The sequence below is a fragment of the Lolium rigidum genome, chromosome 3 (genome assembly GCF_022539505.1).
Source record: "Lolium rigidum isolate FL_2022 chromosome 3, APGP_CSIRO_Lrig_0.1, whole genome shotgun sequence".
NCBI lineage: Eukaryota > Viridiplantae > Streptophyta > Magnoliopsida > Poales > Poaceae > Lolium > Lolium rigidum.
In genome coordinates, this window is record NC_061510.1 from 253,870,862 (window position 1) to 253,933,429 (window position 62,568).

At 44.3% G+C, this 62,568-nt stretch overlaps 1 protein-coding gene across 1 annotated transcript; it reads left to right on the forward strand.

Moving 5' to 3' along the window:
• Positions 1 to 52,925: 52,925 nt before the first annotated feature.
• Positions 52,926 to 56,559, forward strand: LOC124696380 (50S ribosomal protein L4-like). Its single transcript, XM_047229119.1, has 6 exons — positions 52,926 to 53,024; positions 54,137 to 54,254; positions 54,521 to 54,669; positions 54,858 to 54,965; positions 55,062 to 55,181; positions 56,344 to 56,559. Exons 1-6 carry the CDS (start codon positions 52,926 to 52,928, stop codon positions 56,557 to 56,559), a joined length of 810 nt encoding a protein of 269 aa, XP_047085075.1.
• Positions 56,560 to 62,568: the final 6,009 nt, after the last annotated feature.

Below are 62,568 nucleotides of genomic sequence, written 5' to 3' on the forward strand. Positions count from 1 at the left end.
AACAGTTGACGATTCCCGAAGGTCTCAAGTTCCCCACGGCGAAGGAGCTAAACGGAAAGCCGTATCGCAAATTCCACAACTCGCTTTCCCATGCCACCAACGACTGCCGGGTGTGGCGTCAGCACATCCAAGCGGCGATAGAGAAGGGGCGGCTAATTTTCAACAAGTACGCCATGAAGGTCGACACCCAACCCTTCCCCGCCGTTAACATGGTAGAAATTACCTACCCTGAAGGTTGCCAGCCGGGTCCCTCGTTCGAGCATCAACATGGTAGGACCCGGAAACCACTCCGGCAAAGATGGAGATGAGGGCAGCTGCTCTCATAGCAAGGATACGAGAGGAGGCCGCTCCACGCGATCGGCTCCGTCATGATGGCAAGCGCTATGTCACGGAGGGAGAGGTGAAGAATATAAGATATCGGCGACCCCTCTCGATCACCTCCTCAACAAATATGTGAGTCGGTATGACCAACGCCGACGGTCCAATTATGATGATAGAGGAGATCGTCCGGCTAGAGAAGCCGAGAAGATATCGTCGGCAGGATCGCGATGAGGAGGAGCACGAGCGCTGTGCCACGGAAGCATCAAGGGAGCAAGATGACAACGCCGGACATTGGGACTGCCCCTTCTTCGGACACTCGCTGGGATTCGGGAATGAGCCGATTGCCCACAATCGGCAATTGCCCGAATGCAACAATAAAAAGAAGGAGGCAGCCAACGTGTCCGTGTTCGAGCGCCTAGGGCCTCTCCCGCCACAAAGCAAACGCGCTGAGTCACCTCGTTGGGCAGATCTTGAGGATTCGAAGACGAGGGAGAAGTGAAAGAAGACAGGTACCACCGGCCAAGGTGGTGCCCTGACGGACTCAGCCGTTCCCAAAAGCGCAGGGTTCAGCGATTGCGCGGCCTGGAGGAAGCCGAAAGGTTGTACCTGCATACGCTAAGGAAGGCACGGCCTGATCTGGCTGCAAAGGTTCAGCGAACCCTGGATGAAGAGGGTCGTCCACGGAAAATGGAGTGGCGCCCCAAACAGAGGGAAGCCGATGGTGAGACATCGGCTGGCACAAACATGGTACTCGTCTTGCCGACAGAGCTTAGCGCTCCACGACTCTACGGAGCACTCAAGGTGGACGACAGCAAGCGCATCAAGTCAGAGGTTGGGTTGGTTTTATCCAGCTTGACCAAGTAGCAAGATCAAACCAATGAGCAAACCAGGAGAGGCTGATCCTTGTGATCGGCCCCAAAAAATTTATGAAGGGAACTTACAAAACCTTCAACGAGCAAGCAACGTGGAGGCCGATTCCAGCAATCGGCCAAAATTATCCTCACCCACCCTTCTGCCTGGGTTCAACATGTTATCCAAACATGAGCCGATACCATCAATTCTCTTGACAGAATCGGCTCGGGGGGCACCCAGGTAGATAAGATACGAGGATATGCAACGGAAGCATCTCATCTTCTGGTGATGGGTATTGGAATATGGGGGCCGATGCACAGGTCGGCCGCGTAAAAAAAAAAAGGGGTGAAAATTCGAAATTTTTCGAGCACAGCCGATGCAGCAGGCATCGACTTAAGGATATGGAAGCCATCACCAGACAGGGTGGAAATCAAACTCAAGAGGTACAGCTGTTATGAGCAGAGAGGGTCAATGGAGCTCACTCTGAAGGTTCTCTGCTCTGGAGAGCCGATTTTGCCGAAATCGGCTGGTTCCGCATCATGACTTGGGAACCGATGGCGACACATTTGGTTAGTCCACTGATATGCTCGCCTTGATAGAGGCTCGGGGGGCAACTGATGGCGCAGAATTTTCTGTTCTTAAGAAGCTGATTGAGATTTCATCGGGCTGAAAACCCAGTGGTATCGACTTCAGGATCAAGTCGTTTCGGCAGTGGTTCTGGGGCTCTCGTGAGAACGTCGATCTGCCTAGTTGTCCGCCAGAGCTCAAAGGGATGGGGCATTGAGATACTGGTGCGTTGTCATCGGCTCGTAGGGCATTGGCTAAGTGACGATCGGCGGGGTCAGCAGAAGAGGGAATCGGCTCAATTAAACTCAGAAGGAATCGGCAAAATCAAATTGGGGAAAAATTCTTCATTGATAAACCAGATTTCTTACATAGAAGAGCTGATTGCTCTCAAAAGGGAGTACTAAGGGGGTACATTGCCCCGTCTATTGTTGCTGATCCTATTCTAGAAGTCCTATTCTACGGGTCGTCACTGCCCTCGTCGTCACCATCGTCAGCGCTGTCGGCGCTGCTCCCGGTGGGCTCGTCATCGCTGCTGTAGCGGCCGCCGGCAGGACCTTCGTCGTCCTCGTCCTCCACGTCGTCGTCGTCATCGCTATCATAATCACTGAGATTCCCTGGCCAGGGGCAATGGCGCTTGGCCGGCGGCTCGTCGGAGGGGCTGTCGTCGTCATCCTCCTCCTCCTCTTCCTCCTCCTTCACCTCGGAGGAGGTAAAGTCATCCCAGGAGAAGCGATCGTCATCGCTCTCCTCCTCCGATTCCCCGTTGGCGAGGAAGCGGAGGTCGCTCTCCCCGTCCGTCGAGGACTGGTCGTCCTCGGACCAGATGGAGAAGTCATGGTCTGACTCCTCCCCGGCCTCAATGGCGCGGCGGATGTTGGCCGCATGGACCTCTTGTGGGCTCGTCGCTGGCATCGGCTCGGGAGAAGAGGACTCAAAGGAAAGTCCCGACGAGGCAGAGGAGGAAGAAGACATGGTGAGCAGAAGGGTTTTTTGGGGTGCCGATAGCTGGAACAGAGGAAGGAGATGAAGAGAGCTAATCAATCGGCACAGTTAAATAACGAGAAGCCTGGTGGGAATTTAATGTATAAGTGCCCGAGGAGATGACGCCAGGGCTATCGAATTTTACAGAGAAGCTGAGAAGATAGGGCATAATGATAACGGATACTGCAACAGCTTTGTTCTGCCACGACATGACCCGACGAAGGAAAGCAGAGTGATTTTGGAATTACCAATTCCAAAACCAGGGGGGCATGTGTTATCACCAAGAATTTGACCAAGTCAGAGGTGGGCCGCGATCAAGATGGTCTGAAGATATATATACATGGAGGATTACGTGAATCGGCCTATTATACCAAGTTGGGCTTAATTGCCCGTATATCTGTAACATATTAGATCTATTTTAGTTTAGAGATAGAATCTTACTTGTGCACGATTTAGTGCATGCCCACATTAGAAAGTCCGCTGGACTATAAATATGTATCTAGGGTTTATGGAATAAACAACAACTCACGTTCAACCCCAAAACAAACCAATCTCGGCGCATCGCCAACTCCTTCGTCTCGAGGGTTTCTATCGGGTAAGCGACATGTCTGCCTAGATCGCATCTTGCGATCTAGGCAGCACAAGCCCCACGTTGTTCATGCGTTGCTCGTATCGAAGCGCTTTTGATGGCGAGCAACGTAGTTATCATTAGATGTGTTAGGGTTAGCATTGTTCTTCGTTTAAGCATGCTTACGTAGTGCAACCCTTGCATATCTAGCCGCCCTCACGCCTATCTCGGGTGTGGGGGCGGCACCCCGCTTGATCATTATTTAGTAGATCTGATCCGTTACGATTGCTCCTTGTTCTACAAGGATTAGTTTAATATCTCGCAATAGTTAGGCCTTACAAAGGGGGAGGATCCAGTGGCACGTAGGGTGGCGTTCGCAAGTCCTAAACGGGATGTTCCGAGGATCAACTTCATGTTGGTTTTTAGGCCTTGTTTGGGATCGGCTTACGAGCGCCGTGCGTGGCCGCGAGGCCCAACCTCGGAGTAGGATGATCCGATTATGCGGTGAAAACCCTAAATCGTCGTAGATCTCATTAGCTTCATCTTGATCAAGCAGGACCACCAAGTATTCGTGCACCCCGTACGAATCATGGGTGGATCGGCTCTTTGAGCCGATTCACGGGATAACCCGAGAGCCGATCGAGGCTCGTATTTAATGTTTACATGTATGCCCCGCAGGAAACTAAGCGAGGCATCCCCATCACCTTCCCGACCGGGTATAGGTCAGGTGGCACGCCCTTGCACTTCGCATCGCCGCGTGTGACCAGAAGAGCATTGCGGGCCGTCGCTCGGAGGGGTCTCAGCCAGCCGCAGCTCTAGGCTCTTCCCGGCTCTACGGTGTTGACAAGGCCGCTGCCCGCCGGTGGGTTTTGGCAGTCAACAATGTTTTGGGGTCCTTTTTGTAAAGTTGCAGGTTCTATTAGTTATTGTCTAGTACTTTTGGTCCTCTATGTAATTTTTTGGACTAGTTTCCACTGGCACTGATAAACTTGAATTTTAACAAGTTCACAGGGAAAAAAATTCCTTTGCACATATGGCCTATCATGTATAAACATTCTTGAGATTTAAACTATATGTAATGTGCCATGCATTAACCCTAAACCATATATATGTAACTAACCCTAGCTGATCAAACCCTACTTAATTAAAACAAATAACCCTAAACTATACGCATGCACTTTATGCGCAAAGGCGCGGGTGCCTCTAATAATGTGTGTGCGCACTCGATCGATGATCCCTAAACCTTATACAACCCTGAAACCCTAATCCCTAATTGAAAGATCATATCTCATTTTATATGTGTTTTGGTGTTGATGACAATGATAATATATGAACATTTCGGTTTATAAGATTTGTAGGTTATTACATTCTCTAGATGCTTAAAGTGTGAAGAGTATACAAGAAATGAGAAGAAGAAGAGAAAGAGATAAGAAAGAAAAGAAGGAAGAAAGAATTATGAAGAAGAAGAGAGAAGCAAAGGAAAAAGAGAAGAAGGTGCGGGGGCCTGGGCGGTACCGCCGGCCTGGCCGCGGCCGGAGGCTCCGGCCTTGGTACCGCCCTTGGTACCGGGGAAGGGGGGGCGCCTCAGTGATGTTCCAGGGAGGTTGGGGCACCCGGCGGTACCACGGCCGGTACCCCGGGCCGGAGGCTCCGGCCTCCCCCCCGGGCCGAACCGTCCTGGCCACGTGGCCGCCCCCGGCTGGCCTCGCGCGCGCGCCTAAGTCCGGTAGTACCGGCCCAAACTCGCCGGTACTACCGGCCACCCTTCCCCAAGTCTCCAACGGCCGGATCAGCTGCCCCTTTTTAAGGGTTTCTTCTCCATTGAGCTAGGGTTGCTCATTCCCCTTCTAAAAAAGAGATACACCATTGTTGAGCCACCAAGAACATCAAATCCATCGGATCTCCTTCCTCAACCATCCAAATCCCTTGTGCTTTGGAGAATCGACGGAGAAGACCCCGATCTACATCCTCACCGAAGCGTTTTTCATTTCCCCTCTTATGCTTGAGGGCCCCCTTGCTAGTGTTCCTCTTTGGATCCCTAGTGATTGTTGTTGATGTATGCTTGTTGATTTGTTGTGTTGTAACAGATTTGGGAGCCTCCAATTTGGTTGTGGATGTGTGCCCCAAGAACCTTGTAAAGGCCCGGTTTCCGCCTCGAGGAAATCCCTTAGTGGAAGTGGGCTAGGCCTTCGTGGCGTTGCTCACCGGAGATCTAAGTGAAGCCTTCGTGGCTGTTGGTTTGGCTTTCGTAGCAACCACACTCCTCCAAACGTAGACGTACCTTCTTGCAAAGGAAGGGAACTACGGGAATCATCTCCGTGTCATCGCGTGCTCCACTCTCGGTTACCTCTATCCCACTCTATCTCTATATTGCTTAGATATATCTTGCTTAGTTGTTAGCCTTGTCATATAGGTAAATTCACTTAGTTGCATATCTAGAGAATTTACTTTTTGTGTCAAGCCTAAATTGAAAAAGAACTAAAAATTGGTTAGCACCTATTCACCCCCCCCCCTCTAGGTGCGGCATACGATCCTTTCAATTGGTATCAGAGCCTCGGCTCTTATTTCGGGCTTAACCGCCTAAGAGTATGCCGGACGAGGTGCCCTCGGTAGGGGCCGCCCAGACGGTCTCCGTGGAAGACTTCAATTCATTGAAGTCCTCCATGGAAGCCCAAATGGAAAGCATGAAAAAGATGATTGCCGAGCTATTGGCTCCGGCCCTACCCAAGGCACCTAGTGTAGAGGTAAAAGACACGGGTGCGTTAGATGATGGAGAGGCTTCGGACTTACCCTCATCTGCCAAACCCGTGGAAGGTGACAACTTAAACACTATCAAAGCTACAAGTGCATCTCCCAAGGGAACTAGTGAAAGTGAGAGCTACAATCGAGTACCTCCACCTTTCCAATCACCCGATATACCGGTTCCCATGCCTCATTTGAACATTAGGGGCGACCCACCTAAGTTTTCTATTGAGGATTTCGATACTTGGCAATTTGAGTTCCGCTCTCATGCTTGTAGTGCCTCCAATGAATTATGGAGAATCATCAAGGTGGGCTTCAAGCCATACAACCCCGACAATTTGACTAGAAGAGAAGCCATTGATAGTCAACTCAACAACACCGCCTTGCACATGATTCAATCAAGTGTGGGGACAAAGGAATTGCATCGTGTTCGGAACTACACCACCGCCAAGGAAGCTTGGGATGGTTTGACCGCGAGTTGCATTGGAAGTGAGAGCACAAGGAGGAACAAGTATAATGCTCTCAAGAATAAAGCCGAAGGGTTCTTGAGGCTACCGGATGAAGATCATGAAGATATGTATGGAAGACTTCTCACCGTTGCCAATGCCTTCCGGCTTATTGGTGCCACCCACATAAATGACTCTTGGATCAAGGAGAAGTACATTGAATGCATGATGCCATTTGTACCCATCGATGTCAAGACTCTTGTGGGGAGGGAATGCTATTCCTCTCTCACCTCTCAACAAGTCGTGCACGAGATGCAAGATCTCAAGGTGCTTGAGGAAGCCTCTCATGATTCTCGCAATCGTGCTCTTGGGATGGCAAAAGGTTCCAACCTTGCCTTGGTGGTCAACTCCGTCGATGAAGTGACTCCTCAAGAATCTTATAGGGCATCTTGGAGCATGTCCTATCCGGAAGATTTGCAATGCCACTACCATGATCACATGGCCTTCCATGCAAAATCCTTTTGGGTTGATCCCTCCAAGGCCAAGGAAGACAACATCAAGAGGAACAACAAAAGTGGTTTCACTAGCTTTGGTCCAAAGACAAGATCTTGCTACAATTGTGATGACAAGCGCCACTTCATTGCCGAATGCCCCTATGAAAATAGAGAGCTTCATAATGGAAGGCTCATTCCCAAGGACAAGAGCAAGGATACCAAGGGCAAGTATTCAAAAGCCCCCAACAAGAAGTTCTACAACAACAAGACCAAGAAGGGCAAGAGGCCCTCAAGAGTTGTGCTAGTAACAAGGGAAGAATATTCTTCCGATGAAGTTGAAAGTTCTAGTGGTGATGAAGATGAAGAAAGCTCAAAGGAATTGGCCGCCATTGTCACCACCAACATACCCTCTTCATCTCTCTTTGAATCTCCCAATGAGAACCCTCCTATCAAGAATGCACATTGCTTCATGGCAAGGTCCTCCTTGGACACATCTATCGTGCTATCAACTCAAGAAGAGTATACCTCCGGAGATGATGATGTTGATAATGAAGAAGATGCCTCCACCAATGGATTGGTTGCTCTTGCCTCCCTCTCCACTAACTCTTCATCTCCAAGTGAATCCCCCAATGAGGTCATCCTTGTGGAGGAAGAAAGTTGCCTCATGGCTAAATCCTCCGAGGTATCATCTCCTAACCCCTCTATTCCTAACATATCTAGTGAACTAGGGGTTGATGATGCTAGTCTAAAAGTGAAACAAGAAATGCTAGATTTTGATGATTTCATTCTCAACCTACAAGGTAACACTAAAAAGCATGTTTCAAACCTCATGATTCGTTTAGCTCAACAAAGTGCTATGCTTGAGAAAAAGGGTCAAATAGAGAGAGAAGACTCTCTCGAAATCCATGCTCTTAAAAATGCTCTTGAGGAATGTCAAGAAACCATAGCTTCTCTTGAAGAGAGGTTAGAAAATATTGAAGAGCCTCAAGATAAAATTAACAAGCTCACTAAAGCTAGAGATCTTGCTAGGGCTAAGAATAAAGTGTTTACAAAGGAAAAGGCCCAATTTGGGGTTGATCATGAGAAACTTGTGAAGGATCTAGATGAACTAGACAAAGCTCACAAAGCTTTGAAGAGTGAATACACTCTCCTATCCAAGTCGTTTGAGCAACTTCAAATTAGGCTTGCTTCATATGATGTGCCTAGTTCCTCTACTCCTCTATGTGATCATGCAAACATTGTTGAGGAAAATGCTAGGTTGAAGGATGAACTTGCTAAGGCCTCCTCTCCCCAAAGTAAACTTTCTTTGGATGATCTTTTGAGTAAGCAAAGATCAAACAATGGGAAGGAGGGCCTTGGTTTTAAAGCCAAGCCAAAGAAGGCAAACAAGCAAAAGGCCAAGCCCGCACAAGAAAAGAAGAAAGAAGTCACTAATGGTGAAGCCTCCAAGGGCAACACCATGAATGATGATGATGCGGGAATTGCTAACCCTCACTATGTTTTATTTAAAGATTATTATGGTGATGTTTATGCTAAATATGTTGGCCCATATGATGGTTATATTGCTTGGTCTATTTGGGTCCCAAAGACCCTTGTTGCTAACAAAAGAGGACCCATTGCAAAATGGGTACCTAAATCCAAGAATTGATCTCATGTAGGACTATGCCGCCGGAGGTTCAAAATGGGTACTTGATAGTGGATGTACAAGTCATATGACCGGCGGCAAGAACCTCGTCAAGGAGTTGAGGCCTAACATTAATGATATCACCGTCTCCTTTGGCGATAATTCTACATCCGAGGTATTGGGTTTTGGCAAGGTTGTGGTTGCACACAACATTACTCTTGTGGATGTCATGCTTGTCAAAACCCTTGGTTACAATTTGCTTTCCGTTTCCGCCCTTGGCAAGATGGGTTTCGCCGTCTTTATTGATAATGATATTGTGGTCCTCTTGTGGAGCAAGACTCTAAAAGTCGCTTTCGTTGGGTATCGCGAACACAACTTGTATGTGGTGGACTTTTCGGGGACCACCACGTCAAGTGCGATGTGCCTATTCGGAAAGGCGGACGTGGGTTGGTTGTGGCATCGCCGCCTAGCCCATGTCAACATGAGAACTTTGCAAAGTCTTCACAAGGGGAACCATATTGTGGGACTAATGGAAAATGTGTCTTTTGCCAAAGATCGTGTTTGTAGGGCTTGTGTTGAAGGCAAAATGCATGACTCTCCGCACCCAAGCAAGACCATTATCTCTTCCAAGAGGATCTTGGAGCTCCTTCATGTGGATCTCTTTGGTCCCGTTACTCATGCAAGTCTTGGTGCGAAGAAACATTGCTTGGTGATTGTCGATGACTACTCAAGATACACTTGGGTCTACTTTCTCAAGACGAAAGATGAGACTCAACAAATATTCATTGACTTTGCTACCGAGGTGCAACGCCAACACAACCTCCTCATTATGGCAATAAGAAGTGACAACGGCTCCGAGTTCAAGAACTACACACTCAATGATTTTCTTAGTGATGAGGGGATTCGTCATCAATATTCCGCTGCTTACACCCCTCAACAAAATGGTGTTGCGGAGAGGAAGAACCGGACTCTTATGGATATGGCAAGATCTATGATGGCGGAGTATAAATCCCGCTATAACTTTTGGGCCGAAGCCATCTCCACCGCTTGTCACTCCTCCAACCGGCTCTATCTCCGCAAGGGCTTGAACAAGACTCCATATGAAATACTCACCGGGAACAAGCCTAATATCTCATACTTCAAGGTGTTCGGGTGTAAGTGTTTCTACAAAATCAAAGGAGTTCGTTTGTCTAAATTTGCTCCTAAAGCTTTGGAGGGTATATTTGTTGGTTACGGTGCCGAATCTCACACTTATAGAATCTTTGATGTATCCTCCGGGATTATCATTGAATCTTGTAGTGTGAAGTTCGAAGAAAATGATGGCTCCCAAGTGGGGCAAGTTGATGTTTGTGCAGGTGATGAAATACCTCAAGATGCCATAGTAAGAATGGGTGTGGGATTTTTCCGCCCCATTGAGGGACACGGTGTGGCGTCTCGGGAAGGACTATGCTCTACCACGGTGGAGCCCTCATCTTCTCAACATCAACAAACCCCATCAAGTGAAGCAAATGATGCACCAACCCAAGAACAAGAACAAAACCCTCCCTCTAGTGTGCAAGATCAAGGTCAAGATCAACCAAGAATTCATGATGGTTCCGATGAGTATCCATTTGATATTTGCTCCGCACCAAATGATGTCCAAGATCAAGCACATGATGTTGAGCAACCCCAAGTAATTGAGGAAGCTCAAGTTGAAGGTCAAGACGGGGACCCAAATGATCAAGTTGATCAAGTGACACCTCCAAGGCCAAGAAGAACCAAGGAGGAGATCGAGACCCGTCGACTAGCAAGAAGAGAAAGGCAACTTGAGCGTCTTGGACACACTAATGACAAGGTTCTTGGTGATGTAAGGGCAAAGGTTTCCACAAGAAGGCAATTGGCGAACTTTAGCCATCATCATGCTTATATCTCCTTAGTGGAACCCAAGAAAGTATTTGAAGCCCTTGAAGATTCGGATTGGTTGGAAGCTATGCATGAAGAACTCAACAACTTCAAGCGCAACAAAGTGTGGACTTTAGTAAAGAAGCCAAAGGAGTGCCGCAATGTTATAGGCACTAAATGGATTTTCAAGAACAAGCAAGATGAGTTTGGAAATGTTGTGAGGAACAAGGCAAGATTGGTGGCTCAAGGGTTCTCTCAAGTTGAGGGTATTGACTTTGGAGAAACCTATGCTCCCGTGGCTCGCCTTGAGTCCATCCGTATCCTTCTTGCTTATGCTTCGCATCATAACTTTAAGTTACAACAAATGGATGTGAAAAGTGCTTTTCTTAATGGTCCTTTGCATGAAGAGGTTTATGTTAAGCAACCCCCGGGGTTCGAGGATCTCAACTTTCCTAACCATGTCTACAAGCTCGATAAAGCTCTTTATGGTCTCAAACAAGCTCCTAGAGCTTGGTATGAGCACCTTAAGGAATTGTTGGTAGACCGTGGGTTTGATGTTGGGCTAATCGACCCCACTCTTTTTACTAAGAGGGTCAATGGGGAGCTTTTCGTTTGCCAATTATATGTTGATGATATTATATTTGGCTCTACTAACAAAGCTTTCAATGATGAATTCTCAAAGCTTATGACCGATAGGTTTGAGATGTCTATGATGGGAGAGATGAAGTTTTTCCTTGGTTTTGAGATCAAGCAATTGAGAGAAGGAACCTTCATCAACCAAGCAAAATATCTCCAAGACATGCTCAAGAGGTTCAAGATGACCGAGTTGAAGGGTGTGGCCACTCCTATGGTTACCAAATGTCATCTTGCACTAGATCCCAATGGTAAAGAAGTGGATCAAAAGGTATATCGCTCCATGATTGGATCCTTGCTTTACCTTTGCGCATCTAGACCGGACATAGTGTTGAGTGTTGGTGTGTGTGCAAGGTATCAAGCTTCTCCTAAGGAGAGCCACATGATGGCTCTCAAAAGAATCTTTCGATATTTGGTTGATACCCCAAGATATGGTATTTGGTACCCCAAAGGCTCAAGTTTTATTCTCAATGGATATACCGATGCGGATTGGGCGGGTGACAAGGATGATAGGAAATCAACTTCCGGGGCTTGCCAATTCCTTGGTAGGTCCTTGGTGTGTTGGTCTTCTAAGAAGCAAAATTGCATATCTCTCTCCACCGCCGAAGCCGAATATGTTGCCGCCGCAAGTGGATGCACTCAATTGTTATGGATGAGGCAAACTTTAAAGGAATACGGTGTCATTTGTGACAAAGTGCCTCTATTATGTGACAATGAAAGTGCTATCAAGATTGCCTATAATCCGGTGCAACATTCAAGAACGAAGCATATTGAGATCCGGAATCATTTCATTAGGGATCATGTTGCCCGGGGTGATATTGAGCTTATCTATGTTCCTACCAAGGATCAACTTGCCGATATATTCACGAAGCCTCTTGATGAAGCAAGGTTCTCTTATTTGAGGAATGAGCTAAATATCATCGATTCAAGGAGTATAGCTTGACCATCTTGCAAACACACCTTCGTCTCAAAACTTTATTTGGTTTAGATGTGGGCATGGAAATAGGGGGAGTGCGGTTTAAATTATTGAGCTATCCCTCCCCCATAATGCCAACATTAAGAAATCATTCTCTTTATATCATATAATGATATGTGAGCTTCAATGATGAGTAGTGGTTTTTGGGCCCAAGATATATCTTCGCGGTGCCATGCCATAACACTCATATATGGTGGCCTAGGCCACCACACTCTTCTCTATGAAGAGTTGGAGTAATTTGGATCTTTATTGGACTTCATTTGCCTATTGTTTGTTTTTATGGGAATTGGCTCAATGTTTGGCTTCTATTGATTTGCTCCTTGCAAACTTGAGTTCATATTACCATCCTCTCTTTGTGTCCATCCTAAGCCATTCTCTCACCTCTAAACATTCTATATCTTGCACAAGCTCGTCTCAAAAAATGCATATCAAAATTGTTTGTTTTAAAGAGGGTATCTTTATAAAAAAAATAGGGGATTTTGTTTTAAAACAGCCTACAAAAAAGGGGAGGATTTTGTTTAAAACAGCCTACAAAAAAAAAAAAAAAAAACAAGGGGCGGGGGCTGGCCGACCCGGGCCTGACCAGGCCGGTAGTACCGCCTGGGGCCTGGCCGGTACTACCGCCGGCCTCGGGCCGGTGCCCCAAGTGCGGGCGGGTCGAGCTCAGCTCCCCTATCCCTCCTCACTCGCCCCTCATTCTCCCATCTCCAAACGCACCAGCCGCCGGCCGCCCCTGCCGCCTCCCCGCCTCCCCCGGCCTCTCTCCGGCCATCTCCGGCCGGATCGGCTCCGTGGGAGCCTTCCCCCACCCCTCCTCCTCCATGGCTCCCGGTATTAGCCTCTCCCCCCATGTATTTTGCTCGCATTTTTGGCTCACATGTGTGTTGGTTAGTGGTACTACATGCTTAGATTTTTGGCTAAATCTTACTCTTAGAGGTTGTATCTATTGCTGATCTATGCCCTCTAGTATGTAGCACCGTTAACCTCTACTTTGTAGCATTTTTTTTCTACCCATTGTGTGTGGCCTTATTTTTTCTCATCATGCATGTGTATTTTGGGTCAAAATTTTGTTAAGATTGAGATGAGCTTGTGCCCTTATCCCATATTTCCCTCGGCTCTGTTCGTCTATTTCACAGGTACTAGTCGGAAGAGGAGAGGGGATCCGCCCCGTGAGGATGATTTTGTTGAACAAGATGAAGTGTTACCCCGTGCCACTACTGCGCGTGGTGCTTCTTTGGCAAATAAAAAGAAAGGGAAGAAGGCTATTGAGTCCTATGGCAGCGTCCGCCTTCATGCATACATGGCTATTCGCACCGCTAATCCCTATTTGGGGCCTCGGTCTTCTCGCACCCACAACCGCCACTTCTACACCGAGGTTCAAGAACGCATATTCAATGAAGTCTATCCTCCCAACAAGGTGAAGGTGGTTGATCAACGGTATATCAACATTGACCATTTGAAGAAGGATGCCTACTTTCATGAAGCTCTTGGTATTTGCGAGGAGTTTGGGTTGCTTCCCATTATGACTTTCCAATGCAACTATGATCCTTACCTTGTGACTCAGTTCTTTGCCACAGTCTATTTTCATGAGGATGATGCTCGCTCCATCACTTGGATGACCCGTGATGTGGTACTCACTACCACTTGGAGCACATTTGGACAGATTCTTGGCTATCCTCTTCCGGAAGATTGTGAACATGACACTGATAGTGGTTGGAGGTTTCATGGGCAGACTAATGCAAGCACCAAAGATGTTCTTGAGCCGCTCTATATGCCCGGTCGATGCAAGCTTGGATTCACTTCCGGTCTTCAACCCGTCTATGATATTATGCTTCGCATCTACCGTGAGACTGTTGCCGTCAGAGTGGGTAATGTTGATGAGATCCATTCTTTTGTCATTGACTTGATGCTTCAAACTCATCTCCGCAAGGGCAAGGGTGTGAAGATGGATGTCATGGATTGCCTGTGGAACCAGATTTTCCTGCGTATGGTTGAGAAGAAGTCTCCTGCCATTGGTCCCTTCATCATGAAGCTTATTTCTGAGGTGTGGCGTCAGAAGTTTGAGGGTGCTATTCTGGAACCATTTTCTACACTCACTATTCATAAACGCAAGAATCTTCTTATCAAAGATCATGAGCTCCTAGCTTCTACCTCAGCCCCAGCAGCTCCTTCTACCTCAGCAGCACCTTCTGCCTCAGCACCTCCTTCAGCAGGTCCTGCAGATCCTCCCACTGATCGCCGGTTTGCTCACATTAGACTCATTGATGGTTTTACTCCTCATATGGCCCTTGGGGGGCCTCCGGCTCACTCCGCATATGATCCCATGCTCGAGCCCTCTTGGTACACCAAACTCAAGATCAAGGTAAAGAAGACCTTCTGTCTGCAGCTGGACATTCAGGAGCGCATGTATGACGCCTATGTGGCAGAGAAGAAAGCTCGTCGCCGTCAGAAGAGCATCATGGCAAAGCTTGGTGTGGAAGTGTCTCCTCCAGGATCTGAAGAGAATATCCTTCCGAAGCCTCAGTGGATTTCTGCTCATAGCCAGTGGTCTGATGGCGAGGATGGTCCCTCCTATGATGTCGACTCCGATGTTGCCGGGGACTTCCTTGATGGCTAGGGACGGTAGCATCGCTCTTCCACCTTTTTGGCATCTTGATGTCAAAGGGGGAGAAGAGTTCTATTAGGTTCGGGATTTGCATGGGAAGTCACAAGCTTGCGTTTTCTTTGACTTTTTATGCTTGTGACTTATGGTTATCTATTGTTGAGAACTACTTATCTTGTTTTATGCACCTTATCTATGTGTGTGAGACATAGGGGCTATCTATTTATGTATGAGACATTATCTATCTATCTATCTATGGTAAAGACTAAGTGAACTTCATGTGGTATGATCTCTAAACTCAACACTTGTCTTTACTCACATATGGTTGTCTCTCCTCTCTACAAGTGATGAATTTATTTGCTTACTAAGCATCTTTGCACTTGTTGGTGATTCATATTTTCTTGAGTAGTTTGATCCTAGATTATGTGCCTATCATTCACATGTTAATTCTATTGGATGCACATGTCTAGGGGGAGCCTTTTATGCAAATCTTATATTCTCTCTGCTCAAATACTCTCATCTTTTGCAAATCTTATTTTGTCATCAAGAAACCAAAAGGGGGAGATTGAAAGATCATATCTCATTTTATATGTGTTTTGGTGTTGATGACAATGATAATATATGAACATTTCGGTTTATAAGATTTGTAGGTTATTACATTCTCTAGATGCTTAAAGTGTGAAGAGTATACAAGAAATGAGAAGAAGAAGAGAAAGAGATAAGAAAGAAAAGAAGGAAGAAAGAATTATGAAGAAGAAGAGAGAAGCAAAGGAAAAAGAGAAGAAGGTGCGGGGGCCCTGGGCGGTACCGCCGGCCTGGCCGCGGCCGGAGGCTCCGGCCTTGGTACCGCCCTTGGTACCGGGGAAGGGGGGGGCGCCTCAGTGATGTTCCAGGGAGGTTGGGGCACCCGGCGGTACCACGGCCGGTACCCCGGGCCGGAGGCTCCGGCCTCCCCCCCCCCGGGCCGAACCGTCCTGGCCACGTGGCCGCCCCCGGCTGGCCTCGCGCGCGCCTAAGTCCGGTAGTACCGGCCCAAACTCGCCGGTACTACCGGCCACCCTTCCCCAAGTCTCCAACGGCCGGATCAGCTGCCCCTTTTAAGGGTTTCTTCTCCATTGAGCTAGGGTTGCTCATTCCCCTTCTAAAAAAGAGATACACCATTGTTGAGCCACCAAGAACATCAAATCCATCGGATCTCCTTCCTCAACCATCCAAATCCCTTGTGCTTTGGAGAATCGACGGAGAAGACCCCGATCTACATCCTCACCGAAGCGTTTTTCATTTCCCCTCTTATGCTTGAGGGCCCCCTTGCTAGTGTTCCTCTTTGGATCCCTAGTGATTGTTGTTGATGTATGCTTGTTGATTTGTTGTGTTGTAACAGATTTGGGAGCCTCCAATTTGGTTGTGGATGTGTGCCCCAAGAACCTTGTAAAGGCCCGGCTTTCCGCCTCGAGGAAATCCCTTAGTGGAAGTGGGCTAGGCCTTCGTGGCGTTGCTCACCGGAGATCTGAGTGAAGCCTTCGTGGCTGTTGGTTTGGCTTTCGTAGCAACCACACTCCTCCAAACGTAGACGTACCTTCTTGCAAAGGAAGGGAACTACGGGAATCATCTCCGTGTCATCGCGTGCTCCACTCTCGGTTACCTCTATCCCACTCTATCTCTATATTGCTTAGATATATCTTGCTTAGTTGTTAGCCTTGTCATATAGGTAAATTCACTTAGTTGCATATCTAGAGAATTTACTTTTTGTGTCAAGCCTAAATTGAAAAAGAACTAAAAATTGGTTAGCACCTATTCACCCCCCCTCTAGGTGCGGCATACGATCCTTTCACTAATCCCTAAACCCTAAACACCCTAAACACTAAACCCTATACCCTAAACCCTAACCCTAAACCCTAATTAAACCCTATATATAGGCCAACGACACTTAATTGTGCAGGCCAGGGGTGCCTCGCGGTCCTCTAATTAAATTAAATGTGCCATGCATTAACCCTAAACCATATATATGTAACTAACCATAGCTAATCAACCCTACTTAATGAAAACACATAACCCTAAAGTATACTAGCTATAACCCGATCTAATAAAAACATGCTCTATATATAGCAGCTAGCTAGCAAACCTTAGATTAACACCAATTAATATATACATGGCCTATATCGATCATGTTGTATAACATATCCCTGAGATTCATTAATTAATTATATAATTATCGTTATAAATTAATTAACTCTAATTTTGACAAGTTCTCTCGAATGAAAACACATTTGATTAAGTTGCCTCATAATATATATATATAATTAGTGTGCATGCATGTCCTACCATGCATTCGTGCATATGTTTTAATGTATATTTGAACATATTCTTGGGGATTTCAATCTCTCTCTCTCGACCATCTATATATCGTTGGTGGCCAAAAAACACACATATATATGCATGCAATTTATGCGTAAAGGCGCGGGTGCCTCTAATAATGTGTGTGCGCACTCGATCGATGATCCCTAAACCTTAAACAACCCTAAAACCTTAAATATATAATCCCTAATCCCTAAACCTAAACACCCTAAACACTAAACCCTAAACCCGGCCTAGACCCTAACCCTAACCCTAAACCCTAGCTAACCCTAAACCCTAATTAAACCCTATGTATAGGCCAACGACACTTAATTGTGCATCGAGCAGGCCAGGGGTGCCTCTCGCGGTCCTCTAATTAAATTAAATGTGCCATGCATTAACCCTAAACCATATATATGTAACTAACCCTAGCTAATCAACCCTACTTAATTAAAACACATAACCCTAAACTATACTAGCTAGCTATAACCCGATCTAATAAAAACATGCTCTATATATTGCAGACTAGCTATCAAACCGTAGATTAACACCAATTAAAATATACATGGCCTATATCGATCATGTTGTATAACATATCCCAGAGATTCATTAATTAATTATATAATTATCGTGATAAATTAATTAACTTGAATTTTGACAAGTTCTCTCGAATGAAAACACATTTGATTAAGTTGCCTCGTAATATATATATAATTAGTGTGCATGCATGGCCTACAATGCATTCGTGCATATATTTTATTGTATATTTGAACATATTCTTGGGGATTTCAATCTCTCTCTCGATCATCAATATATCGTTGGTGGCCCAAAAAACACACATATATACGCATGCACTTTATGCGTAAAGGCGCGGGTGCCTCGATCTAATAATGTGTGTGCGCACTCGATCGATGATCCCTAAACCTTAAACAACCCTAAAACCCTAAATCCCTAATCCCTAAACCCTAAACCCTAAACACCCTAAACACTAAACCCTATACCCTAGACCCTAAACCCTAACCCTAACCCTAACCCTCTACCCTAGCTAACCCTAAAGCCTAATTAAACCCTATGTATAGGCCAACGACACTTAATTGTGCATCGAGCATCCCAGGGGTGCCTCGCGGTCCTCTAATTAAATTAATTAAATGCGCCATGCATTACCCCTAAACCATATATATGTCACTAACCCTAGCTAATCAACCCTACTTAATTAAAACACATAACCCTAAACTTTACTAGATATAACCCGATCTAATAAAAACATGCTCTATATATAACAACTAGCTAGCAAACCGTAGATTAACACCAATTAAAATATACATGGCCTATATCGATCATGTTGTATAACATATCCCCGAGATTCATTAATTAATTATATAATTATCGTGATAAATTATTTAACTTGAATTTTGACAAGTTCTCTCGAATGAAAACACATTTGATTAAGTTGCCTCATAATATATATATATAATTAGTGTGCATGCATGGCCTACAATGCATTCGTGAATATATTTTAATGTATATATGAACATATATATTCTTGGGGATTTCAATCTCAATCTCTCTCTCTCGATCATCTATATATCGTTGGTGGCCCAAAAAACACACATATATACGCATGCACTTTATGCGTAAAGGCGCACGCGAGTGCCTCTAATAATGTGTGTGCGCACTCGATCGATGATCCCTAAACCTTAAACAACCCTAAAACCTGAAATCCCTAATCCCTAATAGTCCCTAATCCCTAATCCCTAAACCCTAAACACCCTAAACGCTAAACCCTAAACCCTAAACCCTAAACCCTAACCCTAACCCTAACCCTAACCCTAAAACCCCAACCCTAACCCTAACCCTAACCCTAACCCTAACCCTAACCCTACCCCTAACCCTAACCCTAACCCTAAACCCTAGCTAACCCTAAACCCTAAACCCTAGACCCTAAACCCTAGACCCTAAACCCTAACCCTAACCCTAACCCTAAACCCTAGTTAACCCTAAAACCCTAATTAAACCCTATGTATAGGCCAACGACACTTAATTGTGCATCGAGCAGAGCGAGGGGTGCCTCGCGGTCCTCTAATTAAATTAAATGTGCCATGCATTAACCCTAAACCATATATATGTAACTAACCCTAGCTAGCTAATGAACCCTACTTAATTAAAACACATAACCCTAAACTATACTAGCTAGCTATAACCCGATCTAATAAAAACATGCTCTATATGTAGCAGCTAGCTAGCAAACCGTAGATTAACACCAATTAAAATATACATGGCCTATATCGATCATGTTGTATAACATATCCCCGAGATTCATTAATTAATTATATAATTATCGTGATAAATTAATTAACTTGAATTTTGACAAGTTCTCTCGAATGAAAACACATTTGATTAAGTTGCCTCATAATATATATATAATTAGTGTGCATGCATGGACTACAATGCATTCGTGCATATATTTTATTGTATATTTGAACATATTCTTGGGGATTTCAATCTCTCTCTCGATCATCTATATATCGTTGGTGGCCCAAAAAACACACATATATACGCATGCACTTTATGCGTAAAGGCGCGGGTGCCTCGATCTAATAATGTGTGTGCGCACTCGATCGATGATCCCTAAACCTTAAACAACCCTAAAACCCTAAATCCCTAATCCCTAAACCTTAAACCCTAAACACCCTAAACACTAAACCCTATACCCTAGACCCTAAACCCTAACCCTAACCCTAACCCTCTCGCCCTAGCTAACCCTAAACCCTAATTAAACCCTATGTATAGGCCAACGACACTTAATTGTGCATCGAGCAGCCCAGTGGGTGCCTCGCGGTCCTCTAATTAAATTAATTAAATGCGCCATGCATTAACCCTAAACCATATATATGTAACTAACCCTAGCTAATCAACCCTACTTAATTAAAACACATAACCCTAAACTATACTAGATATAACCCGATCTAATAAAAACATGCTCTATATATAACAACTAGCTAGCAAACCGTAGATTAACACCAATTAAAATATACATGGCCTATATCGATCATGTTGTATAACATATCCCCGAGATTCATTAATTAATTATATAATTATCGTGATAAATTAATTAACTTGAATTTTGACAAGTTCTCTCGAATGAAAACACATTTGATTAAGTTGCCTCATAATATATATATAATTAGTGTGCATGCATGGCCTACAATGCATTCGTGCATATATTTTAATGTATATTTGAACATATATATATTCTTGGGGATTTCAATCTCGATCTCTCTCTCTCGATCATCTATATATCGTTGGTGGCCCAAAAAACACACATATATACGCATGCACTTTATGCGTAAAGGCGCGCGCGAGTGCCTCTAATAATGTGTGTGCGCACTCGATCGATGATCCCTAAACCTTAAACAACCCCTAAAACCTTAAATCCCTAATCCCTAAACCCTAAACACCCTAAACACTAAACCCCAAACCCTAAACCCTAATCCTAACCCTAACCCTAACCCTAACCCCAACCCTAACCCTAACCCTAACCCTAATCCTAACCCTAAACCCTAGCTAACCCTAAACCCTAAACCCTAGACCTAGACCCTAAACCCTAGAACCTAAACCCTAACCCTAACCCTAACCCTAAACCCTAGCTAACCCTAAAACCCTAATTAAACCCTATGTATAGGCCAACGACACTTAATTGTGCATCGAGGAGGCCAGGGGGTGCCTCGCGGTCCTCTAATTAAATTAAATGTGCCATGCATTAACCCTAAACCATATATATGTAACTAACCCTAGCTAGCTAATCAACCCTACTTAATTAAAACACATAACCCTAAACTATACTAGCTAGCTATAACCCGATCTAATAAAAACATGCTCTATATGTAGCAACTAGCTAGCAAACCGTAGATTAACACCAATTAAAATATACATGGCCTATATCGATCATGTTGTATAACATATCCCTCGAGATTCATTAATTAATTATATAATTATCGTGATAAATTAATTAACTTGAATTTTGACAAGTTCTCTCGAATGAAAACACATTTGATTAAGTTGCCTCATAATATATATATAATTAGTGTGCATGCATGGCCTACAAATGCATTCGTGCATATATTTTATTGTATATTTGAACATATTCTTGGGGATTTCAATCTCTCTCTCGATCATCTATATATCGTTGGTGGCCCAAAAAACACACATATATACGCATGCACTTTATGCGTAAAGGCGCGGGTGCCTCGATCTAATAATGTGTGTGCGCACTCGATCGATGATCCCTAAAACCTTAAACAACCCTAAAACCCTAAATCCCTAATCCCTAAACCCTAAACCCTAAACACCCTAAACACTAAACCCTATACCCTAGACCCTAAACCCTAACCCTAACCCTAACCCTCTCGCCCTAGCTAACCCTAAACCCTAATTAAACCCTATGTATAGGCCAACGACACTTAATTGTGCATCGAGCAGCCCAGTGGGTGCCTCGCGGTCCTCTAATTAAATTAATTAAATGCGCCATGCATTAACCCTAAACCATATATGTGTAACTAACCCTAGCTAATCAACCCTACTTAATTAAAACACATAACCCTAAACTATACTAGATATAACCCGATCTAATAAAAACATGCTCTATATATAACAGCCTAGCTAGCAAACCGTAGATTAACACCAATTAAAATATACATGGCCTATATCGATCATGTTGTATAACATATCCCCGAGATTCATTAATTAATTATATAATTATCGTGATAAATTATTTAACTTGAATTTTGACAAGTTCTCTCGAATGAAAACACATTTGATTAAGTTGCCTCATAATATATATATAATTAGTGTGCATGCATGGCCTACAATGCATTCGTGCATATATTTTAATGTATATATGAACATATATATTCTTGGGGATTTCAATCTCAATCTCTCTCTCTCGATCATCTATATATCGTTGGTGGCCCAAAAAACACACATATATACGCATGCACTTTATGCGTAAAGGCGCACGCGAGTGCCTCTAATAATGTGTGTGCGCACTCGATCGATGATCCCTAAACCTTAAACAACCCTAAAACCTGAAATCCCTAATCCCTAATAGTCCCTAATCCCTAATCCCTAAACCCTAAACACCCTAAACGCTAAACCCTAAACCCTAAACCCTAAACCCTAACCCTAACCCTAACCCTAACCCTAAAACCCCAACCCTAACCCTAACCCTAACCCTAACCCTAACCCTAACCCTAACCCTACCCCTAACCCTAACCCTAACCCTAAACCCTAGCTAACCCTAAACCCTAAACCCTAGACCCTAAACCCTAGACCCTAAACCCTAACCCTAACCCTAACCCTAAACCCTAGTTAACCCTAAAACCCTAATTAAACCCTATGTATAGGCCAACGACACTTAATTGTGCATCGAGCAGAGCGAGGGGTGCCTCGCGGTCCTCTAATTAAATTAAATGTGCCATGCATTAACCCTAAACCATATATATGTAACTAACCCTAGCTAGCTAATGAACCCTACTTAATTAAAACACATAACCCTAAACTATACTAGCTAGCTATAACCCGATCTAATAAAAACATGCTCTATATGTAGCAGCTAGCTAGCAAACCGTAGATTAACACCAATTAAAATATACATGGCCTATATCGATCATGTTGTATAACATATCCCCGAGATTCATTAATTAATTATATAATTATCGTGATAAATTAATTAACTTGAATTTTGACAAGTTCTCTCGAATGAAAACACATTTGATTAAGTTGCCTCATAATATATATATAATTAGTGTGCATGCATGGACTACAATGCATTCGTGCATATATTTTATTGTATATTTGAACATATTCTTGGGGATTTCAATCTCTCTCTCGATCATCTATATATCGTTGGTGGCCCAAAAAACACACATATATACGCATGCACTTTATGCGTAAAGGCGCGGGTGCCTCGATCTAATAATCTGTGTGCGCACTCGATCGATGATCCCTAAACCTTAAACAACCCTAAAACCCTAAATCCCTAATCCCTAAACCTTAAACCCTAAACACCCTAAACACTAAACCCTATACCCTAGACCCTAAACCCTAACCCTAACCCTAACCCTCTGCCCTAGCTAACCCTAAACCCTAATTAAACCCTATGTATAGGCCAACGACACTTAATTGTGCATCGAGCAGCCCAGGGTGCCTCGCGGTCCTCTAATTAAATTAATTAAATGCGCCATGCATTAACCCTAAACCATATATATGTAACTAACCCTAGCTAATCAACCCTACTTAATTAAAACACATAACCCTAAACTATACTAGATATAACCCGATCTAATAAAAACATGCTCTATATATAACAACTAGCTAGCAAACCGTAGATTAACACCAATTAAAATATACATGGCCTATATCGATCATGTTGTATAACATATCCCCGAGATTCATTAATTAATTATATAATTATCGTGATAAATTAATTAACTTGAATTTTGACAAGTTCTCTCGAATGAAAACACATTTGATTAAGTTGCCTCATAATATATATATAATTAGTGTGCATGCATGGCCTACAATGCATTCGTGCATATATTTTAATGTATATTTGAACATATATATATTCTTGGGGATTTCAATCTCGATCTCTCTCTCTCGATCATCTATATATCGTTGGTGGCCCAAAAAACACACATATATACGCATGCACTTTATGCGTAAAGGCGCGCGCGGGTGCCTCTAATAATGTGTGTGCGCACTCGATCGATGATCCCTAAACCTTAAACAACCCCTAAAACCTTAAATCCCTAATCCCTAAACCCTAAACACCCTAAACACTAAACCCCAAACCCTAAACCCTAATCCTAACCCTAACCCTAACCCTAACCCCAACCCTAACCCTAACCCTAACCCTAATCCTAACCCTAAACCTTAGCTAACCCTAAACCCTAAACCCTAGATGACCCTAAACCCTAGAACCTAAACCCTAACCCTAACCCTAACCCTAAACCCTAGCTAACCCTAAAACCCTAATTAAACCCTATGTATAGGCCAACGACACTTAATTGTGCATCGAGGAGGCCAGGGGGTGCCTCGCGGTCCTCTAATTAAATTAAATGTGCCATGCATTAACCCTAAACCATATATATGTAACTAACCCTAGCTAGCTAATCAACCCTACTTAATTAAAACACATAACCCTAAACTATACTAGCTAGCTATAACCCGATCTAATAAAAACATGCTCTATATGTAGCAGCTAGCTAGCAAACCGTAGATTAACACCAATTAAAATATACATGGCCTATATCGATCATGTTGTATAACATATCCCTGAGATTCATTAATTAATTATATAATTATCGTGATAAATTAATTAACTTGAATTTTGACAAGTTCTCTCGAATGAAAACACATTTGATTAAGTTGCCTCATAATATATATATATAATTAGTGTGCATGCATGGCCTACAATGCATTCGTGCATATATTTTAATGTATATTTGAACATATATATTCTTGGGGATTTCAATCTCGATCTCTCTCTCTCGATCATCTATATATCGTTATTGGTGGCCCAAAAAACACACATATATACGCATGCACTTTATGCGTAATTAAAGGCGCGCGCGGGTGCCTCTAATAATGTGTGTGCGCACTTGATCGATGATCCCTAAACCTTAAACAACCCCTAAAACCTTAAATCCCTAATCCCTAATAATCCCTAATCCATAATCCCTAAACCCTAAACACCCTAAACACTAAACCCTAAACCCTAAACCCTAGCCCTAACCCTAACCCTAACCCTAACCCTAAACCCTAGCTAACCCTAAACCCTAAACCCTAGACCCTAAACCCTAGACCCTAAACCCTAACCCTAACCCTAACCCTAAATCCTAGCTAACCCTAAAACCCTAATTAAACCCTATGTATAGGCCAACGACACTTAATTGTGCATCGAGCAGGCCAGGGGGTGCCTCGCGGTCCTCTAATTAAATTAAATGTGCCATGCGCGCATTAACCCTAAACCATATATATGTAACTAACCCTAGATAATCAACCCTACTTAATTAAAACACATAACCCTAAACTGTACTAGCTAGCTATAACCCGATCTAATAAAAACATGCTCTATATATAGCAGCTAGCTAGCTAGCAAACCGTAGATTATTAACACCAATTAAAATATACATGGCCTATATCAATTTTAATATATATTTGAACATATTCTAGGGGATTTCAATCTCTCTCTCTCTCTCTCGATCATCTATATATCGTTGTTGGTGGCAAAAAACACACACATACATATATACGCATGCACTTTATGCGCAAAGGCGCGGGGTGCCTCTAATAAGGTGTGTGCGCACTCGATCGATGATCCCTAAATAACCTTAAACAACCCTAAAACTCCCCTAAACCCTAAACACCCTAAACGCTAAACCCTAGACCCTAAACACCCTAAACACTAAACCCTAAATCCTAGACCCTAAACACCGTAAACACTAAACCCTAAACCCTAAACCCTAAACACCCTAAACACTAATTAATTAAACCCTAAACCCTAGACCCTAAACACCCTAAACTAAACCCTATACCCTAGCTAGCTAAACACCCTAAACACTAAACCCTAAACCCTAAACCCTAGCTAACCCTAAACCCTAATTAAACCCTATATATAGGCCAACGACACTTAATTGTGCATCAAGCAGGCCAGGGGTGCCTAGCTCGCGGTCCTCTAGTTAAATTAAATGTGCCATGCATTAACCCTAAACCATATATATAACTAACCCCTAGCTAATCAAACCCTAGTTCATTAAAACACATAACCCTAAACTATACTAGCTAGCTATAACCCGATCTAATAAAAACATGCTCGATCTATATATATAGCAGCTAGCTAGCAAATTAAACGGTAGATTAACACCAATTAATATATACGACATGGCCTATATCGATCATATGTTGTATAACATCTCCCCGAGATTCATTAATTAATTATATAATTATCGATGATAAATTAATTAACTTGAATTTTGACAAGTTCTCTCGAATGAAAACACATTTGATTAAGTTTCCTCATAATATATATATAATTAGTGTGCATGCATGGCCTACCATGCATGCATTAGTGCATATATTTTAATATATATTTGAACATATTCTTGGGAATTTCAATCTCTCTCTCTCTCTCGATCATCTATATATCGTTGTTGCCCAAAAAAACACACACATATACACATGCACTTTATGCGCAAAGGCGCGTGTGCCTCTAATAATGTGTGTGTGCGCACTCGATCGATGATCCATAAACCTTAAACCCTAAATAAACCCTAATCCCTAATCCCTAAACCCCTAAACACCATAAACATTAAACCCTAGACCCTAGACCCTAGACCCTAAACCCTAACCTCCTAACCCTAAACCCTAAACCCTAATTAAACCCTATATATATAGGCCAATGACACTTAATTGTGCATCAAGCAGGCCAGTGGTGCCTTAGCTCGCGGTCCTCTAATTAAATTAAATGTGCCATGCATGTATATATATGTGTTTAATTTGGGGATTTCAATCGCTCTCTCGTATGTAGATCTCTCTCTACCTCTCTCTCTCTGTCTCTCTCTCTCTCTCTCTCGTTAATTGGTGGCCAACAACACACACATGCACTTTGTGCGCAAAGGCATGCGCCTCTAATAATGTGTGCGCAGTCGATCAATCTAGTTTTGATTAATCATAGCACACAAATAAAGAAGTTGTATTTGAATCCACACAACCTAATCTAAAACACATAACCCCTAACATGGCCTAATTAATTAACCCCTTCTCTCTACCTAATTAGTGGAAATTGCACAAAATCAAAAGGGGTCCCTCACTAATTGTGCATATCTCGCTAGATTGTGATAAACTTTTGCCCCATATATATTTGGTGGATGGGTGCATCTTGGCATGTAAAACAATTAGTGTTTGCAAATGGCGTTGTCAAAATTTATGTACAAATGATTTCTTTCCATCCAAAGTGCATAAAATGGGAATTTTAATGAAGAAAGTACAAATAAAACAGCTCAACATGCTTCCACACCCCGATTTCCACACGAAGTAGAACATATTTAAAGGATAATTCCAGAGTTTTACTATTTTTCAAGCAACTTTGCTAATTTTCCCCCACTCACATGACTTTATGTCGATTTAACGAAAATATGGCGAATTTCAACTACATGGGCGGGATAGTTTGAATTGTGCGCGCGGCAAAGGGAACCGCCTATTCCTCAACCTTGTGCACGGCAAATTACACACGCAACTCCATTAAACACCATTTAATTATCACCCCGGCGGCCCGGCCGCATGACCCCCCACCCACCCCTACACAACTTATCCCCGTCCATGCGAAGAGCTTCCCCTCCCCGTCCCGTCCGTGCGAAGAAGAAGCTCCCCTCCCCGTCGTTCTTCTCGAGACGCACCGGCGGTCAAGTTGATCCACGGTAGGGCTGCTATCTCTAGCTCAATCATGTATCGGGCAAGACGGCCTAACGATTTATATTTTCTTGATGCTGCTAAAAAAAATTCGTCAGTATGCTCGAACTAATTGGCACTTTATAGTTTTCCGCTCGATTTGTCATCGATCAATTTGTTCATTTGCGTGGGCATATAGAGTCAGTTCTGCACTCGATCCGTTAATTTGCTGAAATGCCATGGCATAGTTTTGTACACGATCTGTTTGCTAAAATGTCGATGGGCATTTTTTGTTTTGTACTCGACATGATTGCTGAAATGCATAATCATGTAGTATAGTTTTGTACTCGATTGATATACATTTCCTACGTCGCCTTAAATTAATCACCAACCACTGTATCTCATAATTAAACAAGATGGACGTAACTTGGATACTGCATGGACACATATGTTCCCCTTCATATATAAATGGTGTTCAACCCTTTATGGGGTTTATTAGAGCTCATGAAGGTCACAACCCGGACGTGTATTGCCCGCGCTGCACATGTATGAATGGTGAGAAGAGGCCTCACCCTGTAGTGGCAGATCATTTACACATTTTTGGGATGGACCGCACATATGTTAGGCGGGTTTAGCATGGTGAACCATATAATGATCCTTTAGCAGGGAAGCAGATCTTGCTCACACTGTATGTGTGCTGGCATATGTAGTTAATTATTTATATTGATGCTGCCGCTGTTTCAATCAATAGTTTGCATTGCTGTGCAAGGTTCTGTACTCAAATTTAACGTGTTGCAGATGGATGGACGGGGAGGAGAGAAAAAGCGCTTGCTTCAGGAAACGGGTTTCAGCTCCGGGACATGTGCTCGTGCCAAATGAGAAGGTAAATATGTAAAACGGCATTTGTTCAGAGTTGCATCCCTTAGATGTTTTTCTAATCGGTCGATGTACTAATTGCGAAGCATAGAGTTGAAGAGGTCTCTCGGTTTGATGGGAGATTTGAAGATGAATCTCAGTTTGATGCACCCGTGGATGGTACCGATGACGAGCCTTTCATAGACGAAGGTCCCGCACCTGAGATTATCCAGCCTACGTAAGGAGGCCGTGGACCGAGTACACAGCTTTGCGTTGAAGTGGATGCACGCCCGGAGATCATCGAGGGCGTCCGGGTAGTCTCAAGACCAGCCAGCCCCGATGCACCCGTGGATGGTACCGATGACGAGCCTCTCATAGACGAAGGTCCTGCACCTGAGATTATCCAGCCTACAGAAGGAGGCCGTGGACCGAGTACACAGCTTTGCGTTGAAGAGGATGCACACTCGGAGATCATCAGGGGCGTCCCGGTAGTCTCAGGACCACCCAGCCCTGATGCAAAATGTTGAGCTACTTTATGATTCGTACTCTTATGTTCTGGTGCTGTAGTATGTTATGATTTGTACGCCTTTGGCGCTAGATTAGCATTCAGTGGATGATCGCGTTGCAAAATTCGACACCCACACAATCAGTTCATCGTATGAGTAGTAGCACAATTACTTCTACAGCGATTCCTGCCAGCGCATTAGTTGGTAGCATGAAACACTTTCAGGTACATATTAATTGACTCAATTCTGTCTAGATATGGATGTATCTAGATGCATTTGTTAACTAGACTAACAAACTTGAGTCAGTTAATATGAATCCGTGTAAACCGCCCAATCCTCGAGCAGCTAGTTTATTGACTCTGGACTCCAAGCCTCTCGCGGCAAGCCATCGACGAAGCTTTGACCAGATCTTGGCCCGCAATTTTTTGTGTGTGGCGAATAGCAAAGCTTTGACCAGTTCCTCTCGGGATGCAGCACGCCGGTGAGCTTGCACGGTTGCCATGAGCACTTTCCGGCGGAACTTCCTCTTCAGCGCCCTCAAGCCGCTGCTGCGAGACAGCACGCAGTGCCTCGAGGTGGACGGAATTCTGGATCTCAGGGCGGGGGGTCCGCATCGTCCGGGAACGATCTCCAGCGGGTTAACGAGGACATGCATGGCGGCCAGGGGATTTGTTTTTTTTTTTGGTTTGAGCTTGGGATTTGGGGTTTTTTCGGATAGGGGAGGAGGAACCGAGGAAGAGGAAGGAACAGCCGCGTGCTTGGCGCGTGGCGGTGTGCTTGAATTTCGAATTTTTGTGAAATGTTTCATTTCCCCGCTACAATTCGGGGGTTTCTTGACGCGCCAATGCGTCCCGCCGGGCAGCTTCAAGTGAATTTGGGGTGCCACGCTATGGGCCGTAGTTTCAGTGAGACATGTAATGACTAGTCACATCAGTAAGTTCACTGTGTAATAAAATATGTTACCCCTCCCCTTTATGTAGCACCCCTTCTCTCCCGATCGAGTGCCGATTGCCGACGGATGCAAGCCGCTAGCTCGATCCCCTCCTTTCGCCTCCACCGTCCAGGCATCCAGCTTGGAGGGGCAAGCTGAATCTAGACCAAGCGGATTAGGTAGGACTAGTAATGTTCTTTCCTTTCTCGAGATCGGTTCTTTTTTCCTCTCCTCGATATCTTGCGCATCTCTTTCCTATTCTGGGCGAAGGGGCGTCTTTCTGGTCACCCTCGAGCTGGGAGTGATTGATGGGGGTGGGGGGCGGGGGCTACCTTTGCTTGGATTGGGGTGTTCTTCCTTTATTTGTCGACATTTGCAACCTTTGTAGTTTCTGCTGATCCTCACTGTATCTTTTGTCAGCTTGTACAGGAAAGGTAAGACCTCGGCGGTGGGGGCAATGGAGCGTAAGGCCACCACGCATGTGGGCGGTTGGCTGAGCCTGAGCTGCGTCCCCGGCCCCGCGAAGCGAGTACTCCGTTTGCTTATCCACTCTTTACCTTTTAAGTGTCTCTCTCGCATCCTCAATCTGTTCCTGTTCTGGAATATGCTTAAAGTAGCACATGTCTTCAGCTGTTTGTGCGTAAAGCCTCTGTGACACCATGCTCTATATTCTCTGTATCAGGTTGGTACCTCCAGGTTCCGTGCCGAGGCTATGGGGAACGAGAATAGCGCCCCACCTGCTGCAGGAGCATGGCCCGATCCGCAGCACAAGAAGCGAAATGCCACTGCCGAGCCGGGCAGGGACCGCCCAGGGGTAATTTTTTTTAACCAACTTACCATGATGTAGTCTGAATCTGATACTCCCTCGGATCCAAATTAATTGACTCAACTATCTGTAGATACGGATGTATCTAGATGTGTTTTAGCTCTAGATACTACTGCCTCCATCCCAAAGCTTTGGGCTTATATTATTTTTAGAAAGTCACACTATACCATGTTTGACTAAGCTTTTACCAAAAATCAGTAACATGCAAAATACAAAATTAATATCATTAAATAGATAATAAAATATATTTTCCTACGGTATCTACACAGTATTATATTTGTTGATAGAATGTTCAAAAATTTTGGTCAAACTTTGCTTGTTTTGATTTCTCAAAAATAAATAAGGCTTAAGCTTTTGGATGGTGGTAGTACATTCATATATAGACAAAGCTGAGTTAACTAGTTTTTTGTCTGTCCATAGCTAGTGTTCACGCTGCAAAAGGCTAAGAGCATCCACTATATGCATCAGTCTATCTCATACAGTAATTCAATATCACTGCTGAGGTCTGCCTTTTGTTTTGCTATTCATATGCAGACTGAAACTTTAGGGCCTTTACTCAAAAGGAAGATCAAAACTGCGGCTGATCAGGCTGCCAGTATGTTGATGTCGCCCCCATCTTCTAAATGCCTCTACAAGCACAAGGCCACGCGCCAGCTGGGTGGTGATCTTTTAATGAATATGGTATATTTTCTTAATCCACAAAACATGCCTTGATTTTTCTCTGTTTATTGTCGGTTTTTTCTATGCTTGCCAAAAGTTTACAACAACAACAACAACAACAACCAAGCCTTTCAGTCCCAAACAAGTTGGGGTAGGCTAGAGTTGAAACCCATAAGATCTCGAAGCCAAAAGTTTAGAAACACCAAATTCGTTTGCTTACAATCATCATACAGTAATGTTCATCTACTCCAGTTCCCCTAACCCAACAAAAAATGATGTTAATTACGATTTTTAGATTAAAAGAGCACCATTAGGCGCCGTTAATTACGACTTTGAGATTAAAATGTCATTTGCAATTGTTAATTACAATTTTGAGACAAATGGTTAGTTTAACCTCGATCTCTTCTCGCTCTCCATTTATCCCAACCGAACAAAAATTTAACCATTCCATTCCTCTGAAATGGAACCATTCCATTCCATTCCATGCTGTTTCAGAACCGAACACACCCTTGCATTGTTGTGAACTGTTGTCCATACACGGCCATACCCTTCCACTTACATCCATCACTATATGCATCAGTCTGTCTCAGAGTCATTCAATATCACTGCTGAGATCTGTTCCCATTCTTATGCGAGTCGAAACTGCTGCGCCTTTACTCAAGTGGATGCAAAATGAGGCTAATGAGGCTGCTGTGAGGACGATGGTGCCGGCACCATCTTCCGAAAACCTCTACAAGCACGAGGCCATGGGCCAGCTGGCCGGGTGGTGACCTTTTAATGAATCTGGTATATTTTCTTAATCCACATACATGATTTCATTATTATCTGTTTAATTACTGTTGGCTTTGTCTAATGCTTACCAAAAGTTCAGAAACACTGCGTTTGCTTACAATCATCATACACTAATTTTTCACTTTTCGATCTGTCTCATCCAGTATATAAACCGTTGATTTCCATTGGCTTCTTTTGTAATCATTTGCATTGTTGTCAACTGTTCTCTATGCACAACCCTATTCTTCCACTTACACCCGCACTATTTGCATCAGTCTATCTCATAGATTTATTAAATATCAATGATGAGTTCTCGTTGCTATTCATATGCAGGATGAAACTTCGTGCCTCTACTCAAATGGATAAAAAATGATCCCGATGAGGCTGCTGTGAAGACGATGGTGCCGCCACCATCTTCCGAAAACCTCCTCAAGCACAAGGCCACGGGCCACTCGGGTGGTACCCTTTTCGAGTAAGCGGTATATTTTCTTAATCCTCATACATGATTTGATTTTTGTCTCGTTTATTGCCGGCTTTGTCTAATGCTTACCAATAGTTCAGAAACACACACACCTATTCTTACACTTACATCCAAGCACTATATGCATCGGTGTCTCATAGATTCATTTTATATATCACTCGCTGATGTCCGTTGCTCTTCAATTTTCATATGCAGTCTGAAATCGCTAACCCTTCATTGGTCAAAAGGATTGCAACCGCTGCTCGATGAGGCATCTGCAGAGGCTGCCACCAAGTTACTCGTCAGCCCCACCTTCTGGATGCTTATATAAGCTCAAGTTCAAGGACCAGCCGGGCCGTAACCATCCAAGGGTTCGGGTATATTTTCTTAAGCCACATATACATGCCATGATTTATGTCTGATATTATCACCGGCTCTGTCTAATGCTTTTTGGAATTCGGAAACACCAAATTAGCATGCTTATATTCATCATACACTAATTTTTCACTGTTCAGGTTGTAACATAGTGTTATGCACTCGCTTGTCAACATTTGCATTGCTCTGAACTATGCACTTTACACAACCTAATTCTTCCACTTACATTCAGCGCTACGCACCAGTAGTACCTCCCATGTTTCCTTCACCATCCCGATGCCGAGCTTGCGGGAATATGGCGGGCCCATGTACATACCCCGCATATAACACCTCCTATGGCTCTATCTACCTTTCTAGTAGCTCCTTCACAGAGTTACAGTATGTATTCTCAGTGGTTTAGCATGAATTGGCATATAGTAAAGTCTTGTTTTTAGTCTTCTTGCTTCTTACATTTGTATCAATTTTCACATGCGGATCGTACCTTGTGAACTTCGTCCTATGATTAACCAGATGTGTCCGCATGAAGGGTCTTTCACTATGCATGGCAATGGCAAATTGATGAACACCTACACGGTCTATGAGGTGTATGTCTACAAGACGCAGGCCATCACATGTTTGTATGGACATGATTGGATAAAGTTTGCTTTTGACTACGGTCTGAAGAAGGGCGACGAGCTGAGGATCAGAAACTCAAACGGGCAGATATACGTAACTGCTTACAGAGTTGGAGACACTTCCAAATATATAATATGTAACTTTTTTCTACTCATATCTTTTGATAACCGTTCTGAGCAGTTGTTCTAAACCATTCCCTCTGTTCTAGCTTGCTCGGGTTTAACATGATCAAAGCTGCAGATCCCCTGATGGAACATGAGCGGATGTCACAAAGGGCAACCACACCAGCACCGGCACCGGCTTCCCACTCTCCCGCATCGGCACCGGTTCCTCGTACTAGCTCCGTTCATCGCATCTACCCGGCAGTCCCCTACATCAGCATTGGTTCCCGTAGAGGCCCCATATACTACACCTGCCCAGCAGGCTCCCGCATCGAGCACTGGTTCCTCTAGCTGCACCGTTCATCGCACCCGCCCAACGGTCTCCCGCATCGGCACCGGTTCCTCTAGAGGCACCGTTTACCGCACCTGCCCGGCCAGTCTCCTGCATCAGCACCAGCTCGTGTACCAGCCCAGGCTCCTGCACCTGCCCCAGCCAGATCACCGAGGTCTCAGCTCATTGATGTGGCCACCCGTGTGGTGACCAGGACGCATCTGAAGGCTATCACTACTGCAGAATTGCTTATAGCCTCCAGCACATTAGTGACGGGCAAAAACATGCACGTCACTGGTAATATGTATTAGTGACGGGCGACATTATGCCCGTCACTGGTAAAGGTCTGCACACGGCTGTAGAGATATACTACCGACGGTAAACTACCCCTGGCCCGTCACTAGTAATTTCATAAAATACTAGTGACGGGTCCTTGTATTTGCCCGTCGCTGGTCACTAGTATGCTGCACCAGGGTCGTTCGATATTTTTTACCAAGTTTGAAAAATGGTAAACCTAGTCTAGTCTGTCTTATTTTTATTAATTTTTAAAAGAAGTTATGCATACAACTCTAAAGTGCTGGAGATTAGCAACTAAATACACAAGGCGCTATATGCCCACTAAAGGTAGATTAGCTAAATCTGAAAATCCAGTTCTGAATGTAAGTCTTCTAATTCATTCGATTAGTTTGTTTGTAACATTCTAAAAGCAAAAGATTGGTAAGTATAGAGATAAGATGGAAGAGAGATGAATACGTTTGGCTGTTGCGGGAAATCCTACATCCCCTTCTTTGTATTCTTGACAGCGTTGTGCTACTAGGGACGAAAAGAGTAATCCTTAATTGATTTGGCTCCCTGATTGAGTTTATAGTCGTAACATGATTTGGCTCCCTGATTGACTTGGTGAGAGTATCAAAACTTGTACAGTATCCATTATGACTTGTGTGATCTGGTTTCCAGTATAAATGTCACTTCGTGTTAACAAAGGCATGCATTTAGTTGTGTCGGACCTTCATGTGTAGCTTTGCACCTGGTGTTCCTCAATTAGCAGTTTTTTGTTGCACTATCGTAACTAAGCATGGATTTTCCTGCAGATGAATCCTTCCGCAATGTCGGTGGTGAACTGAGGGAGCTCCCATTGTAATAGAAATATCACGTGGTTTCCATTGATATCTCGTTTATTTCTGTAGTTTCACTATTTTCTCCCATTGCTATCTCGTGTATCTTTGTAGGTTTGATTGAAGAGGCATTGATCTGCAAGCTGATTTGGTCAAGGTGGTTTGACTTGGTGATCAGTGTTCTAAACACCCAATTCTGTAGGTATGAACCTTCAGATCAATTTTCCGTGGTCACATAGAGTATGAGAAATGAAATATTTAAGTTGTCAAGTGGCTCATCAATGAAATATTTTCAAACTGTTTGTAGGAATGGAAGAGTCTTCTGAAAGCTACGACTCATCAAGTGATGATTCAGATTTACCTCATGCTTCTGGAAATGAAGAAGATACCGCACAAGAAACTACATCACAAGAACAGCCATCGAAGGAAAAAAAAAAGGCCCGCAAGCCTAGGAAACCGAACATGTTGACTAATGATACCTTCAAAATCACTAAAATTGATGAAAGAGGAGTTCCTGTCAGCCCTCTCAAGCATGCCAAGGGTTTTAGTATTGCTGTAGGCTGCATCGTTCGTGAAACTGTGAAGATCACATGCACGAACATAAGGGGAAAGGATAAGGAGAACCTGAGAGGAATGCTCTTCAAGAGGCTCTTCAACCGGTATACCTTTGAAGATGATGAAATGAAAAGACAGGTTCAACATAGAGCACTCGGCATGATGACCAAAGCCTTGAATACATGGCGAAACACAGCGAACAATATTAAGGACAAAGATTTTGAGGATGTGATCAAGAAGAAATGGCCACAAATAGAAGAGGAGGACTGGAAACAATTCCTTACAAGTCACTCGGATGATGATTTCAAGAAGAAGAGCTCTTGGGGAAAGAAAATGCGGGAGAAGAGCACACTTGGACCACAAACCGGGCACCCGTGGTTATTTAGGGAAGAAGCCAAAATGGGACAAGGAGGACGCAGCTGCAAGAGCAGCTAGGAAAGAACCCCCTTTCTCCTACATTGAGGCAGGCCGAGGAAGGGATTTTGTGAGGGCCCGTGCATCTTATGACCCGGTGACGGGGGAACCGGTCTTCAAATCCATTAAACTTGTGGATGTGCATGATAAGCTCATGGTAAGCTTTAAACCATATTTATTTGTAATTTATTTAATTTTTATGCATCAAATACTTGGAAACCAACTTAAATAAAACTTGATGCAGAAACCTCAAACTCAGAGCTCCCTAGACTCAGTTGATCGTGAGAGATGGGAGGATCCTCTTGGAAAGGCTCTTGGTGGGGTGGAACATCGAGGCCGTGTGAGAGGCGTGGGGAATGGGGCTCCTTGGAAGGTATTTTTTCCCGAAGATAAGGAGGTTGGCCGCCAAAGAAGGAAAGCCGGATCCACCGCCCGCTTGCAAGTTGAATTTGACAAACGGGTGGCGGCGGTTGCCGAGGAGGTTGCCGCGGAGACGGTGAGGCGTATATTGGCGGAACAAGGACATCAACCCATGCATCCAAACACAAATATTTTGACCCCTCGTGACGCACATACACAGTTAAATACCAATCTGTCGATCACTCATGGTGCGCATCCTCAACCCAATATTTGTGGACAGATCAGCAGCAACGCGTCTGTCTCACGCATCCCAATGGGGCCGCTGAATCCAATAGATGACATCACTGTAAGTGTATAGATGTGAATAAAATTTGTTGACACCAACATTGTAATTCTTTGTAATCTAACATTCCTTGTTGCAACTTATGTCTCGCAGGACCTTACTCCCTGCCATCTTTTGGCACCCATGAAGGATGGGAAGATGGTGACGGTTGCACACGGGCGAGTGCATCCAATGACCAAGGAGAGCAAGCTGCACTGTGTGGATTTACCACCAGACATGGCAAAGGTTGATGTGAACAAGGTGCTTGAGCCCTTCGTCGATTTGGATGTTGATGGCCGCCACCCCGAACCAGGTTGCAATAAACTAGGACAATGCAAGGGGTATGTCATGAAGTGGCCAAAGGATGCGATAAAGTTGGTAGGGAAATCCACTCGCGCAACCTCACGAGTACTTGAGCAAGGCAACCACCCCAAGCACATGAAGTAGGTATCCGCGCACCTCTAACATATGAGGACCTGGGTGGCGTTCAAGGCGAGGAGGATGCCATGGACCAAGACCAAGGGGTTGGGTCCAATTCATATGTGGCCCCCAAGCATGGTGCCACAAAAAAAAGGAACTCTCCTGATGAGGCGACATCTCCAGAACCGCAACATGTAAGAAGTAAGAAGAAGAAAGACAAGACGGAGAAAAAGGAGCAAAGGTTGAGAAAATCATTGTCCTACGGATCAACGAACGCAAAAGGAGAGCGAGAAAGTGGTAAATGGCGGAAACATCATATCCGTGGTGAGCGCTTGGTTCCAGAGGATGAGTTCGAGAGCCTTTCTATCGATATGAAGGCCCTGCATGAGAATATTAGAGAGCTGGAACGGCATGAAGGTCAAGCCTCACATTACACGGCCAGGGTTCCAGAGGATTACCACCACTTCGTTACCAAATATCCAGCAGACAAGTTTTATCTGGAGTTTCCGGAGATCTTCAGAATATTCAACCTAGATTTGCTTGAGTCCTCTCTTGTCAGGCTATGGGCACTGTACCTAGTCAGAGAGACTAGACAGAATAAAGAACTTGCCAATGTTGGAATTGCTGATCCTTATCACATGCACGACAACAACCGAAGCTCCGATGAAGGTTTTGAGATTATTTTGACAGAGTGCATCTTTCCTGCATTGCAAAAGAACAAGGACAAGAAATACATACTAGTGCCCTACAATCCAACGTAAGTCATGACATGTAATGGGTTCTCCTATACTTCTTAATGAGCTTTAGTACTTCTTTACCTACTGTTATTAGTAAAACAAGTCAGGCCATGATATTGAATCTGCCAAAACGCCTATTAAGACACACCAACTAACTTGATTTGGATGGAAATGTAGGCTTCTTGAGTACTGGCTAGTGATATGCAATGTAGAGGGATGAAGTTGGGAAGCACCAACGCAGAGGCGCTTCATTTTAGATTTTTTTTGGAATAGCCGGTCTCACAATATGTGCCCCCAAAGCATGGCGCCACAAAAAAAAGGAACTCATAATTTTGTATCATGGACATCCGCGCTATCCGTACTTGCAGCATATATATACAGTCTTGAAGAAAATTATGTTGGATTTTCAAATACTAAGTAAGTTCTAGTTGAGTGAAGATGGAAATTATAGGCATCAGATTAGCTTAGCATGATCTCGAGAGTTGCATCAATTGATCATTCTCAAAGTAGCATAAACGCCTATAGTCATACACAGTCTTAATTAAATCAAATTTCCTTCATTTTGATCTAGTTTGTGAATGTGCACTGAACCGGGATGTTTATTATTGATGAAGGATTGATGAACTTGGGTTGTTCACATGTTTGCGCAGGGGTCACTGGGTTCTGATAATTCTCATGGTGAAGGAATGCAAGGCTTTTTACTTGGATTCACTAAAAAACAAGGCGAAAAGGGATTACACCGTATTGAAACAGATTCTGGATGATGCTCTCTTTGAACATAGTTTAAGAGGTGGAATTGTGCCAAGAAAAGGTAAAGGCCGTGTACACTTTAAGCATTATACAGAGGTTAGTTGCACACAAGCAACAGGACAGCGTGTCATGTGGCTACCATCTCGCTACCATATGGACATATTTGTGAGGGAGCAGTAAGAATTTAAACAAAAGTGTTGACATTCAATTGTTCGGTACCCATTTGGAGTTCAATCCATTTGAAAGGAAGAAAGAGTTTACACGCATCCAAGAAATTTTCGCAAAAATCATCAACACAGAGGTCACCTCCAAATCTGGGCTTTTCTATGGTGGTGATGACTCGCCAGAGGTTCATGATTCACGCACAAAGGCGGCTGCAACCCAATTGAACAAGCATGCAGGATCCTTGGCTGAGGTATAGGGCATTACTATTTGTTCATGACTCACATATCAGTATGCATGCTTGCTGGTGACCTTGTGGCACTCCCCTCATTTTACCTTCGAGCAATCCTGACCTGATACTGCAATCTTACAATGGCTCATTTATCTATTGACAAGTACATAGCGCTAGCTCATTGGTTGCTGCACGCCTGCTTAAATTGCTCAAACTTAGTAGTGTCATTAAGGATCCTATTTAAATTTACCAGTTCAATTACTTGGACTGTAATATACCAACAAGTACAATTTCATGTAAGGGTGTAGTACCTGAAAGATTCGCTGCTGCTCAGACTGTAGTTTAAAGTACCAAAATTCTTGCCTGTGCTTACTTACCACATGTTGCTCCCCGTTCCATGTTTATTCTTTCAAATCATGTGCTGTACAGCCTATAAGCAATGTGTTATGTCACTTTGTTCTGCTTCATATGCTTCCGCGGTACCATTAAAGCAAATCTGGTCTATTATTGTTTTGCCTAGGAATGTCATTGTCCAGACTATACCAATTTTTCATGCTACATTACTAAATCTGCTTGTGCTAATTCACCCTTTTTAATCAGGATATGCAATATGCGTAAGTCTAGGTTGTCTCTTTTCGGGCTGTTGTGAGCAGTCACATGGTTCAGATTGAGCTAAGGGCCAAAGCTCCATTTTTTTAGCTTAAACTTTTGCTGTGTTGATAAACCATTTTTTTGGTCGGAAGGATGAAGGATTTTGTTTGGGTCAGTTGGATGGTTCGGCTCAGCTGGGTTGAACTTTCGTAATCATTTTGTATGTAGCAAATTAGCATCTCAGTTTTCTCTTATAGTATTGATACTTTTTGTTATCATACTTGGCAGCACCAGTTGTTCTATTACTAAAATGTTGTATTTTCTATCCCATGCAGATGACTGTTGAAAAGCTCAAGTTGGCTGGTGCCAGGCGTGAACTATGAAGTGAATTGATATGTTGTCTGGCTGCCGCTAAATGCCTGTTGGTCCGCTGCCTAATCAATGCCACTGTTTGTTTAGGATGTGCTTTTTCTAGGTAGCAGCTGCAACTGACGAGTCATGGGTGGTAGAAGGTTTGACGTTTGAGAAGAATTGGATGATTTTAATTTTAGCCTTAGTTCTTTCGAAATGAAAGCAAATTTATTTTGGATTTGAAATGAAAGCAAATTTATTTTGGATATTGTTCTATGGATGTTAATTCCACTTTGTAGTACATGTGATCGTATTTTGCTATCTATGAGTGTCTGATCATATTGTATTATCGATGTGCAAATGCAATATTTTTTTTATTCCTTAAATATTTACTAGTGACGGGCAAACTACCATGGTACCAAAGATTCCGTCGCTGCTAAGATCATAGTGCGCTACCCATGACAATTAACTAGCGACGACCATTAATAAACGACTCGTCACTAGTAAACAATTACCAGTGACGGGCACTTGCCCGTCACTAGTAACCTGTTACCAGTGACGAGTTACCAGTGACGGGCGCCTTGCCCGTCACTAATAGGCCTTTCGAGCCCGTCGCTGGTAAGCTATTCTGCAGTAGTGTATGTTCGTGAGTATATGACAGCATAACTGCTCTTATCTTGTTGTCTTCTCTGCTCAAAGTCTCACATGGTTCAGTGCATTGGTGCCATTGACTAATTTTTGGTGGTATCTCTTGCTTTGAATCAGAAATTGCCTAAAAGTATCGCCAAGGATCTCAATGTTGGCCGAAGGGGCAAGATTTTCCTCGTCATGGAGAGTGAAGGTCTCACCGTGGAGGGACGGTACTCCGTCAGTCCCACAGATGGCCGCTTGGCTGTTACTTCCAGGTGGAAAAAGTTCATTGATGGTGCCAAACTTCGCATTGGATCAAAGTTGAAGGTCAAGATCTTTCGATGCCGCTGTGACATGCTGGTCATAAAGTTCGCGGTTGTCTAGTTCTGTTGCCCCATGAGCCCTTAGCAAATGCATTTGTAGTTATACTTATATAAGATTATCTTATCTGAACTGCTAATTAATTGTATGGGTGGTAAAACTCGGCAAGCTTTTGCTCTTAGCAAGTATGTATGTATGATCAGCTATTATGATAACTAATGTTTGTGTTCATCTTAATTTGCATTTCCGTTTTAGAAAAAAACTTAATTTCTATTTTGGCTGACCTGTTAGAGAACTATCGGATTGAACCCACAACATGATTCAAATAGATTCATTACACCGAGCAACATGTCTTGACCTTGCTATACACTACTTCCATTAATCGATGCAAGAAGGCTTACCCGAGCTGCTCGAACCATGGCAGATTCGAATCCACCTTATCTATCTAGAAATACAACCTTTGCGTAAAGAGGATTTGCAGTATGGGGAGGCTGACATTGGGGACCCATGAGCCAGCGAGCGTCGTCAACGTTTTAAAGGTGGCAGGAGATCGAAAGAAAAAATAAGCCAAAAATCAGTTGGTAAACAAATTCAAGAAAAGAAACATTTACCTTTCCGAGAGGATGACATGCGGGACCCATGAGGAAGCAGCATCCTCAACTATTTCAAGGCGGCAGGGGATCAAAAGAAAAAAAGGAAATAGCCAGAAATTAATTAGGGTCAAAAATAAATCCATCAAAGGAAACTTTTATTGTTCATAGAGGATGACATGTGGGACCGACTTGCCAGCTGCGTCGTCATCGTTTCAAAGGGGGCAGGGGATCAAAAGAAAAAGGCAAATAGCCAGAAATTAGGGGAAAAAAATAAATCCAACAAAGGAAACTTTTATTGTTCATAGAGGATGACATGCGGGACCCATGAGCCAGCAGACTTCCTCAACGTTTCAAAGTCGGCATGAGATTGAAAGAAAAAGGCAAGTGACATAATATCAGGAGCCAAAAATAATCCAAGAAAAGAAACTTTATTGTACATAGAGGATGACATGCGGGTCCCATTTTATAGCAGCGGTCTCAACGCTTCCAAGGCGGCACATGACCGAAAGAAAAATGAAGTAGCCAGAAATCAGGGTGTGAAAAAAAATCCAAGAAAAAAAAGATTTCAATTGGGTTGTATCTGGACATCTGGGCCTTCGAACTATCCTGCTGGGCCTTTTGACTCGTACAATTTCAGCCCACTCCAAAACAGGAAAGGTCGAATTTTTCTCAAAAAAAAAACAGGAAAGTCCTATGCTTCGCAAAAACAAAAAACAAGGAGATTCAACATATAAGTTTGTTTATGTAGATATAAAGATTTAATTTATCCGTTTGCAATAGCTCAGAGCGAAATACAACGTTTATTGTCTGCAAAATAAAATATCACATGTTTCTTGTACGGGGAGGCCGACATCGGGGACCCATGAGCCAGCAGCGTCGTCAACGTTTCAAAGGCGGCAGGGGATCGAAAATAAAAAAAAGCCAAAAATCAGTTGGTAAAAAAATACGAGAAAAGAAAACATTTATCGTTCTGAGAGGATGACATGCGGGACCCATGAGGCAGCAGCATCCTCAACGTTTCAAAGTCGGCATGAGATCGAAAGAAAAAGGCAAGTGACATAATATCGGAGCCAAAAATAATCCAAGAAAAGAAACTTTATTGTACATAGAGGATGACATGCGGGTCCCATTTTGTAGCATCGGTCTCAACGTTTCCAAGGCGGCACAGACACAAAAGAAAAATGAGGCAGCAGCATTCTCAACAATTCCAAGGCGGCAGGGGATCAAAAGAAAAAAAAGAAATAGCCGGAAATTAATTAGGGGTCAAAAATAAATCTACCGAAGGAAACTTTTATTGTTCATAGAGGATGACATGTGGGACCGACCCGCCAACGAGCGTCCTCATCGTTTCAAAGGGGGCAGGGGATCAAAAGAAAAAGGCAAATAGCCAGAAATTAGGGGTCAAAAATAACTCCAAGAAAGGAAACTTTTATCTTTCGTAGAGGATGACATGCGGGACCCATGAGCCAGCAGCTTACTCAACGTTTCAAAGGTGGCATGAGATCGAAAGAAAAAGGCAAGTGACCAAATATCAGGAGCCAAAAATAATCCAAGATTTATTGTACATAGAGGATGACATGTGGGTCCCATTTTGCAGACGACGGTCTCAATGTTTGTAATGCGGCTTGAGATCAAAAGAAAAAGAAAGTAGCTAGTAATTAGGGGGTGAAAAAAATCCAAGAAAAGAAAGTTGATGGACATAGAGGATGACATGCGGGTCCCTTGAGCCAACAGACTTACTCAACGTTTCAAAGGGGCGAGGGATCAAAAGAAAAAGGCAAGCCAAAAATCGGAGGGTGAAAAAAAATCCAACAAAGGAAACTTTTATAGCACATAGAGGATGACATGCGGGTCCCATGAGCCAGCAGGTCTCTCAACGTTTCAAACGTGGCATGAGATCGAAAGAAAAAGGCAAGTGAAAAAATATCGGGAGCCAAAAATAATTCAAGAAAAGAAAGTTTTATAGTACATAGAGGATGACATGCGGGTCCCATTTAGCAAGCAGCGGTATCACCGTTTGAGAGGCGGCGGGGATCGAAAGAAAAAGGCAAGTGAAAAAATATGAGCAGCCAAAAATAATTCAAGAAAAGAAAGTTTTATAGTACATAGAGGATGACATGCGGGTCCCATTTAGCAGCAGCGGTATCACCGTTTGAGAGGCGGCAGGGGATCAAAAGAAAAAAGAAATTGCCAAAAATCGGAGGGTGAAAAAAAACCAAGAAAATGAACTTTTATAGTACATAGAGGATGACATGCGGGTCCCATGAGCCTGCAGGTTCCTCAACGTTTCAAACGTGGCATGAGATCGAAAGAAAAAGGTAAGTGACCAAATATGAGGTGCCAAAAATAATTCAAGAAAAGAAAGTTTTATAGTACATAGAGGATGACATGCGGGTCCCAGTTAGCAGCAGCGGTATCACCGTTTGAGAGGCGGCGGGGGATCGAAATAAAAAGGCAAGTGACCAAATTTGAGGTGCCAAAAAAAACTCCAAGAAAAGAAAGTTTTATAGTACATAGAGGATGACATGCGGGTCCCATTTAGCAGCAGCGGTATCACCGTTTGAGAGGCGGCAGGGGATCGAAAGAAAAAGGAAAGTGACCAAATATGAGGTGCCAAAAATAATTCAAGAAAAGAAAGTTTTATAGTGCATAGAGGATGACATGCGGGTCCCAGTTAGCAGCAGCGGTATCACCGTTTGAGAGGCGGCAGGGGATCGAAAGAAAAAGGCAAGTGACCAAATTTGAGGTGCCAAAAAAAACTCCAAGAAAAGAAAGTTGATTGCACATAGAGGATGACATGCGGGTCCCATTTAGCAGCAGCGGTCTCAACGTTTCCAAGGCGGCAAGGGATCAAAAGAAAAAGGAAGTAGCCGAAATCGGGGGTCAAAAAATCCAAGAATAGAAAGAATTTTGGTTCATAGAGGATGACATGCGGGACCCATGATCCTGCATCGTAAACGGCTCGATCGGAGAACGTTGAACGAGATGGCGCGATCGAGAAAAAAACAATGCCGGAGAGGCTGCCATCCGGGCCCTACATCCCTCGGCGGTGCGGATTTGCGTTGACTCGGCCGGCGAACCCGAGATTTCGAGATGCACCACGTCCCGGGCCACCATACGCGACGTTTTGGCCGCTTTCGTCGGGGTAGGTGGCCTCAAAAACGAGAAAAAAAAGTTTTGACATGCACCACGGAGGGACCAAAAATCGTCGGCCATGGTACACCAGCAACCACGGCGCGACTTCAACTTCGTCGGCCATGGCAACTTTTCTTGTAGTGTATAATATGGACACATATAACATAGCAACATTATACATCATCATCACAGTACTTAGAGCCCGATCGAGATACATATATAGTGGCAAGTGTCAAATGTTTTGCATACAACTCTTAATTCATACAAATTTCACAATTTCGAGATACAAAGTAGTCTTCATCCGGTTCCTCCTTTGCTCCCTCCTCTCTACCCACCAGGCTCGCTTGCATCGGGGTCTTCATCCAGTTCCTACTATGATGATAAATGTAAGAAAGTGAGACCAACAAGTCCGATGCACAAGAGAAATGGAATAAATGCCTCATACATTGTTGGTCAACACAAATATTAATATTCAGGGATGGCGTAAGTGAGACCAAGTCCGATGCACAAGAGATTGACATTTGTGCTATCTTACCAGGCTCACTTACGCCACCCCCAAGTGTATGGTGACCAAACATTGTAATCATCGGCATTTTGAAAATCTCAAAGCAAATGGAATGACAAAATGGAATAAGTGCCTCATACATTGTTGGTCAACACAAATACTATGGTCATAAACCATAGTTGCAGTATATACCGCAGTATACTTTGCAGAAGGGCCTCCTTTCCTCGGCCGTCGTTCCGTGAACGGGTCCTTGACGACACAACAACGCCGATCTGCCTCTCCGGCACAGAACCATGGCAGTCCCAGCCGCCTCCCTTGTGGCCGCGTCTCCTGCGCTCTTCTCCATGGCCGGACCACGATTAGACTCACCGGGGGAATAATGATAATCGCCATCACCACAGGTGCATAGCATTTTGCAGCAGATGTCATTTTTCTTCCCTCGCCGTCCAGTGAACGAGTCCTTGATGCAAAGACCGTGCCGGCCTGCCCAGCATTATGCCGGCCCGTGTTGCCGCGCTTCAGGCCGTGTGTCCCGCGCCGCTGCTCGCCTTCTTGCCCGGTGAACCAATAGATCGGTCGTTGGAATAAGGAAACCGATGACGGCCGGTCGCAAGATTAGATTGCGATCGGCCGTCATCGGCTTCCTTATTCCAACGATTAGTCTATTTGTTTACCGGGCAAGAAGGCGAAGAGTGCAGGTCGCGTGAGACACGGCCTGAAGCGCGGCAACAGGGGTCGGCATGATGCTAGGGAGGCCGGCACCGTCTTTGCATCAAGGACTCGTTCACGTACTAGACGGCGGGAGAAGAAAAGTGGCATCTGCTGCAAAGTACTCTACACCTGTGGAGTCTGACGATAGTGGTGATGGCTATTATCATTATTCCCTCGGTGTGTCCAATCGTAGTCCGGCCATGGAGAAAAGCGCAGAACGCAGGAGACGCAGCCACAATATAGGGAGGCGGCTAGGACTGGCGTGGTTCCACGCCGGAGAGGCAGGTCGGCGTCATTGTCTCTTCAAGGACTCGTTCACGGAACGGCGGCCGGGGAAAGGGGGGCCCGTCTACAAAGTATATTGCGGCGTATAGGTGACCAAACATTCTAATCATCGGAACTAAAATGGAAGAAAGAGCCAAGTGGTATCTCAACTAGATATCATATGCCTCATACTTTGTTGGTCGAAAGAAATATTAACATTCGGGGATGGGGTCGGCGAGGCCGGGTAGGATGCACAAGAGATTGATATTTGTGCCATCGCACCAGGCTCACTGGCCCCACCCCAGAGTGTACAAGTGACCAAACAATTTAATCATCGGCACTATAATGGAAGAAAGGCCAATACAATTAAGAAGTAGCTAGTATGAACTAAATGGAATGCCTCATACTTTGTTGGTCGAAACAAATATTAACATCCAGGGATGGAGTAAGTGAGGCCAGGTAGGATGCACAAAATATTGATATTTGTGCCATCACACCGAGCTCACTTGCTCCACCCCCGAGTGTACGAGTGATCGACCAACCATCTAATCATCGGCAAGTACAAAAACACCAACAAACCAAGCAACCATGGTGACATAAGTCAAGATGCTCAAACACACATAGCATGCATGGAGCAGATGCTCCAAAGGGATTATTCATCACTTGGTATATAGACCAAGTGATGCTGGCAAAAGAGAGGCCAATCAAGAACCAGTAAATCCAGTAAATCCAGTAAGTGATAGATATGCCTAAACAAGCAACAACACATAGCATATCCCAGCTAACCAGATGAGACAAGTCTTGGTAGCCAACTTAATCACCTAGCACCACCTAGCCGTTTAAAACCATCAGAAACAGTCCTTTTTCTTCAAAGGATACCACAGTAGCATTCATTTACATGATCCCCTACTGTGGATATCTCTATTTTCATCAAAGCCAACAAGAAATAGAAATTTATCATTACTCAGTTGAGTTCAAAACAAAGTTGGGGTACCATAAGGGATTACTCATCACTTGGTAGTAACCAAGTGATGCTGGCAAGAGAGAGGCCAAGCCTGAGAGCTAGTCAATCCAGTAGAGATGGATATGCATAAGTAAGCAAGAGCACATAGCCTATCCAAGTTAACCAGATAAAACCAACCTTGACAGCCAACTTAATAACCTAGCATCACCTAGTCTTTTAAACCATCAGAAACTTCCCATTTTTCTTCAAAGGATACCACAGTGGCATTCATTTACATGATTCCCTACTGTGAATATCTCTATTTTCACCAATTATCCAACTATGAGATGCAACCACTGGAAGTAGCAAGAGCTAATGAGGTCACAACACAGCACAGCACAAGCAATCACACCAGTGAACCACTGCTGAGGTTACATCAACCATAAATTCATCCAAGTCAACAAGAATTAGAAATTTATCATTACTCAGTTGAGTTCAAAACAAAGCTGGGGTACCATAAGGGATTACTCATCACTTGGTAGTAACCAAGTGATGCTGACAAGAGAGAGGCCAAGCCTGAGAGCTAGTCAATCCAGTAGAGATGGATATGCATAAGTAAGCAAGAACACATAGCCTATCCAAGTTAACCAGATAAAACCAACCTTGACATCCAACTTAATAACCTAGCATCACCTAGTCTTTTAAACCATCAGAAACTTCCCATTTTCTTCAAAGGATACCACAGTGGCATTCATTTACATGATTCCCTACTGTGAATATCTCTATTTTCACCAATTATCCAACTATGAGATGCAACCAGTGGCAGTAGCAAGAGCTAATGAGGTCACAACATAGCACAGCACAAGCAATCACACCAGTGAACCACTGCTGAGGTTACATCAACCATAAATTCATCCAAGCCAACAAGAATTAGAAATTTATCATTACTCAGTTGAGTTCAAAACAAAGCTAGGGTACCCAACAGTAGTTGGCTTCCATCCAAGCTTCAATAACACATCAAAGGAATCATTACTCTGCATAAGGAGTTCATCTAATTATCTGACATCAATAAAGAAAACCTTTTCAGATAATTGAATTAGGCAACAACAATCATACCAGGATGCTATGGAAGCATCAAGGCAGGTCACCAATACATGGTGAGAAGCTACAGAGACATAGCAATAGCATAGGACATTAAGTAAAATGCATGAGCAATGAGCCAGTAAGTAAATCACTAGCACATGATGATCATTTGACCATTTAGAGCATGCACACACAAGCAATAGCAACAGTAGTTCACCAGGACAATGACAGCAACAACAATGACAGCAAGCTAGCAACCGTAGTTCACCAGGACAATGACAGCAACAATGACAGCAAGCTAGCAACAGTAGTTCACCAGGACAATGTACAACAACAATGACAGCAACAATGACATCAACAATGACAGCAATAGCACACGAGCATTTCGTCGAGCACCTTGTGCTCGCGCGGGAGACGAATTAAGAGGGAGGGGAGGGGAGGGGAGAGAGTTCACCAATGACAGGGGTGGAGGAGGAGGTTGACGATGACGGCAGGGGTGGAGGATGAGGAGGACGCGGCGGCTCCTCCACCATGACGCGACGCCGGCCCCTACTCCACCTTGATGCGGCGACACCTCCTCGCCGTAGCGGCAGCTTGTGCTGCAGGTGGCGGGAATGGGAGGAGCGTGGCGGCATGCGGCCCTCGCGGAGGAAGGCGACGGCGACGCCAGCGCTCACCATGGCGGCGCGCGGCGGTAGGGATCGGAGGAGAGGGGAGAGGTGGGGGCGCGCGGAGGTGAACGGGCGTGGGGAGGGTACGGGGCATGATATAAGTTCCACTATTTCTGTGGCGCACCATAACTAGTGCGCCACAGAAAAAGTTATTTCTATGGCGCACCACACCGTGTGCGCCACTGAACAGTTTATTTCTGTGGTACACGACGCCTGTGCGCCACAGTTATAGTGGAATCTATGATTAGGGGTGGCAGGGTGTGGGCCCCTTCTTGTTTCTGTGGCGCACCAATCTTCGCTGCGCCACAAAAATAAGCTATTTTTGTGGCGCACCAAGCAGGTGCGCCACAAAAGAACTTTCTGTGGCGCATATTCGTCCAGTGCGCCACAAAAATAAGATTCACCTATAAGGCTTTTCCTACTAGTGCGGCTGCACCAATGTGATAAGCTAAGTAAGCCGGAACTAGCCTAAGTCTAAGCTACCTCTTCTTCTATAAGTCCGGCGAACATATCGTTAATGGTGCGGTGGTTCTTCGGCGCGCCGACGAAGGTGAGGTCGTCGGAGTTGGTGCAATAACCTCCGCTTGACCACAAATCGGCGGCGGATCAGATTTCCCGATCAACCGTGACGATCTCGGGTCGAGATTGGCCTTGGAGTGGCGGCAGACGAAGCTTTCTGTGAGCGAGCTCGTCGGAGCTGAGATCCGGCCGGCAGCGCTGCGGGAGGAAGAAGATGAAGTGAAGTTTGCGGTGAAACGAATGAAGAACTTACCGTCGTCGCGGGTATTTATAGGCCACGCGCGGAGATTCGTGAGCCGGATCCAACGGCGGAAACGGAACGGTCAGACCGTTGGATGGCCGCCACGTGTCTTAGGTTAAAGCGGTGAAATCGAGGTAGCGGTAACTAGAACTGGGCAATCTCCGAAATTTCCGGCTAAAGATTTGCATCTCCGAAAATTTAGCACGGGGAAAAAGGAAGTTCATTTCAGCGCACGCGAAAAATCCGCTGAAGATATAGTCATAGAAGGACAATGATTTCCGGTTGAATGAAGTCGGAAACAAGAAAGTTTTGGAAGCTCTTCAAGATTCTCTTCGGATCAGGTTGATTGAAGTCGGAGAAATGATGAATCTTGGAGAACTTCGGGGGCTACTGTTGTGGGTATACTTTATGGGTATATCAACGGCATGGCCTAGATCCGGCAAGCCCGGGTGGCCCACAAATGGTGATGTGGCATGTGGCCTATCGGGCGGCCCAGTTGATGTAGATCATGAAGGATGAAGTCCAGCCCAGGAGCGGGGAGCCGGATCTCAACCGACCTACGAAGGAGGCCGGATCCGTGGAGGCCCATAAGGTATCCGGATCCAGTACGACATAGATGGAAGGCGGATCCTTGACGTACACGGCAAGACATTGTATCGTAGTTAGGCAAGTTGTACATGGCAATGGGTACTATTTTGCTGATGGTATCTATCCACCTTGGGCTACACTCGTGAAGACAATCCGAAAACCCAACTCAGAGCAGGAGGCAAGGTTTGCAAAAGAGCAGGAGGCAGCCCGAAAAGATGTCGAGCGGGCGTTTGGCATCCTCCAAGCTCGTTGGGCTATCGTCAGACACCCTGCCAGAGCCTGGGATATGCAAACTCTGTGGGAGGTGATGACCGCTTGTGTAATCATGCATAACATAATTGTTGAGGTAGAGCGGGATGATTCACTCTTTGATAATGAGTGGGAAGGCCAGAGAGAGTTGGTTACTCCTCAAGGTGGTCCGGCATCATTCCAGGACATTCTTCATGCGCACCATGAAATTCGAGATCTAGCTGTACACAACCAGCTGCAGGCTAATTTGGTCGAGCACATATGGCAGCATGTAGGCAACAATGCTGCAAACAACAACAATGATGAAGGAAATCCCGAAGCCTAAAGCATTTGTATCGTTTTTACATTTTATTTGAATAATACTTTATCATTGATTACGTGGACAATGTACTGTGTAATAAATTTTGAGCATTTGAACTATTTTATATATTTTATATAATTTATTTTGGCGTTTATAGTGAATTAACAAGCAAAAAGCTACCATACGCGACGCGACCCAAATCTTCCGCGTTGGACGCAGCGCGCGACCCAAACGGACGCGCGGACGCGGGGCTCCGTCCACGCGTCCGCTCGGCCACCTAAACGGTCCAAAACGGACGGCCCAGCGCATCCGTTTGGGTCACTCGGTTGGAGATGCCCTAAGATCACGGAGACATGAGTACTGGAGCATATATATGTAGCAGCAGTTCAACGTTGAAGTGACGGAAACTGTCGCCGGCGCGCTCACTCCGATCGACTGGCCAGTGTGTATGCGGAAGTGGCAGCCAGGTAGATGGCCGCCCTGTTTGGTCCGTGTGGCGCGGAAGAGAATCGATAGGCAGGCAGGATGGTACGCGCGGTGGTACGGGAGCAATAAGTGCGGACGTGCACCCACTCGTGCGTGCAGGTACGTGTGCAGTGCAGGCGGCCATGGCGGACGTACTCTGCCCCGGCTCATGTGCCTCTGACGCTGCTGACCATCGCGTCGACGTCTCCCCTCCTCTCCTCTGTGCCAGGGTGTGCGGTGTGCCGTGCCGGCCAAAAGCGGGTGGCGCGGTCAGTGCTCCTGCAGGTGTGCACCAACGCACGCATGGATGCCGCGACACATCCCCCGCCCCCCGGGATCCTCCCAGCGAGGCTGCCAAGTGCAGGTACAAGTACAACAAGAGATAAATTCACATAAAACCTAGAAAGCGATTGTTTTCTTATTTACATGCATGCTACATTTTCATTCATTTTTTACTCTTAATTATGTTCGTCATCCGTTTCGAAAAAAAGTGTCGCGGATTGGCAGTGTTAGCGTCAAATAGGTCATTATTTTATTCAGTGATCTGTAAAATTTGGAGAAGGAATCTTACCTGCATGGATTGAAGAAGCTGTAAACGAAGCCAAGACATTATTTGGGGGGGCGATATATAGCTAAGACATATATTTAATAGAGCACATGGTTCTTTAACACATAATTAGGTGAATTATCATTTTTGTTAGCTCGGTACTAAGTAGAAAGAAAGGAAAAAAATACAAATAAAAATGAATATGAAACACAAATATAAATTTAAAAATAAAGGAGAGAATATATATAAATAAATATGACAACAGAGAAAAAAAAGCAACTCAAAAAAAAACGAAAGGAAAAGGTAACCTGCCTTAGGTTTCGTTTAGCCTGTCAGATTTGACTTGTTTTTCAAGGATAATTAGATAAGTGCCCTTGAGTTCATTATACAAGTTGTTTTGGCTAAAAAGTATTGAATCGAGTAATACTGAGTTTTGGACCAAAAACCCCTCGAGTCAAAAGGTGAAAATATTCTTGAGTGCGAGGCGATATTCCCGTCGATAGCAGGCGTCTATGGTGACTTCGTCAATCTCAAGACCCGCCGGATGAAGTTCATGAACCAGCCTCTCGGAGGTGCTCATAGGAGTAGGATGTGCGTGCCCTGGCGGATCCATGTGTTGCCATGGGGGTGCATAAGATACCTGCTAGAATTTGTTTTCTTTGCTATATGGCAGTTTTTTACCACATGTGCATCCTGGAAATAAAGTTTTTTTTTCTCTTCTATGGCACCTCTTCTACAACATGGCACCCCGGTTACTTGCGCTCTAGCTCCGCCACTGTGTGCGTGTGTCGGTGTATGCGTTCATGGGGATGAGTGTGTGTATGTAATTGTGAGCGTTTATGTCTGTACTGTGTTTCGAAGAGAAAAACTACACTCCGTACTCTTACAGCGTTGCGGCATCTCAGTTGCTGCACACGCACTAGTGCCACAATGTTAAGAGATGTAGAGTATTTCAGAGTATTTGATGAAGGTGTATTTTCACCCAAAAAAAAACTCTCCGTGCAACACGTTGTAACACACGTAAATACTTTAGCACCAAACAAGATCTTAAGGGGCGGGACTTAAAGCCCAAAAGACTGGGCGTTACACCTTATTTGACGCAATGAGTGAATTGCAGCAGCCTATGACATACGCGCGCACTAGGCCGAACCGTTTCCGTCGGCCCACTCGATTCTTCTCAACCGGCCGCCCTCTCTTGTCTCTACTCTCCCCGGGCCGCCGCCGCGTGTTCTCCACCCGCCGCCGGCCGATGCGCGCCCTCGCACGTGCAGCGTCGCTGCTGCGCCGCGCCGTGGACTGCACGCCGCAGCTCGGATCCTTCGGCCGAGACGCCCCGCTCGTCAGCAAGGTATGGCTCTGGCACCCCGCTGCTCCCCATTTCCCCACGCGGCCTCACATCGGTTCTCCGGCAAGCTAAGTGCCAAGTGCTCCGCGGCTCCGCCATTTCGAATACGTGAGGCCGAGTTTGGCTCGCTAGATTGGCAGGGTTTTACGTCACACGAGCGGTTTGAAAACTAATGATTCGGGCGTGGACGCCCGTGGGGATGGCCAGTACCACATTGTATACAGTGTGTTTATGTTTGGTCGCTTCGAGTTTGGAAATGGGGTATTTTTTTATTTAGTTGATTCAGGTTAGGTGTGAGTGTGATCTTGCCGCAGTACTTGCCAATCCTGATAGTGTAACATAACTCAGTATGTGCTTTCTGTGATTTGGTTCGTCGACAAATATATGATGTGGTCTGTGATCCAATTTTTATGTATGATCCGATTCTCCAGTCTAAACTTATTGACATATTAAAAGTTTGTTCCATTCCAGTTTACATGCTAATGCAACATTGTGTTCTTGTTGAGTACTTATTAGTTACTGATGGGAAGTAGGACAAATACTGACTGTACAAATAGTCTTAAGTGGTACACGATTATGTGATGGCATGGTTCCACATAGAATCAGTTCAAGGGGTGACGCATTATCCAGTTGTACTATAAGTATCCTGTCGATAAAGCCATTTTCACGTCACGATGCAATTTGCTGACAGATGTATTCAGTTGATTTGTTTCAAATGGAACCATTCAGATACATTGATGTTTTGTCACTTGTAGATGTTGCACCAGTTGTGTCTTATTTTGGTTGCTTATCTTCTCCATAGTTGGCTTGCTCAATCTCCTAAAAGTTGGGTTGCATCATGGGCTGATATATTTGCACTAATACCCCCACATCTATGATGTGCTCAACCTAATGGAGCATTTGCTTTCTGATACTGTAGACAGTTAACTGTCATTTATGCACCGTTATTGGTTTCTTAGGACTCCTAGAACATAGTTTGTTTCAAATGCAAATAGAAATCATGGGTAATGTTAAAAAAAGGATATTCTGTATCTCTTTAGTTATTAAGTCTCTTTGCCATGTTTGATGGCGTGTGCTTCTAGTTCTGCCTTCTGAGATAGCTTTCCTTCCTGCAGATATTGCCAAATGTCTACTTCAATCGGTACTCTACTCATTTAGCTCCAGCAAATGAGGTGCTGATTCCACCGGAACTTCTATCTAGCAAGAGTGTTTGGACCCCAGACCGAGAGCTAGGTGTGTTTCTAGTATTTCTTATCCATTTGCTGCTATCACAATGCTGTTTGCGAGCGACCTGTGCAATATTTTATTTAGTCGATAGAGATCTTTTAGTTTACTCTGTATTCTTAATGATTAAAAAATAGCTTTATTTAATCTTCATAAGATTTCCCATATTGGACTTCACTCTTTAGGTAGTACAATTGTATCATGATTGGCTAATTGAAAGCTATATGATTTTCAAATTATGCTGAGCTGTAAGTAATCTTAATATTTTTTTACAGGGCAGTATGAGGACCTAGTAGCTAGAGTAACAAACTTCCATAATGAGGACAAGGGATTCATGGTTTTGGATGGTGATGTTTTTGATGTTCCAATTAGGAAGGATATTGTTCACAGAGTAGTAAGGTGGCAACTTGCTAAAAGGCAACAGGTACACACTATGACATTATCTCTTCTTTTGATTGTCTACAGCTTTCAAGCTCCCAAGTCATGTGATCTATTGTATAATGTGTTCGTGTAACATCAGTTGCTTCCTTCAGTTCAGATATTTAAGTTGTACGTAACTTTCCAGAATGTTTTTGTGGCACCTTTGATAATTGCACTAGCTCTCTTTCACAGGGGACACACTCAACTAAAACTATCAGTGAAGTGAGTGGCACAGGAAGAAAGCCTTACAAGCAAAAAGGAACTGGAAGAGCTCGCCATGGAACGCTGCGTGGTTGTCAGGTTATACCACGCTATCTTAACAGTACATCATTCGTATAATGTTAGATATCTTTTCTTGTTCAGGCTCCAACTAAACTAATATTCAAACTGAAACAGTTTCGAGGTGGTGCAACCATGCATGGCCCTAAACCACGAAGCCATGCATTCAAGCTGCAAAAGAAAGTACGACGCTTAGGACTTAAAATAGCGTTGTCTGCCCGAACAGCTGAGGGGAAGGTATCTGCTGCCTCACTAAATCAATGTGTCTACTTGATGATCTTGTTTCTAGTTAGCTCCTGCCTTATGCCTACACGTATATTTGTGCTACAAAATGTTTTTTTGTATTTAATCATGGAGCCTGGTTTGGTAGTTCAGTTCAGGCTTCAGCAATAATCGTGTCTGTTATTCGCTAGAGCTATGCAGACATTTCTGTGCTATTTCACAAGCTGTTGATCAGCATGTCACTGGCAGGTGCCCAAGGAACTGTTTTGCTATTTTTTATGCTTTCTAGATCCTTTCACTATACTTTATTTACACCTTATAGATTCTTCCTGAGGCACGGAAATTCAATTCGGCTCCCGGGTGCGTATGCTCCCTCTACCAAAAAATTATATTTTGAAATGTCGAAAAATTTGGACAAAAAATTCTATATGTACATCTCCATAATATATGAATGTTTGTCAAGTTTCACGAAAAATCAATATTTTTTGTGATCTATATAAAAAGGAGAAAATTTATCTTGTGAGAAACATTATTTTTAGCACTAAATTTTGTCTTTTTTACACACGTCACATGATAAGTCGATATTTTATGAAACGACTTTGTAAGCGCGTAGCACGTAAAGATGTACGTGCGGATTTTTTGTTTCAATTTTTTTTGAAATATAAAACATGTGTAAGATGCATTTCAAAATATAGGGAGCATATGCACCCATGTTCCAAAACACCGCTCCTGAAACTTTATACTAGTTCTATATGGAGCAGAACTATTGGTGGTTTACTAATTCTGCTGACTTAGTATGTGTTTGTAGAATGGTTTTCTATGAGTGCCTTGTTTTCTTGATGGTCAACTTAATGGTATTAAGATCAAGTCTTCTACATTAAGTTTTAAATTATTGCTTACTAGATTTCAGATTGAAGTGACATTGTTTGCATGTCTTCCTGAAAGAGTGAAAGCTTATTGAAGTTTATTGAGCAATATAACAGTAAAACATGCAAGCTTTCGGAGATTGAGATTTTTCTGGTGCTGCTCCAGTAAATTCTCCAGCACACTAAGTTGGACAGCAACCTTTACATATTTATCCTGCACACAAAAGTCGGTCCATATTTCTCCATTTGACTCCATTCTTCGTAGTAAATATGTATACACCGAAAGTTCACCTGAGCATGTTTTCTTATAGCTCTGCATCTTTGAGGACTTGGAAGTCCCTAGCCACAAGACGAAAAACATTGTGCAGTACATAAAGCAGATGGACGATACGAAGAAGGTCTTGTTGGTGGATGGAGGCGACATTGATAAGAAGTTGAAGCTAGCAACTCAAAATCTTCACTATGTGAATGTCATCCCATCCATTGTAAGTGGCTCAGAATCTCAGCAGCTGAATGCGGAACAATGAAGATATTCATGTTGTAGTTTTGCTGCCAGAGCTTTTGGACCCAAGCAGATCGTGCTGATGTTTATTTACATCTTTACATCTTTGAAGCCGCTAGGAAGCAGGGCTTTAGATCCCACACACTGCTTTGTTTCAAATGTGCTTTGCTCCCCTAAGCTCCCAGGCCGCAACTTTGCGCTGAACTGGTGAAAGAAAGTAGCTGTGACGGCATTTTTGTATCTTCTCAAAATGCTACATTTGCATGAGCTAGTTGTTCCAACAGCCTGAAATTCCGCTGAATGTAATGTGCCAAAGTAGGTATCGATGCATGCCGCCCTTAGTAGGATACTCAACAAACGAAGTATATCTTTGTCTGAAAAACTCGGGATTTAAATCAAAGTGGTTTGCAATCGACTGCCGTTGGGATTTTTCCTTGTGTTGATATATCATACTGTTTGATTGAGGCATGAATGAAGTTGCGAAATCATGGCATACAAACAACGTTGCAACTGTTTGTGTGTGCTAACTTTTTGTTGCTACGCTTCTGTCCCTGTAATAACTGTATTCTTCTTTATGTTGTGGTACGGAAGTTTTGTCCACATCCGCATCTTCAACAAAATATTTGTGGTGTAATCGTGGACAACCCTGCTTTAAACAAGGCGACCCATGATATGTTGACACAGATCGATGGGCTCTGGAATCTGGACAGGATACGTACGTGGATGCATATGTCGACGAAAACGATCTCAACTTGGCGGCTTTTGCTCTACCGGCTCCGGATTACATTTATGATATCCAGTACACGAGTCCTGTGGTAGCGGTTGAGTTCTAGCTGCTCCGGCAGATGTGAGTGGGACGAAGCTTTGCCACGGCTTGCCTTTGTCACACGTACGCCAACCTAATCACGCCGGCCGTGAGCTGGTTAAGCTGTACCATGCGTCATCCGTGTCCATCATCCAATGGGACATACTCCTTAGTTAAAATGAATTTACAAGTGACTACCCAAACACAAAGCTTCACCCATAAAATGAGAGGAAAATGGGCCAATGCTCCGTTTGAATGTATGGATTTCCCAAGAACCAGTTCATTTTCTGTGATAGACGGGGAAGAAATTACATAAGTATAGGCCCATCCATGACCAAGGGGATGATAAGCTTAGCTAGAATGAAAATTAGTGCAGATTAGCATATGTTTGCTTCAGGAAAGATGAACATCTTTCTTGTTTGTGTACTCAGTAATCACGCCCACATTCAGAAATTCAATTCGGCTCCAGGGTACATATGCTTCATCTACCCATTAAAAAAAATTCTAAGTATCAAAAAAATTTGATTAAAAAAATTTACATGTACATTTTCGTAATATATGTGCGTTCGTCAAGTTTCATGAAAAAAAACATTTTTTATGATCTATGTAAAAAAGAGAAAATTATCTTGTGAAAAACTTACTTTTAGCACCGAATTTTATGTCTGCGTTCCACACGATGACATCTCTTTGGTTTCTCCTAGATGTCCCTGTCCGGATTAAAAAGTTTCTCTTTTGAGCAGCCCATGTATATTGCCTGGAGTTGAAGAAAGAGGTGGAAGCAGTATAACCCGTTTTTGAATGAGGGTCACACAAGATGACAAGAATCAATGAATGGGTAGATCGACATACGCTTGAAAAAAAGCTGAATACGTAGTATTGCTTAGCTTAAAAAGTCATTATTTTTACTTAACCCATCTACTAGTTCGGTCCTGGTTACCAGATAGAGTGATATAGAACAATGCCCATTTGATGATTATCACATGCTCCCAACCGATTAGTTGGAAGTCCACTGGCAACTTAAGTCAAATCCAAATACTTGGCCGGTCCAGGGAGTACGGCGGAGCCCAACTTGGGTTGAGTTGGCTGTGCACCATCAGACCACTAGCCTGCTTCACTCGTTTTTTTTATTTGAGGGATGCTTCACTCGTTTTCTTTGTCTCCCTCCCTCTTTTATTTCCCTTCTCACTTCTGAGTATTTCTTTCTCAAGTCAAATGAAACAATGTACTACCCGGACTACAAAATTAAGCTCTTAAAATAGCCATGCGTGTGTTGGCTAAATGTAGCCTACGGTACATACGACTTCTTCTTATTCTTCTTTCTTGTTATGGTATCATTTAGCAAAAAATCCAACATTGTAGGTAACAAGTAGCGGACGGTAATTTATTCTGAAAGAACAATTGGGAAGCAGTTAAGGAATAGTGTTGCATACTAATAGCAAGGAAACTAACCGGTTGTCAAAATAACCGGATGAAGAAATAACTTCCATTCCAAAGGTTAAGTCTTTTATTATTTGTAGAAAGTCAAACTATATTAATTTTTTTACTAAAAATCATTAACATCCAAATACAAAATCAATATCATTATATAGATAATAAAACATATATTTATATGGTATCTATAAAATATTATATTTGTTGATAGATTCTTCTAAAAGCTTGGTTAAACTTTACTAGGTTTGACTTTTCAAAAAAAGAATATAAGCCTTAAATTTCCGAATGGAGGTAGTATACAAGAGATTGTTTTAAACAGCGGAGCGCCCCAAGAAGGGGCCAGAACCTTTCATTTAATCAATAGAGCGAGTACAAAGTTGTTATAGAGGACCCCATAAAATATAGAAAATACATATGGATCCCTAGCGAATGTAGAAAGAACCTTGCTAAAAGATTTAACAAAGCAATCTAGTCTTTCCCCTCTCCCATTGCGGAGCATGGAGCTCAGATCGTTGCAGCCATGGACGAAGATGGGGACGAAACCACTTGTCTCCGGCTGGGCAAAGCTCTCAACGCCCGAACGGGGCTGTTAGAATAGACAAACTGTATACGTATCGTATACGTATAGGACTTGTAATTGTACCCATATATAATGAGAAGAACCCTACCCGACGAGGTACGTCGGGACGCACAGTTACGTTTCTTTCATGTTAGAATAGACAAACTGTATACGTATCGTATACGTATAGGACTTGTAATTGTACCCATATATAATGAGAAGAACCCTACCCGACGAGGTACGTCGGGACGCACAGTTACGTTTCTTTCATGGTATCAGAGCCCGCGACCTGACCTAGGGTTTCGCCGCCGCCGCCGACTTCCGCTTCCGCGCTCCGCCAAGGCAGCTCGTCGCTGCCATGATGGCTTCCGGGTCGTCCGCTGATATCACGGCGTCGACCTCGTCCTCTTCCTCCGCGGGGCTTCCCGTCCCGCCCGCGTCTGCTGCCGCGCAGCCCCCTGCCTCGACCTTGGGCGCCGGCCATGGCGCGGTCCCTCCGGGTGCGCCTCCGCCCGTGCTGCCGGCCGCCGTGCTGCCCCCTGCCACCACCCTGGGCGCCAGCCCTGGCGCGCTGCCGATCGCGCCGGACGCTGCTGCTGCCACGGACGGCCACACGTTGCCTTCAGCAACGATGGATGCCATCTTCTCCGATGCATCACTGTATACCAACGTCTTTGCTGCGTCTGTGCGCCCGCAGCAATATTCTGGATTCAACTATCACCCGATGGCAGGATATTCTCCCCAGGGCACGTACCCTCTTGCACTCGGGTTTCCGCGGGCGCCGCCGCTGTCTCCTGCCGGCCCGTCGTCACTGTCGTACGCTGGCCCGATGCCCTACAGCGCGGCGCCGTCCGGTTTTCCGCCCCAGCACCAGCCGCTGCCATCTTACGGCGCTGGACCGTTCAACCATACTGCGCTTCCCAGCATCGTCACCATCGCGCCGGCTATCACCATTAAGCTCACTAGCGATAACTACATGTTTTGGCGTGCTCAGGTTGGTCCGCTGCTCCGCAGCCATATGTTGATGGGCTATGTTGATGGATCCTTCGTCTGCCCCGACCCTCATGTCGTCGTCAGCCACGCCGGCGGTCTACACCAACAGCCGAACCCGGCGCACCAGCACTGGATTCAGCAGGACCAGGCAATCCTCTCGGGTTTCGTCTCTTCGATGACGGAGGGTGTCTTGGGTATGATCATGTTCGCCGGTACTTCTCGCGAGGCTTGGGAGACCTTGAGTGGCGCTTTTGCGTCGACCTCTATTGCTCGTGCCTCGGCCCTCCGGCAAGAGATGGCTGACTTGAAGAAGGACAACAAGACCATCAATGTCTACTTCCATCAGATGAAGGCCCTCTCGGACTCGTTGACCAGTATTGGGATGCCTCTCCGCGATGATGAGTTTATCTCTTCTCTCCTCGCCGGCCTCGGTGAAGAGTATGATGCCCTGTTCGAGGTGGTCAATGCTCGTACCACTCCTATGCAGATTCGCGACCTGTTTTCGCAGCTCCAGGCTACTGAGCAGCGCAAGCTGGCGCAACGCCGCACTCACGGAGGTGCTGCTCACTATCCGGCGGCGCACGCTGCTGCCTCCACTCCCGCCGGACCTGTCGCTGCATGGACTGCTCGTGGCAGCCCCCGACCCTCTGCTCCACCGCCAAAGACGGCGCCCCCTCCCGCGGCTCCTAAGCCGACTGCTGGGCGTGGCAGTGTCGTCTGTCAGCTCTGTGGAGTCCCTCGTCACACTGCTTCTCGATGCTACAAGCGGTTTAACCGTGACTTTCTCGGCATCGGCAATGATGGGCGCGACACCGAGAAGCAACTCTCCATGGCGATGACTGCTTCCCATGGATCCTCCTCTGGCGCTCCTCGAGGTTGCGGACCCGGCATGGTATGCAGACTCTGGCGCCACTCATCACATTACTCATGAGCTGGACAAGCTTACCTCCCGTGAGCCCTACCACGGCACCGACCAGGTTCACACAGCCAATGGTTCAGGTATGCGCATTCATAATATTGGTCATGCTACTTTACCTACTCCATCCTCTAGGTCTCTAGCCCTTAATCGTGTCCTCCATGTTCCTAAAGCAACCCGTAATTTGTTATCTATGAGTAAACTTTCCTCTGATAATAATGTATTCATTGAACTTCATCCTCATGATCTTTTTGTTAAGGACCGGGACACGCGGGCACCCATTCTTAGAGGTCGTTGCAGTGGTGGTCTCTATGAGATTAAAGCTCCTATCATCAAGCAAGCACTTAGCAGCGTCAAGGTGTCTCGTGATATGTGGCATCGTCGTCTAGGACATCCAGCATTACAAGTCGTTCAACATGTTCTTCGTAGTCATGAATTACCATCCATCCATGAGTCCAATAAGATTGAGTCAGTTTGTGATGCCTGTCAGCAAGGGAAGAGTCATCAGTTACCCTTCTCCTTGTCTACTCGTGTAACAAAGTTCCATTAGAGATTATTTATTCCGATGTATGGGGTCCTGCCCAAACCTCTGTTAGTGGACATCGTTTTTATGTCAGTTTTGTTGATGCTTATAGTCGTTTCACTTGGCTCTACTTACTTAAGCGTAAATCTGATGTCTATGACGTGTTTCTTCAGTTTCAGAATCATGTTGAACGCATGTTAAGTCGCAAGATTATTCATGTCCAAACTGACTGGGGGGGTGAGTATGAGAAACTTCACCCCTTCTTTCATAATTTGGGCATCTCACACTGTGTGTCTTGTCCTCACACTCACCAACAAAATGGCACTGCCGAGCGTAAGCACCGTCACATTGTTGAGATTGGTCTTACCTTGCTTGCTCATGGGTCTGTCCCCTTATGCTACTGGAGTGATGCTTTTGCTACTGCCTGTTTTCTCATCAACAGGCTCCCTAGTCGCACAATCGATATGAAAACTCCTCTTGAGCGTCTTCTCAAGGAAACACCGGACTACACCTTTTTTAAGGTGTTTGGCTGTGCCTGTTGGCCTCATCTTCGACCATATAATGATCATAAACTTGAGTTTCGATCTAAGAAGTGTGTGTTTTTGGGCTATAGTTCTCTTCATAAAGGATACAAATGTCTCCATGTTCCCTCCAATCGAGTCTATATATCTAGAGATGTCATCTTTGACGAGAATGTTTTTCCCTTTGTCAATTTGCTGTGGTGACCCGGCATACCACTGCATGGTGTAGTATGCAAGTCTGATATAACACCAATGAAACACCGTTCCACTAGTATTATATCGCTCG

Bases quoted from the DNA above. Each gene is read 5' to 3' on its own strand.
- LOC124696380 (XM_047229119.1), top strand. From the start codon at position 52,926: ATGCGCGCCCTCGCACGTGCAGCGTCGCTGCTGCGCCGCGCCGTGGAC. The intron at 53,025-54,136 runs GTATGGCTCTGG...TCCTTCCTGCAG, and splicing joins ACGCCCCGCTCGTCAGCAAG to ATATTGCCAAATGTCTACTT. The intron at 54,670-54,857 runs GTACACACTATG...TCTCTTTCACAG, and splicing joins AACTTGCTAAAAGGCAACAG to GGGACACACTCAACTAAAAC.